This window comes from Miscanthus floridulus, chromosome 7, assembly GCF_019320115.1.
Source record: "Miscanthus floridulus cultivar M001 chromosome 7, ASM1932011v1, whole genome shotgun sequence".
Classification (NCBI taxonomy): Eukaryota; Viridiplantae; Streptophyta; class Magnoliopsida; order Poales; family Poaceae; genus Miscanthus; species Miscanthus floridulus.
In genome coordinates this window covers 83907795-83979883 of record NC_089586.1, presented here as the reverse complement: position 1 = coordinate 83979883, position 72089 = coordinate 83907795, and the positions used below count along the sequence as shown (strand labels likewise).

The 72089-nt window shown below is 48.8% G+C and overlaps 1 protein-coding gene across 1 annotated transcript in view; it reads left to right on the top strand.

The window, feature by feature from the left end:
* The first annotated feature begins 71926 nt into the window (after nucleotides 1-71926).
* Nucleotides 71927-72089, top strand: part of LOC136467204 (protein SENSITIVE TO PROTON RHIZOTOXICITY 1-like) — a 7761-nt gene continuing 7598 nt past the window's right edge. Inside the window, exon 1 of the mRNA XM_066465804.1 lies at nucleotides 71927-72089. This exon is cut by the window's right edge and continues 1122 nt beyond it. Within this exon, the coding sequence (XP_066321901.1) occupies nucleotides 72077-72089 (13 nt within the window). The 5' untranslated portion in view covers nucleotides 71927-72076.

Genomic DNA, 72089 nt, shown 5'->3' with positions numbered 1-72089 from the left:
GTCATCAATCATAATATTCAAAGCGTGACCAGACTAGAAGACGACCAATTGTGATGATATGATGCCGATCTATCTCTATCTCAATCAGGTGATTTGTTATAATTAATGGGACATTAATTATAACAAGATCGATAACTGGTGAATCAGCCAAAAATAACAAAGAAAATCTTACTAATCTTAGCAGATTCGATAACTGATGATATTATATTAAACAACAAGTTGTTTAACACAAGATCGATAACTTTGATCTATATTATGATTCGTAAAAGATCAATCAGCTGATGCAGCCTTACAAATAATGATACAGATCGATAACTAACTTATATTATACTCGTAAAAGATCAATCGACTGATGCAGCCTTACAAGTATGATACAAGTCGTGACGGTACTCACAGACAAGCCGGAGGTTAATCGGTTGATGCAGCCCTGCTTGTTGAAGAACTCGTTGAGATCTACAGTACTCCTGCTCCTAAGGGTTGGCGTGAATCCGGAAAAGTAATTGTATTGATTGATTGTGTGTTTTACAATAGCCGGGGTCCAATATTTATACCCGAAACCTAAACATGAATCATACTCAAATACGACTCATTATAATTCTTAGAATAAAAGAAAATATTTCTAGCTTAAGATAGCTTGGACCCTAATCTTTTCCTTTTTGTAGAGTCTGACATAATTTTTTCCGACGCCATCCGTACGTAGTTCATTGACATTGTCTGTTGACGTTGTCTATAAAATAGCCGATTCCGACGGCATCAAAACCAGCCGATATCGATTCTCATTTGATCGATTCCTTGATGATACAATCTTAGAAGCTTCAAGTTCCCGTGTTCTCTCTACTAATTTTTGGTATAAACAGCATGCCATGCTGATATAACCTTTATTTTTGTTCTTATTACTAAGGTTATGTTTGCAGCTATGTAGAGTTACTCCCTTTGTTCTAAATTATAAGACATTTTAATTTTTCTAGATACATAACTTTTGCTATACACTTAGACATATATTATGTCTAGGTACATAGTGAAAGCAATGTATTTAGAAAAAAAAACAAAACATCTTATAATTTAGAATGGATGGAGTAATAGTTAGTCGTTAATAATTAGCTTTTTAGATCTAAATGGGTTCAAACTAATAGTCTAGCTAATTGCTAGCTGAATATCTAGCTAACAATTATCTTACTAGTTGGATCAAACCATATAATAGTTATCTAGCTAATATTAGCTACGAGGTACCTAACTATTAGCAGCTAATGGATTGAGGGGGTGTTTGGTTCCTATATGAAAATTTTAGTCCCTGTCCCATTGGATGTTTAGACACATGCATGAAGTATTAAATATAGACAAAAAAATAACTAATTGCACAGATTGTGGCTAATTTGCGAGACAAATTTTTTAAGCCTAATTAGTCTATGATTTGACAATGTGGTGCTACAGTAAATATGTGCTAATGGCGGATTAATTAGGCTTAATAAATTCGTCTCGTAAATTAGTCTCCATCTATGTAATTAGTTTTATAATTAACTCATATTTAGTTCTCCTAAATAGTATCCGAACGTCCGATGTGACATGGACTAAAATTTAGTCCATGGAACCAAACACCCTGAGATTCCAAAGAGAGCCTAATCTACACTGACCTATATACATATATATTGATGGGACTAAGGTATTTGGTTCATTGAGCAACCTGAACCACACGTTTACATCTAACAACAACGATCCACACGCTGCCGCTGAGCTTGCTCAGGGTGTATTTAGTTGGAGAGGTGAAAATTTTTGGGTGTCACATCAGATATGTCGGAAGAATGTCGAGAGGGGTTTTTGGATACTAATAAAAAAAATAAATTATAGAACCCATCAGAAAACTACGAGACAAATCTAATGATACTAATTAATCGGTCATTAGCACATGCGGGTTACTGTAGCATTTAAGGCTTTTCATGGATTAATTAGGCTTAAAAGATTCGTCTCGCGATTTTATCGAGAACTGTACAATTAGTTTTTTTCGTCTATATTTAGTAGTCCATGCATGTGTCCAAACATACTCTTTTATTTTAGGAGCTAAAAATTTTTAGAAACTAAACAGGGCCTCAGTTGATCGGTATACCTACATCTCTAGATGCTAGTAGAACTTACTGTCAGAGAATCAGTAAACTACTAGCTTCATTGCACATGTGCCTGCTTGCGTGCATAGTACGACACGAAATTGTGCCCTTGCCTCTAGATTCTTGCTTCTTCACCTGCCAAATCGACCGGTGAAATGAAATGAGAGACTTGCGTGCCCCGTGAGCATCCCTGCGACTGCTAGCTGCCGGGAACGAGGGCGACCGTGTCCATGTGGTACGCTACCGCACCAATTGCTGCTGCAGAAAGAACGGCCGGTTGGATTGATCGCCACTAGCTACCTCGGCGGCGGCGGCACTCACTCACTACTCCAAGCAGCTGGTCAACCGCTAGCGACGATTCGGGAGGTTTGCTTTTACCGACAAGTTGGTCAGGTTAACAGGAATCTCTGGCCTTTTGAGGGCATTATGTTTGGATACTAATAAAAAACAAATTACAGAATCTATCGATACTTCACGAGATGAATTTATTAAACCTAACTAAGCCATCGTTAGCACGTGTTTACTGTAGCACTACATTGTCAAATTATGGGCTAATTAGGCTTAAAAGATTCGTCTCGCAAATTAGTCACAAGCTGTGCAATTAGTTTATATTTAATACTCTATGCATATGTTCAAACATCCGATGAGACAGCGACTAAAGTTTAGGAGGAGAAATCAAAGACCCCTGATCGCCTTGCCTGGACGTTCGATTGAGCGACTTGCAACCCGTTTGGCTGGTACACAAAACTACTGTATACCGACTGGTTCTGGCTGGTTTCAGCTGATTCAATAATGTTATGTAAGAGAGAATAAACTAAAATAAGCTGAAATAAGCGAGACAAGTCGAGCCGAACAGACTGTTGCTCTGCCTGGTCTAGTGGGACTCATAGGTTTCCACTAGCCAAAAGTTAACAAGTCCCGTATACTCCCTCCTTAAGAAAACGAATTTTAAAGAGTCAAATTCTTTACGTTTGACTAAATATGTATAAGAAAAGAAATTACTAATATTATTATATGTAATAAGTTCATTAGATTATTCATCGTGAAATATATTTTTATAACAAATTAATATACAGATATAAATGTTGATACTATATTTTCTATTGAGTTAAATGCACGATCGTCCATTAATTTTTGATCGTGTGTCATCTAGGTCCATCAACTTTTAAACTGTATTTTTTGATCCATTAACTTTTAATCGTGTGTCATCCAGGTCTATCAACTTTTAAACTGCATTTTTGGGTCCATTAACTTTTGGTGATGTGTCATCCAGGTCCATCAACTTTTAAATTACAGTTTTAGGCCCCTAAACTTTTTAACTGATTCGCCGTAGGTCCATACCCCTTTGTTTAGCTAATAGATCTGACATGGCACGCCAAAAAAACAACCATCCGGCCTGTTCGTTGATTGGTTTCTGGGCTGATAAGCCCGGCTGGTGCTGGTTTGTTGTGAGAGAAAAACACTGTTGGCTGGCTGATAAGCCCTGGCTGAAACCAACAAGCGAACAGGCTGATCGTGAAGGACAGGACGAGATCACCATCCGGATATAATCTTCAATATGAAGAACCTGATGGGATCACCATCTAGGATTTCTCGAGCGACGGCTCAACAGGGAATAAACTCCACAATAAAATCCAGTTTAATTTACCCGATACAAGGCCGAAGGCCACAGGTATAGGCATGCAGGTCATCTGACCCAAACAAAACTCGGACTCCACCAGTCCAACTAGGACCGATTGACCCTGAGTCCCTGATTCGGCTAACATGTAAGACACGTCCAAACGCAACCACCAATTTGACTCACGTAGACACTAAAAGCTAGATGCTAGATAAAAGATCATGTGTCACAACTGGATAAGAAACTAATGCATGAACATAATAAAATACTACGGCAAGAATGCTAATCACGTTGGGAAAATTTCATTGATGATCTCCATCTCTTTAGAATTAGTACTGATGTATTTTTTTAGCTTCATTTTCTCCTCCTTTCCACGCAATAATAAGGCACATCTATAAAATATCTTTGATGACAGTCCAATCGTTGTAAATTTCTCCATGTCCACAATATATTAATCCTTAAAAATAATAGTCCCAAATTTAAGACCAAAGGATATTAACGAATTACCAGCTGCTATATTTAAATTATTGCTAGACAAGTCTCCATGAATATCTTGAGCTATGGACTCATCACCTACTCCACGGTGGCTGCTTTTTTGGCGTGACATGTCTGATCTATTCGCTAAACGAAGGGGTATGGACCTACGGTGAACCAGTTAAAAAGTTTAGGGACCAAAAAATGTAATTTAAAAGTTGATGGATCTGGATGACACACCATCAAAAGTTAATGGACCCAAAAAATGCAGTTTGAAAGTTGATGGACCTAGAAGACACCACCAAAAGTTAATGGACCCAAAAATACAATTTGAAAGTTGATGGACCTAGATAACGCACCACCAAAAGTTAATGGATCTACGGTGCATTTGACTCTTTTCTATTTATAGATCTAGTTCGATTTTTTTTAAAAGAAATGATTTTCAAGAAGCAAGATATGGATTCTTTTGGAAGGAGGAGCGGTAATGATACTGCAGGCGTCCGTCCAGGCGCCGTGCACCTAGGCCTGCGGCCCAATAGAACGACGCTGCCGAACATAATGAGGACGTCCGCTTCGATTCCTTCGACCTCGTCATTCCCACTCCGCTGCTCCCCGCACCGTGTGCCCCTGGCCGCTCACTGCAGTACCAGCCGCTGGTGCTCCCTCCCTCCCCCTCCGCGACCTCCATTGCACCCCCGCGCCCCAGCGACCTAGCTCCCATGCCCCCCACCGGAGATGAGGGTGACGACGGCGGCTCCGACGAGGTAGGTGGGTCCTTCTTTGGATCTGAGCCCTCCTCCTCCTCCTCTGGATTTGAGGGACACGGTGGTGGCTAGGGTTCCGACGAGCTGTGGGATTGATGTTTCTCCTTATTGCTAGGGGATTTTTGGATGTTGCAACAGATGATTTTCTATGTTGCAATAGGTGTTTTCATGTGTTGCAGAAAAGGATTTTTCGCTGTTTCTCCGTGTTGCAAGGGAGTATTTTTGGATGTTGCAATTGATGATTTTTTATGTTACAATAGGTGATTTCTTGTGTTGTAGTAGGTCCTATTTTTTAATGTTGGGATTGTTGCAATAGGGGATCTTAATTGTTGAAATTGCCTTATTTCAGATATTGCAGTACAAATTTTTCAATGTTGCATTACATAATTTCCTATGTTGTAGTACATTTTTTTCGTTTTTGCACTACATAGCTCTGTGAAGTTGCAACATTTATATCCCATTTGTTGCACTATATCTTTTTGCGATGTTGCAATTGAAAGTGTTTTGTGCTCTTTGGGACGGGGCGCGGTGAGAAACGTGGATAGGGGCGCCGTGGGGAACGGGACGCGGTGAGGGACAGGGGGCGCAGCGCGGATGGCGGCGCTGTAGGGAACAGGTTGCCACAACCGGCCTGGGCGGGCACTCTCGCTCGTATCGTTCTGAATCGAATCGTTACATTGCGGGTGGTTAGTCAGGATCGAATCGTTATGTTACGGGCTCTGGATCGGACGGTTCCTGCTAGGTGCGCCGAGATCGAATCGAACGGCGCCGAGGTGCGTCCGGACGCGCGCTCGCGCCGGGCGTCCGGGCGCTAGGTGCGTCGAAGGAGGAGAGAGTATAACTTTTTGGATAGAATTTTACCATGAGTCTAACTATTATTGCTCTGCCACGGCGTTTTTCTTGTGTCACAAATTGCTCTGTCGTTATGAACAACATCACGTGAGGCACCAGCGGAGCCACCGCCCGGCGACCCTCCCGGGCTTGCCGACAGAGTGTAAAGAAAATTTTCTTCATATTATAAATAAATATTTATGTACAATAAGAATCGTTCAGATTTCTAAAAATTTCTGGCTTCCCTGTTGACACAAGCAAGCAAAATATTTATAGCAACGAGAGCTCCCCATCACGTTTGCCAGCAGTACTAGGAAAAGTTTACCACAAGTTCCTGGGTCTTCGTCGCAGCTGTCCTGTCGTTGCAAAAAGGAAAAGAAAAACTATTTGCCCGCGATTGACACTGCCGATCTCTTTCATTCTGTCGCCATCGGGATGGCTGATTACTGATTAATTAATCCGTTACGGAACAAGAACAAGAACAAGAACAAGACGATTCCAGCGATCCATTTCTGGCGACGATCCATCCAGGTCGATCGAGAGACCTGCAGCTGCTGTTCGGGATACTGTAGCTAGCTGTGGACTCTTAGAACGTTGCAACAAAAAATGATAGGTTACGTGTCTTACCTAGCTATATATGGTCTATCTCATGTCCGGAATCTTGCTACTCCTGATTGGCGACACCTTTTGAAGCCTAATCCTCCATGTCAGGGGGAATTTTCTACTAGCTAGATGATATTAATCCTAGGAATTATCGTAAAAAGGAACATCATCAGCCATCATTTAGATATATTCTAGTTATCTTTGAAAATAACAGCCGTGGAATCGATTGTATTTTTTATAATTATCCACCTTTTCCATGACGTAGAATAATTCACCCTAAACCTATATCTAAGTTATTCACCTTTGCTATTATGAAAGATAAAAAAAATAACTCCTAAATTTACATCTAAATTATCGCTTAATGGGAACATAATATAAAATAACATTTACATTTACATCTAAATACCCATGTCTTTCATTTTTAAAAATAAACTAATATGAAAATAACCCCTTAAATATGGGATTTGCTATATTTCAGGTGTCTGAAATATAGACTTTTCTTGAGGCGACAATCATAGAACATCACGTGTATACTATGCGAATATCATAAAATACATCATAGAACATTACATGTACACTACATGAACATCACCACACGTCATCTGAACAGCAAACACAAATTCAGGCGACTATCGTATGTACGTGAACATCGCAAAATACATCATAGAACATCACATATATACTACGTGAACATCGCAAAATTCATCATAGAACATCGCCTGAACAACAGACACAAAATTCAGGCGACTGAAGTATGGGAAAAGTGCTTAAATATACATCTAAATCACATACATATACTATTATGAAAAAATTCATAATGTGCTCCTAACATACATTTAAAATGTCCATTTCTGCCACTATTACTATATTTAAAAAACTAATTTAAACTAAACATAATACTCTGTGCCACTATGTATCATGTAACCAAGTATACAAGCATGCATGAGCTATAATCGTATATTTCCATGGTTTAGCAATTATGAAAATACTTCCTTAACGAATCATGAAGTACATACAATGATATTAACAATTTATTTCAAATAAATATTAATACTCACTAAAAATTATTTAAGTTGCTACTTCAGATAAATTTTGGACTAAACATTATGACATTAGATACCTAGATTTATGGTTTAATTGTAAGCATTATATTTTTATTAAAAATGTAGACTCCTATACACATAATTGTTTAATAGAGAAATTTCAACAAACTGCCATTGTAGTAACCAGGAGTACAACATAGGACCTGGTCTATATGTTTAATAAGAATACAAATAAATTTGGGTACAATAAGCACTAGAGCTAAGGGTGCGGTTGCTTGAGTGGGGGTGAATGGGGCGGCGAGGTTTGGGAGGTGGACGTGAAGGAGAGCAGCGAGGATTGAGGGGAAGGGGCATGAAATTTGATTGCTGATTCGAGGTTGGTGAGGGGCACGTAGTCGAAATCAAGAGCCTAGCCGAACTTGCGGCGGCGCGTAGAGGAGAGGAGGGCGAGGGAGCGCGGGCATAGGAGGAGAGGTGGATAGCACCACCGATTTTTGGGAGCACGGTGGTGCTACGCGCGCGACAGCACAAGAGAGAGCAGGGTGCTGCGGTGGGTGATTTGGGACTAGAGCAAAATGAGGCCCTGTTTGGTTGGGCTTTCCAACCTGCTTTTGCTTTTGCAAAAGCCAACCAAAGAGCCCAAAAGCCATATGAGTGTTTGCCCAAAAGTAGATTTCACTGCAGTACAAATCCAAAAGCACCTCTCCCCCTGCTTTCACTGGCTTTTGAGCCCCAAAATTACCCATCTGCCACTGGTTACGATGGAAAGAAAACGATTTCTCCAGTCGCCCCCTTCCGTGTCGCGCGACACCGCGACCCGTGCGGCTAGGGTATGGTGTTCCGCCTCCACCCGCCGACACTGATCTCCGACCGACTTGCCGCCCCACTGGTCCCGCCCGTGGTCGGCCACAGCCCCCCCTAAGACTCCCGGCGCCATCCCTTCCCCGCCGCTCGCCCTACTCGGTGTCCGGCGCCTGCCCCAGCGAGGTGCAGCACCGGCCGCCTATCCCGCCAGCACCGGTCCCAGCGTGGCCACCAGCCACAGCCAAGGGCGCGCTAGGTTGCCCTGCTCCTCCACAATCATTTTCACAAGCTAAGAATCATTTCACGCGATCACTTTGGACAATTCACACCAAGTTTCATGAAGTGTTGAAGTGTTTGCGCAAGTTAGCTAAGGACGATATTAAGCCGAGAGATCCTACTTTTGCTACGGAGCATGAAAGGGTGAGAGAGGATTGTTTTTGCCATACTTCAAAGGCGCAATTGAAGCGATAGATGGTTCACATGTTCCAGTGGTAGTGCCAGTGGACGAAGTGGTTAACCATATGTGCCGTCATGGATATACATCTCAGAATGTGCTAGATATTTGTGACTTTGACATGAGTTTTACCTTTGCGGTTACCGGATGGCCAGGTTCTGCACATGACACGCGTATCCTCAATCATGCATTGGCAAAATTTCCTTCATTTCCCGTGCCTCCTAAAGGTATACATGGTACCTTCATTAAGTTAGCAATACTTATTATTATGTACCTTACTAACTTGGATTTTGTAGGAAAATATTGTCTTATGGACTCGGGTTACCCAAATCGAATTGGGTATGTTGCACCGTTCAAAGGAAGCACGTACCATATACCAGAATTTTGGAATCGTTCAGGGCCTCCTCAAGGAAAGTACAAGATGTTCAATTTCTTGCATTCATCACTTCGCAATGTCATTGAAAGGTCTTTTGGAGTCTTGAAGGAGAAGTAGTGTATTTTAAAGGGCATACCAAAGTTTCTCATCTGTTACTCAGAAGCGTATCATTACGGCTTGTCTTGCATTGCATAATTTTATCCGTGATAGCAAATTGATGATGAGGAGTTCGAGAGATGTGATGCTGATGAGGATTACTTGGTACAACATACAAGTGCCACGACACAAAACACAAGGAGATGAGAGTGAGGATGTGGAAAACGAGGAATCCATAAATACCATTCGTGCTAGGATAGCTGATGCTTTGGTTTGTACGAGAGGAGGATAGTTATGTTTAAGGATAGCATTATTATTGTATAAGCCCTTTCATGGATATTGTTCTACTTATGGACCAATCACTTTGATGGATGAAAAACTTAGAAAAATTATTTTTTTCTTTCTAAATTAGTCATTTACAAGCAACTTAGTGAACACGTTATTTCGTTACAAGCTATTTGCATATAAACTGACCCAAGCCTTCAGGGGCATTACATGTATTTCTTACACAGCCTACAGTTTCACAGCTGCACTAACCAATGGTCTTCTGCTTTTCCCACAGTTGCTTTCCCATAGCTGTTTTTCCAAAGCCCATAGCTCACAGTAGCTTTTCCAAAAGTCATAGCCCAACTAAATAGGGCCTGAGTCTAGGGTCTAACATAGTGGTGGGTGGGGCTAAAATTTGCATGCGAGACAGTGAAAGTAGTGCGGGCAAGGTGGGCCGAGTTCGGGCCATTTTTTTAGATGATACATCAGCTTTTAATCGCTGGCAAGCCAACGGTCAATTTAGATTTCTATATCGACTGATAGTTGGTCTAAAAGAAAAAATATTTAGGATGCATTTGATTTGGTCTCTATCCCGCCTAATCCATGAGCTATTGTTGTTCGTCTATGTCAAGTGTAGCTTCTATGTCTAAAAAAAGTGATGTGTCAGTTGTGGACTTTTGGAGAAATTACTAGAGAAAGAGCTTTTATCAGCCTGTTCGGTAGGCCTGAATTGGCTGGCCGGGCTGGATGTGCTTGGGCTTATCAGCCCAGTCGTTTGGCAGCCCAGCCCCAACCGAATGGCTGGACTACCAGTGACGCCAGCCTACCGCGTGCCCCTCTCGCCATCCTCTTTTCCCCTTCACTTTGCGTGGCTAGGGTTCCACCATAGTCTCGCCGCTTGTCCACGTCTCTGCGCGCAAGTCTCGGCGGTCGTAACCGCCTCTGTACGCTGTGTCGCTGAGTCTCCCCATCGACAGCATCGGTGGCCTTGAGCTACGCTTCCCTCCCCGAACCAGCCTCCATCGACGCCGACTGCCTTCAGCAAGGTAACCCTCGGATCCCACATCGTCGTAGTCTCACCCAATCGGATTTGAGCCCCATGGCCTTGTCATGTAGGTTTCCCTCACGCCCCACCCCCCATCACCGCCACGACTTGGTCGCCGACAGCTCCATCCAGGTGTTTCCGATCTGCCCACTGAGAAGGTTCGTATTTTAGATCTATCGCCTATTGTTCATGCATTATGTTTTGTTGAACCTAAACATTATGCTCTATGTTTCTGCTGCAGAGAAATCAGGAACGTTTCATCCGTTGGTGCTCAACGCTGCCCACACTGGCAGCGTCATCGACTTCGTCGTGCTCTCCACCTGCAACCAGGCAGTACAACCTCCGTTCAAAATGCCGCAAGCGTTTTGGAAAGGCAAGTTCCATTTTTATTTGCCCAATCCCTTCTTTGTGTAATGCTAGGAACATCTTTTTTCCATTTCCATAGCATCCATGTCCATAATACATCGGAATGTCGAACATTGCATCAGATGAACCGTGATCGTGCTAGCTAGAATGAAAGAACCTGCTCATTGTTTCTTGAGCTAATCACTCAGCAGAAAAACCTATGTCACTGGGACAACAATACCCCAACCCCTCTTGGGTGGACAAATGTCCATCGTGCCTTTAACGAGGCGACAAGGCTCGGGTACAACAAGAAACAACTCCAGAACAAGTACACCGAGCTGAAAAGGGCGTATTTCAATTGGCGCGATGGTCAAATCCATACTGGGCTTGGCCGTGACCTACATACTAGAGAAGTGACAGCTGATCCCGGCTGGTATGCCATAGGCACCGGGGTACTAACTACACCCTTTTCGTTGACTCTTTTTTAGCATTTAGGTTCGCACTAACTGACCACTAACATGGCCATCACTGGATCACGTGCAGGAAAGTAGCCAAATCGCTCGTGAGAGGTTCAGACGTCCACCATACTATGAGAAGCTGATTTTGATTTTGGGACGCACCCCACGTGATAGGGGCGAGTTGGTATCTGCAGGGGGACATCAACCTGATCGTACACCCAGTAGTATAAGCCCTCAAACTCCTCAAGCCTTGTTTGATGAGCCCATACAACCACGTAGTGTTGGTCAGCCCTCCAAGAGAGTCACTAGGGACCATTCCGTTAACTGTCCTCGCAGTAAGAAGAGTAGCAGGACTCCAACCCTTGATGACTGCCTTGATGACCTGAGCGACATTATCATGGATGCTAGGACGCATAAGGCCCGTCAAGCCACTGATGCCGAGGAGATTGCCCGAGTCAATCAGATTCTGAAGCAAGATGGTTACAGCGAGAGTGATGTCGTATTTTCCCAAGCCCTTAATCTTTGCAACAACAGGCTCCATCGTCGGGCTTTTCTTGACTTGGAAACAAAAGAGGGCTGGCTAAACTGGGTGAATGTCTTGTGGGACTTTGTTTTCTCCAAGTCTAAGTGATCAGCAGCATACTTTTTCCTGCGGCTTCTTTAGTTGGTTTAGTTTTCTAGCATGATCATGTTGAGTTGTTTACATACCTTATCAGCGTTATGTTCTTTGTATTCGTTGTAATAAAGACTGTTGTCGAGAACTATGTTCACTTGGATACATAGCGTACTGTGAGCATTCTAGTTGAAGCGCCATCTACATTCTATTTGATGTCAATTTCTTATTTGAGCATGTTTAGTAAACTTTGGCAGCAGAAGATGGTAGGTCCTAGAAATTTTGTTAATTGACTGGTTGTGCCAGTACGTGTATTGAGGTAATTGAAAGTGATTCTTTTTTATTATTACTGGTATGATACTATGGCTGCATGACTTTCATATGTAGAAACAATTCTACAGGTTCAAATGTCTTGGGATCCTTTGCTCTTAGATCTTGCATCAGTGCTAGCCAAAAAATAAGCAATGGTTTTGTACTGTTTTATAGAAACTCCAAGACATCACTTAAGAGCACATGTTTGTTTGCCAATATATGTTGTCACATCTTATTGGTTTGTGCCCATTTCAATCTTGCAGCATGAGCAGCAATGAGGAGTCGTCCAATAGCGACACTTCTAGTGAAGGACCGAGCATGGTGAACTTGGCGAAGGCAGCTGTCGTGCTGAGAAGGTTGAAAGGCCTGCTGGCGCAGTAAAGTCCTGCGGTAAATCCTCCTTGTCCCATACCCAAGCTCACCGGCGCGTAATGGATGAAACTTACTCTTGACAACCCAACAAAATGCATAGACAATTAGCGTATGTCCCATGATGCCTTCATGCATTTGCATAACATGTTGCTTCCGTTTGGGCTGCCATCTACAGACAAGTGTAGTTCCGTTGAAGCTTTAGGAATATATGTCTAGACTTGTGCCCACCAGTCTGCTAGTAGAGAATGCAAAGATAGATTTGAAAGGTCATTAGATACGGTTAGTAGGAAGATAACTGCACTAGCAGAGGTCATGTATAGGTGGGCACAGACTATACTAGTTCCAGCAGATAGGAATTACCCATGAGTCAGCCAGAAACTTGCTGAATATGCACCATGGTTTGATGGGTGCATATGTGCTATAGATAGTACCCACATAAAGGTTGAGGTTAAGACCCCGTTCGGCTTACCCCATATTCGGCTTGTTTTTTCAGCCGGAACAGTGTTTTTCTCTCATAACAATTCAGCCAGAACAGTGTTTTCAGCCAGTTTCAGCCAAGTTTTAGACCAGCGAACGGGGCCTAATCAGGAAGCCAAAGCTTACTTCTTCAATAGGAAAGGAGAAACTTCAATTAATGTTTGCGCCATTGTGGATATGGATGACCGCTTCACCTATGTGGGTGCCTGGAAGGCGGGGGCATGTCATGACATGGCGGTCCTAAAAGACTGTCAGGCCGACGAATGGTTCCCGCATCCACCAGCAGGTTCGTGATGACTTGCAAATATCTCTGATGCAGCATGTGAGTAGGTAGTTGGCACGACATTGTTGGCACTAATCGTGGAATTGGTTTAATTTTTGTAAGACGCTACTACCTAGCAGACACAGGATACATGGAGAGTCAAGGATACATGACTCCTTTCTAGAATACAAGGTACCATATGAACGACTTTAGGGGTGTAGAGTTGGAGACGTTAGAACGTGAGGAGAAATTTAACTACATTCACTCGAGGCTGCGCAATGTAATTGAAAGAAGATTTGGGGGGCTCAAAGAACGGTGGCATATTCTAGAACGGGTTCCTTTCTTCGCTAGGAAAAAGCAAGCGATGATTATCATATTATGCTTTGCAATAGATAATTATTTGTGGCTGCGTAAGTATGGACATAATGCACCGTCGTATGAGTTGTCGGAGTGGGTGGTTCTAAATAGTAGAACCTGAACAGCTACAGTGAAAGAGTTGATATCAACTGTTGTGTAGAGTGGAATTTGATTGAGGAAATATTTGTGCTCTGACAAATAATTCGATTATTTGCAAAATAGTTAGCAACCTCTAGCTAATAATTAGCACAGGTCTCTTTTGATCTACTGGTACTAGTTCTGGCTACTAATTTTTAGCGCCAAAGGATCCAACAGGCCCTAATTCCGTGAACACCTAAGCTACGCGCCCGTGACATGATCGTGTGTTCATCATTATCCGAATCTAGGCGGCCGGCTGCGTGCAAAGCAAAGCCAAAGCTATTTTGCTGCCTGCAGTCATGGGGGAGAGGAACTAGGTAACAAAACATGAGAATGGACGGCGTGTGCATCACCGGGGAAACGAGTGGTCGAGCTGCAAACAACGCCGCCATGTGGTCCTAACGCGCGCGATTCTCACCACACGCTACGCTCGCACAGCTGATGAAGGGGTCGGCGTCGGGGTCGGGGTTAGGAGAAACTGATTGAGGCGCTGGAGAGTAGTGACCGGGAAAGCTTAGCTGAGGCCGGGGCAAACCCACATGCCACATGCCACTTCTTGGACCCATTCTCTCTGATCTCGTGGCTTTTTGTTTATGCTTCCATCGTCAGTGACAGTGAATAAATCAAGGAAGCATTTCACACCACGTATGGTCAGTGAACTGAACAAAATCGATTTATTCACCACATAATCAATTCACACTGAACTGTGTTCATCTCAAATTCTCAATCCACAAAAATGATCCACACTAACAATGTCAACCTAGTTCATCTCAAGCAAGAATTGAACGAACTAAGGGTTCAATAGCAAGACGACAAAACTAAACTGATATGAAACAGAGGTTCAGTTCCTCGTGAAGACACTTTCAGTCTCAAGATTTTAAGAAAATTCAGTATTTAGATAGACAGTTTTAGAAAATACATGCAGCATTCACATTCACATTCAAACTAGCATCATGTTCACAATTATAACATCAGGGCAACAACATATATATATGCTTTTAGACCAAATTGCCACTAAGTCATAAAAATAATGATAAATGGAACAGTAGCACCACAGCTGGAATCTTGTTCACATTAATAAAACCATCGCAAAGTACACATGCACCTAAAATTTATTATTTTCATACGATTTTTTCTAATTTAAGTTTGAATCTCAACTTTTATACATCAGTACATATATGGATGCACTATGGATATAGCAAGTTTTAAATTTTTTGAAAGACCATAGTATGATTTTTTAAATAGTTTGCATGATTACACCTAAGATGTGGTTTACACCTCGTATTTCTCTTGGGAAGATAGAGGGTGGGGCGCTTTTTGGAAAAGTAAAATCACGGAGATGGTTCCCAAACTCGCGTTGTATATGCTCTAATGCTCCATCTATTTTCTTTTACTTTTAACGTTGGTCAAGATGTAAAGTGAATGAAGGCCCTAGTGATTTATGGTGTCTCCTACTAGTGGGCACTTACTATCCCACATGTAACTTAATCCTTCCCTAGTAATTTCTCCAAAAGTCCACAATTGACACGTCACTTTTCGAGACATACAGCCTGTTCAGCAGGCCTGAATTGGCTGGCTGGAGCTGGTGCTGAACCAGCCAGCCAAGCAGCAGCATCTAGCGGTCAGCCAGCCCCCAGCCAATTCAAATCGGCTGAATAGCCATTTCAAATTCAAACACAAAAAAGGCGCCAAACCTACAAGGCATATACTGTAGATGAGGACTACTGAGCAGAGTTCAAGTTGGTGAAGAGTGCCACACAATGCAGCAAGTGTAAAGGGCTACTGAGCACGGAAATCCAATATTTTACCAGTTAAATAAAGAGCCGTATACATGAGGACTTTATAATTTCGATGAATGTCAAGATCAAAGCATGCAGATCTCATCGCCAAGCCGGTGCTGGATGTTCCACAGAAACCGGTGCCAGCAATAAGAAATGTTATTGCCTGTAAATATATGTAAACGAAATAGAAGTCGTCTCCTAAAACCAAGTTGTATGTGGCACAGAAGAGGAAGATGGCAACTAAAATCTCTGATATGGTGCATCTGCAAGGAGCAAGGAAACAGGTGGACAAATTAGAGTCAGCTCGAACTAAAACTAGTTGATGAAATTTCTCAGGAACAATAAATAAAACGCCCAGCAGGCTACCTGTCCCAAAACCTGCAGCGAGGCTTTTCAAGTATTTGTGGCTCGGATTTGGTGCCGTTTGAATTAACAAGCTTCTCTGTGACAACCCATGTTGGATATAATATGGGCTTGGCCATATAATATTTAATAAATCAAATAAAACTCTATGGTACGTAACAATTATAATATTTAATAAATCAAATAAACCACTGTTTTGCTGCTGCTTTGAAGCCAAATAATTTTAATGGCAATAATTTCATGATATGGCGTGCCAAGATGGTATTGTGGTTGACTGCGATGAACTGCTATCACGCCGCACAGGGGAAGCATGAACAGTTTACTCCTGAGGAGGAGCGAAAGTTCTTGGCTGCCAATAACCTGTTTCTAGGCGCCGTGATTAGTGCACGTCATCCCAAGTATGAGAAAAACTACATATCTTGCACATCAGGCAAAGAGTTATGGGATGCTCTTGAGGCAAAGTTTAGGGTTTCTAATGCTGGCAGTGAGCTGTACCTTATGGAGCAGCTGTATGACTACAAAATGGTTGAAAACCGTTCTGTGGTCGAACAGGCTCATGAGATACAAGCGCTAGCAAATGAACTAGAACATTTTCCATGTTTGTTGCCCGACAAGTTTGTGGCCGGCGGTATAATCGCTAAGCTGCCACCTTCTTGGAGGGATTTTGCTACTTCTCTAAAACACAAGAGACAAGAGTTTAGCGTGGCTGAGCTTATTGGATCTCTTGATGTTGAGGAGAGGGCAAGAGCAAAAGACAACCGTGGAAAAGGAGTTGAGTCTTCCGCAGCCAATATGGTGCAGAAAAAAACTCATTTACATCTCGTAACAAAAAGAAGAAGAACATACAAGAGAACAACAATGTAAAGCCTAAGCAGACTGCACAGTTTATGAAGAAAAATAACAAGAAAGCTGGAGGATGCTTTGTTTGCGGGAGTGATGAGCATTGGGCAAGTGCGTGCCCAGACCGCAAATATAAGCAAGAAAAGAAATCAGCAAATATGGTAATTAGCGAGACTGGAGAAGGAACATCTGGGTATGGTAATTCTTTACCTTTTGTTCTTTTAGTTTGTCTTTCGCCTGAGTGGTGGATGGACAGTGGTGCTAATATTCATATGTGTGATGATGTTTCTTTGTTTATTTCCTATCAGGCCGGCAGGAGTGGTGCCTTGCTGATGGAAAACGGTTCGCATGCACGTGTTCTTGGTACTGGTACGGTCGTTCTGAAGTTTACTTCGAGAAAGACGGTCATGTTAAAGAACGTGCAGCATGTCCCCTCCATCAAGAAGAATCTTGTTGACGCTTCTCAGATGTGTTGCGATGGCTTTAAAATTGTGCTTGAGTCCAATAAATATGTTGTGTCGAGACATGGAACATTTATTGGAAAAGGTTATGATTGCAGAGGCTTGTTCCGCTTATCTTTGCTTGATGATGTGTGTAATAAAGTGGTGAACAATGTTAATGTTTCGGATGAGTCGAATATAAGGCATTCACGACTTTGTCACATTAATTTTGGCTGTCTCACGCGGCTTGCAAATCTGAATTTAATCCCGAAATTTAACTTAGTCAAAGATTCTAAGTGCTAGGTGTGTGTGCAATCGAAGCAACCGCGCAAGCCTCACAAGGCTGCTGAGGCGAGGAACTTGGCACCATTAGAACTCGTTCATTCTGATTTATGTGAAATAAATGACGAATTGACTAAAGGCGGTAGACGATACTTCATAACATTTATAGATGATTGCACTAGATTTTGCTACGTGTATTTATTAAAAATAAAAAATGAAGCGTTGCATTATTTTAAAGTCTATAAAGCTAAGGTAGAAAATCAACTTGAGAAGAAAATCAAACGTTTGTGGTCCAATCGCGGGGGAGAATATTTCTCAAATGAATTTTCTGAGTTTTGCGCAGTGCATGGAATTATTCATGAGAGGACGCCACCATACTCACCACAGTCCAATGGGATTGCAGAGAGAAAGAACCGCACTCTAACTGATTTGGTTAATGCCATATTGGAGACTGCGGGACTATCTAAGGAATGGTGGGGTGAGACTATATTGACAGCATGTCATGTCCTAAATTGAGTGCCCACAAAAAACAAAGAAATTACACCATTCGAGGAATGGGAGAAGAAGAGATTAAATCTCTCTTACCTACGAACTTGGGGTTGTTTGGCAAAGGTGAATGTGCCAATAAACAAAAAACGAAAGCTTGGACCAAAGACTGTTGATGGTGTCTTTCTTGGTTATGCTATTCACAGCGTGGGTTATAGATTTTTAATTATAAACTCTAGTGTTCCTGAGATGGCTGTTGATACAATCATGGAATCTAGAGATGCTACATTTTTTGAGAATGAGTTTCCCATGAAAAATGCACCTAGCACAACTGGTCATGAATTTATAATTCCCCATGAGCATGAAAATTTTATTCCGATAGAACAAATTGAGGAACCCTATGTGCAAAATCCTGAGGAGGATGATACTATAGTCACCAGGAAAAGCAAGAGACAGAGGACTGTAAAGTCTTTTGGTGATGACTATATTATGTACCTTGTGGATGACACACCAACGACCATTGAAGAGGCATATTTCTCTCCTGATGCTGACTTATGGAAGGAAGCAGTACGGAGTGAGATGGATTCTGTTATGTCTAATAGAACTTGGGAAATAGTTGATCGTCCCTATGGGTGCAAGCCTATAGGTTGCAAATGGGTGTTCAAGAAAAAGCTTAGGCCTGATGATACTATTGAGAGGTACAAGGCAAGGCTTGTGGCTAAGGGTTATACTCAAAAGGAAGGTGATGATTTCTTTGATACTTATTCACCGGTTGCCCGATTGACCACAATTCGAGTTTTGCTTTCCCTGGTAGCCTCTTATGGTCTTATCATTCATCAAATGGACATTAAGACAGCTTTCCTAAAGGAGAGTTGGAGGAGGAGATCTATATGGATCAGCCTGATGGGTTTGTAGCAAATGGTCAAGAAGGCAAGGTGTGTAAATTATTAAAGTCATTATACGGCCTAAAACAAGCTCCTAAGCAATGGCATGAGAAGTTCGACAGAACTTTAACATTTGCTGGCTTTATTGTGAATGAAGCTGACAAATATGTGTATTATCAGTATGGTGGGGGTGAAGGAGTCATTTTGTGCTTATATGTTGATGACATACTGATCTTTGGATCTAGCCTCAAAGTGATCGAGGAGGTGAAGAAATTTCTATCTAAAAATTCGGAGATGAAAGATTTGGGAGAGGCTGATGTTATTCTTAATATCAAGCTTCTAAGAGAAGGTGATGGTGGGGTAACTCTATTACAAACCCACTATGTGGAAAATGTGCTGCGTCACTTTGGGTTCAGTGACTGTGCACCTGCTCCTACACCTTATGACCCTAGTGTGCTATTGAGGAAAAATCGAAGAATAGCAAGGGATCAGTTGAGATATTCCCAGATCATTGGTTCGCTCATGTATCTTGCTAGCACAACAAGGTCTGACATCTCATTTGTTGTGTGCAAGCTGAGCCGATTTGTGTCAAACCCGAGAGATGATCACTGGCGTGCTCTTGAGAGAGTGATGCGCTATCTGAAAGGCACCATGAGCTACGGTATTCGTTATACCGGACATCCGAAAGTGTTGGAAGGCTATTCTGATGCCAACTGGATTTCTGATGCTGATGAGCTTTATGCCACAAGTGGATATGTGTTTTTGCTTGGAGGTGATGCTGTTTCCTGGAAGTCTTACAAGCAGACTATCTTAACGAAGTCTACAATGGAAGCAGAACTCACAGCATTAGACACTGCTGGATCTGAGGCTGAGTGGCTTCGTGATCTTATGGATTTACCGGTTGTTGAGAAACCCATACCGACTATTTCTATGAACTGCGATAACCAAACTGTGATTACAAAGGTTAACAGTTCCAAGGATAACATGAAGTCCACAAGACATGTTAAGAGACGACTAAAATCTGTCAGAAAATTGAGAAACTCTGGAGTAATAGTGTTGGACTATGTCCACATGTCTAACAATCTGGCAGATCAGTTCACTACGCAACGTGATAGAAAGTGCATCGAGAGAGATGGGTTTGAGACCCACTTGAAATTTACTATAGTGGTAACCTGTTCTATGTGATCGGAGATCTCATGAAGTATGACGGTGAAACAAGCTAGTAGTAAATTGTGAGTAAAGATCCTTAGTAAGACTCATTTCCGATGCATATCTTTCCTTTCTGTAAGGCAGGCTGGCTTTTGCCTTAATGCGTTCCAAGTGGCTTGTCAAAGCAAAGATGTTGTCCTACAGAACATCTTTTGAGGAACACACCTATATGAGTTAGACTGCTGGTCACAGTCTATGAGATTTGCGTGATCTCTAAATACTCATGAGAGGCACTGAAGTATGACTTATATGCTTCAAATAGAGGGGATGTCTTTTGCTGCCCAGTATCAGCTAAGGACTTTAGTGACATTCACCTCACACAAAACTGTCAATTCAAGGCTTAGTCCATTGTTCAGTTGTAACTGAGTGAAACTATTGTTCTAGATGGATGTTCAACTTAACAGTCTCCATCGAAACATTGGTATATAAAAGAAATGTGGTTCTGAGATTACTTTGTTACAAACCCTAGAGTTTGGTGGGGATTATTGGATATAATATGGGCTTGGCCCATATAATATTTAATGAATCAAATAAAACTCTATGGTACGTAACATTAAGTGTTGCATGGTTTAATACTATACGGGATTTTGACTGAACGCTGACTCAGCATATATGGTTGGAAATTATTCATCTAAATTGAGAAGTTGAGAAAATGATAAAGGCGTGCCACATGCGCGCGCGCGCGCCGCCACCGCTGGCCGGGCCGGGCCGTGGGCGTGGGCATGGGCCGGGCCGAGGCCGAGGCCATGGCAAGGCAGGCGGGCGGCGAGTGAGCGGGCGGGCGTGGCTAGTCTTTTGCCACTTAATCCACATAACAACAGAAGTTACTCCCCTTGATGGTGGAGGCGAACTAATTGCGGCCGTTACTGTCTCTTCCGCTTCCACTCTCCGTCTCCGTCTCCTGGGATTCTCCGCTGCCTCTCTTCTCCCCGTCCATATATCTGAGTCCACCGTCAGTCCAGATCAAGTCCTTCTGCAACCACTCCCGAGAGAACCACACTTCCACAGCCTTCTGGTTTCCCCGTCCCGTACCTCTGCGCGCACGGAGTAGCGGGAGAGCAGGTGCCTCCGGAACCTTCGTCCGCTAGAGAACCTTGCACGGAGTGCGCAGTGATTAGGTTTTTGGGGAGTGATCCGCGACTGCTCATCCACGTACATCTTCTTCTCGGTGATTGCCTGTGGAACATCAAGGTGTCTTCTTCCTGGTGATCCGTTCGTGGGACTGCACTGCGAACATCTTCCTGCATCGACTGTGGTCCATGACTTCGAGCAACGCACTATGTCGACTAGTGCGAATAGAGCCTCTGGTGCCCTCGGCATGGGACCCTCTGCTGGGTACAGCCTAATCTCTATGATTTCTGTACTTTGTGTTTTTACTATATTCATCAGTATGTCATCTCTACATGCTGTAATGTTCATAAGAAATATACACATACACATATATGTCCTCACAAACCTGCTGATGTTATTTTTCTGGATTAAACTGATAATGAAATTGCCTAAATTCCTAACAACCCACTCGTTTACACTCCGAAGCTCGAGCAAACCGATGAATGTTGCCTTTGTTCGGTGAAAAGACATCACATTCCCAAAAAGGATCCAGAATGGTATGAAATGGGATAGAACTGAAAGCAAAACAGTTGTTAGAAACATTTTTGACAGCCTATTTAATGCCAGAGTTTTTGAAGATACAAACCTTGGACTTCTGATGGCGTAAAGGAGCGTTATCGTTGTTGGGATATAAACCACCCCCCATACAGGAACAGTGACCTCAGGAATTAGGACAGACAAAGGAATTACTACACAGTAGAGCATGAAAGGTACCACATGGGCAACAACCTTCCTAATGAAAAAGAAGCTGTAGATCAAATAGAGCTTCCTCCAAAGCGACACCTCCTGCTTCAAGATTTAGAGGACATCAGATAGATATTGCAAAAGAAAGAAACAACAACGCTGAAATGGCATGGTCAAATCGTGAGGGGCTCTACAATTGATACTCATGTTTTTCCTCTTTTTTTTTTGGAATATACACTGAAAACAGGTGACCAATACATAAAGAACAAGACCGAACTAACTACCGAATATCCTTCCACTCTCACACACAACTAAACAAAATAAACTTATCAGGTCAGTGACATATTCAGGAGCAATGTCCTTCACAAGTGCAACAGTTTCTGAAAGTGGCTGCAAAATCAAGAACACCACACATGAGCATATAACAATGTCTTTTATTATCACTAACAATGTAAATTACTACTCTAAACTATATAAGATTATTGTTTGCAGTATATCCTTAACAAAATAACATAAGAATAAATTAAGGAACTAGAAAATGATGAAATAATCTTGACCCATTCAGTTATTTACCTTGTGGAGATGACACATGCATTTATTCAACAGGATCCGCTGCTAGTTCATAGCTACCAAATGATAGTCCATTACATACAACCAACAAATGACACTCCATTTGTCCAATCCATACAACAAAAGATTATAGCATACACTACGGTTAGCAAATCTTGGCCCACACATAATGTATTCAGTAAATACCTAACTTAAAATAAAGTACTAAAGTAGCTTCATTACATCACCTTTCCTCAATCAAATTCCACTCCACACAACAGTTGATATCAACTCCCTCACTGCAGCTGTTCAGGTTCCACTATTTAGAACCACCCACTCCGACAACTCATACGACGGTGCATTATGTCCATACTTACGCAGCCACAAATAATTATCTATTGCAAAGCATGATATGATAATCATCGCTTGCTTTTTCCTAGCGAAGAAAGGAACCGTTCTAGAATATGCCACCGTTCTTTGAGCCCCTCAAATCTTCTTTCAATTACATTGCGCAGCCTCGAGTGAATGTAGTTAAATTTCTCCTCACGTTCTAACGTCTCCAACTCTACACCCCTAAAGTCGTTCATATGGTACCTTGTATTCCAGAAAGGAGTCATGTATCCTTGACTCTCCATGTATCCCGCGTCTGCTAGGTAGTAACGTCCTACAAAAATTAAACCAATTCCACGATTAGTGCCAACAATGTCCTGCCAACTACCTACTTACATGTTGCATCAGAGATATTTGCAAGTCATCACGAACCTGCGGGTGGATGCGAGAACCATTCATTGGCCTGACAGTCTTTTAGGACCGCCATGTCATGACATGCCCCCACCTTCCCGGCACCCACATAGGTGAAGCGGTCATCCATATCCACAATGGCGCAAACATTAATTGAAGTTTCTCCTTTCCTATTAAAGAAGTCAGCTTTGGCTTCCTGATTAACCTCAATCTTTATGTGGGTACCATCTATAGCACCTATGCACCCATCAAACCATGGTGCATATTCAACAAGTTTCTGGCTGACTCGTGGGTAGTTCCTATCTGCTGGAACTAGTATAGTCTGTGCCCACCTATACATGACCTCTGCTAGTGCAGTTATCTTCCTACTAACCGTATCTAACGACCTTTCAAATCTATCTTTGCATTCTCTACTAGCAGACTGGTGGGCACAAGTCCAGACATATATTCCTAAAGCTTCAACGGAACTACACTTGTCTGTAGATGGTAGCCCAAACGGAAGCAACATGTTATGCAAATGCATGAAGGCATCATGGGACATACACAAATTGTCTATGCATTTTGTTGGGTCGTCAAGAGTAAGTTTCATCCATTGCGCGCCGGTGAGCTTGGGTATGGGACAAGGAGGATTTACCGAAGACTTTACTGCGCCAGCAGGCCTTTCAACCTTCTCAGCACGACAGCTGCCTTCGCCAAGTTCACCATGCCCGGTCCTTCACTGGAAGTGTCGCTATTGGACGACTCCTCATTGTTGTTCATGCTGCAAGATTGAAATGGGCACAAACCAATAAGATGTGACAACATATATTGGCAAACAAACATATGCTCTTAAGTGATGTCCTGGAGTTTCTATAAAACAATACAAAACCATTGCTTGTTTTTTGGCCAGCACTGATGCAAGATCTAAGAGCAAAGGATCCCAAGACATTTGAACTTACAGAATTATTTCTATGTACGAAAGTCATGCAGCCATGGTATCATACCAGTAATAATAAAAAAGAATCACTTTCAATTACCTCAATACATGTACTGGCACAATCAGTCAATTAACAAAATTTCTAACCGAGCTATTCCCTAACTGTATAGATGTATGCAAAGTAGGAATCCTAATGTAAATAGATTCCTCTGCTCCTGAAAACCCCGAATAGATATAGAAATCCTAATCAAATAGAAAAAGATAAAAATCGTTTGATTTATTTTTCCTTTTTTTTATCTACGAGGATGTTCAATTTTATTATTATTTTTATGTCATACGGATTCCAGTTTCTTTCTCCTTTTTTACGTACAATTTCATGTCCAATGTCCTACGTTTTCAGTTTTCTTTTTTATTCAGGCTTCGGTTTCCGTTTTTCTGTCTTACTTTTTTTTTTTTCTTTCCTTTCCATGTTACGTTTCCTTTAGTTTCCCTAGTTTCTTTCTTCTTTTACCTTTTCTTTTGTCACATTTGGAGTCCGAACGTTAACTTCCCAGTCACTTTTATGACTCCTAATCTAAATAGATTCCTCCACTCCTGGATATCCTGAATAGAAATAAAAATCCAAATCCAAATAGAAAAGAATAAAAATCGTTTCATCTTTTTTTCTTATCTTTTATCTACGAGGATGCTTAATTTTATTATTATATTTTATGTCATACTGTTTCCGGTTTCTTTCTCTCTCTTTTTAACGTACAATTTCATGTTCCAATGTCGTATGTTTTCTGTTTTCTTTTTTTCTTTCAGGGTTCGATTTCCGTTTTTTTGTCTTACTTTTTTCCTTTCCTTTCCATGTTATTGGCCATGTTCGTTTGTCTTATGAGTTATACTATTTCAACGAACGAACAGTATTTTTTTCTCATAATAAATCGACGAACACTACTTTCAACCATGGCTTTTCAGCAAAACGAACATGGCCTATGTTTCTTTTAGTTTTCCTTGTCCGTTTCTTCTTTTAACTTTTCTTTTGTCACATTTAGAGTCCGAACGTTGACTTCCCAGTCACTTTTTCCGTTTGATTTTTTGTTTTTTATTGTTTTCCATAAAAATAAAAAAAATATAATATTATGGATATTTTAAACTTTTGATCATGTTTATAGAAAAAGAGAGATTTTCACTTCGAAGATATTAATACATTTTTAATTATTAAAAATTATCTTATTATAACCAATTGAATATTTTTTTAACTAATCAAAGTTTGAAATAAAATCTTGACCACTTTATTTTTCGATCTGTTCTAAATAAATATGTTTGTAAACTATATATATGTTTATATATGTACCAGTACAATCCTCAATGAAGGTTACATGTGAAAAATTTAAAGAGGTCGCCCGTCATAATCTTCTGCAGATAGATCAGTCCTTGATTATAGATCCACAAAGAAAGTCATAGAACTCGATATTTATAACTATATCAATGTATAAATAGTATGAAAATATTTATGTGTGTTCGAGAATGCCCTTGTAGCGACCCGCGCCTCTCCTTCACCCGTGAGATTGCTCTCGCAAACATATAGTGCCGCAAACCTCCTACCACTGGACCTTTCACGCAAAGAGTAAGAGACCGGGACATCTTCGTAAATTCGCCAAGCCTCATTGACTTTGCTCGCTATTGGCTCCACGCCGACGAGGGCGACCGGGCCCGGGCTCCGTTTAATGTCCATTTACTCTTGAATTTATTGTGTCCTCTAGAGAACCATACTTTCTCATGTTTCTTGCTCGCTTCCTGTGGAACACCCTCGGCCTCCGCCCTCACAGGCCTCCATCGAGAGTCCAGAGACAGAGTGTAATCCCCAAGATGTTCTTTGTAATGAGAGAAAACAAAACTACCAAAATTGCATTTTAAATTTGATAATAACTTAATACTATGGATATCATGGTCATCCGTATAACATAAATTATATCTTTTAATTTTTATATAAAAGGTAAACTATAAATAGATATATACTATTTATGTCGTTGTTTTTCATGAATATTTGATAGTTTTTTCTCTCGTTGCAACGTACGGGCACATTTGCTAGTACTTAAATAAAATACTAGAGAGGGATAGGCCCATGTTCAGTACAATACATGTAATTAGTTGACTCTTCGGAGAGGAACATTTCTCTTTACTTCTTTATTATTATTATTTTTTGAGCAGGGCGGATAGAGTACATCGCACCATCCAGTCAAATCAAAGAGAAAGAAACCCATGGAGTCGGAGACGGGGAGATTGTTGGAAATAGAACAGCATGAATTAAAATGGGCCTCTGTTCTTCGCACGTCCTCTCCAAAGGCACCTAAACGGGCACCGACATCTACATACGGGCCTTACCCCTAAGGTCTTGCACGGCCGTAAATCCCAGTCCTGGGATAGCGAACATCTACTGCCCGTTCGGCTGGGCAAAATCGGCTGGCTGGGCTGCTATTGGCTGGGCTGATCAGCCCAGCCGTTCGGCGGCCCAAGTCCAGCCGAACGACTGTAAAGCCAACCATGTGAAGGCCGTCACTCACTCACTCCGCCGCGCCCGTCAGTCCCTCACTCACTCCGAATAGCCTCGTTCTCCTCCCTCAGACCCTCCCTCACTCCGTCCCCCGTGCCCCCACGCCTATGGTTTCCATCGCGCGGGTCGCCACCGGCGTGACCTCCGCTTCTCCGTTCGTGCCCCGGCGCCGTCGAAAGCATCAAGTTTGTCGACCTTGAGCGCCGCATCTCCCCCTTCAACCCACCGACACCGACGCTCGTCCGACAGCAAGCAGGTACCCCCGGACAAGCGCCTCCGTGACCTCTCTTGCTGGGAGGCCCTCGCCTCTGAACTCCTCGGCCCGCTCCCCAGCCACAGATCTGACGCCGCCGTCGTCCATCCTCCCCCCCCCCCCCCCCGCCTCCGCGACCTCTCCTGCTGGGAGGCCCTCACCTCCGAACTCCTCGGCCTGCTCCCCGCTCCCCAGCCACGGATCCGACGCCGCCATCGTCCACCCTCCCCCCCCCCACGTCCCCACCCCCGACTGGCTCTGACCCCCACGTGCTCCTATTACAGGTGAGCCCGCCCGCCGCCAATGGATCCACCTCTCAGTTCGTCGGAGTCGCCAGCTTTTTCGCCGGATCCGCCACACTGGCAGTGTCGTCCGCTTCGTCCTGCTCCTCTCCTGAAGGCAGGCACTGCATCCACCGTTCAAAACACGCGAAGACTTCTGGCAAGGCAAGTCCCCATCTCTTACGCCCTAACTCTTCTGTTTGTTAGTCTTACAAGTGCTGCAAATTTTCTTGTATGTTGTATTCATCATACCATACATTTTGCAAATGGCAACAGATGTCCATTGACTGTGCTAACTAGGATGAAGCCACCTTGAGGACCTTTCTGAAATTAGTCATAGAATAGAAAAACCTCTTGCACTGGAACCAACGAGGCCTCACAGCCGTCGGGTGGTCAAATCTGTATCCAGCATTCGAAAATAAAATGAAGCTGGGTTATGACAAGAAACAGCTGCAGAACAAGTTGAATGACCTAAAGTGGTCATATTTCGCTTGGCGTGACCTTCAAACCCACACTGGCCTAGGCCGTGACCCGACCATAGGAGGCGTCGCAGTTGACCCCTCGTTTTTTGAGGGTGGCAACGGGGTACTTCATTCCACCTATTTTCTTTCTAACCCGCTGACTACCAAGTACTAGGTATGGTCCCATTGTATTCGTCCTAACTTGTGGAACCATGGCACATGTGCAGGAAAATAGCCAATCGGCTGCGTAGCGGACCAAAGTTCCCAAATGCCTTAACCTACTACTCACTCTTTGGGGACGCACCCCCCGTGAAAGGGGCATGTTGCTCGCTTCCGGTGGACATCATCGCGAGAGGACACTGAGTACTCCTAGCAATGAAACTCCACACGACATGTCCTAGGACCCTGTAGGCACACACAGTGTCGGTCAGTCCTCCAAACGAACCAATAGAGAACATTCTATCAATAGCCCTCCAAGCAATAAGACTGTTTCCATTGAAGAGTGCCTTGAAGACCTAACCTAGTTCATTAAGAACCAGCGGCAGCAGAAGGCGGGGTCAAGCAAGCACGACGACGAGATGGCCAAAGTGAAGCAGCTTATGAAACAAGATGGGTTGCCCGAGTCTGATCCTACGTTTGCTCATGCTTTAGTTGTTTTCAAGAACACAGTTGACCGTAGGAACTTTCTGAGCATGGAAACGAAAGAGGGCCGCATGAACTTGATTGAGGCCTGCTGGGAGGTTCTGAGAGCCAGATCCAAGTAGTCGTTATCCCAACGAACGTTTCTTCTACGACAGTCTATCTAGTTTTATGTTCGAATTGTGCATGTTGAGGATGTATGTTTGCCCTATGTTCGTTTCATTTTATATTGTCATTGTAATATTCCTTGGACATTGTTTGGTTAGTTGCATCGATGTGTTGTGGCATGTGGCCTGAACTTTGTGTGCTCGTTGTTTTCCCCTAATCGAAATAAATTATGTTTTGTGATGTACATATCTTGGTTGTAGGTTGACCTACAACTCGTAACAAGACAAGACTCTATTAATTGGAGTTTTATGTTACCTTGATATCTCTCTTATTGTGACTTATCACACTGTCCTACATTTCCAGTTTTAAGTGGTGGTGCTGTTTGTCTGGGCCATCCCATCGGCTGCAGTGGTGCACTTTCAAAAACTAAAGGTATTTGTGTCTGCACTTGCTCAAGTCATTTGAAATTATGAAGTCCAACTGTAGTGCCATGCTTAAGCAACTGCAGTGCCATTCTTAAGCAACTGCAGTGCCATTCTTAAGCAACTCCAAAGTATTTCAGTTTAGTTTCATTGTTTTCATTGTCTTTTAGGTCAGTTTCAGTGTTGTTGTCAGGTAGCTTATTTAGTTATGAGTTTAGATCCTTGCTTTTCTATTTGCCTTCTTTATCTTTCTGTCCATGTTGCAAGAATTACAGTTCTGTGATTTGCTATCTTTTTAGTTCAGCAGCTCAAAGTTTATTGTTTTGGTTTTCAGATCAGCAGTAAGTCACAGAAATTACTACTATTTTGTTCTCTTCCTCACTGTTGGGTCTCTATTCAGAAACTTGGTGCAACAGCCATTCATATAAAGTTTAGGTATTATTCTCTCAACCATTGTCAGTTTAGATCTGCAATTTAGGTTTAGTCCTCGTCATTAATCAGTACTTGGTTTGTAGAATTTATTTTTGGACATTTAGCTATATTCTCTTGCTAGCTATATTCAGAAACTTGACTGCAATTGAGTTTGACTGTTACTTATTTTAGTTTTATTTTGTTTTGTACGTTGGCATAATTTTTAATTGGTCACCATGTGTCTTGGGTGTTATGTGTTAGATCTGTTATAAGCTAAGCTATGGAGCTTGAGTGCTTTCTTAGTTTGATTAATTATTTTAAGAACATCTCCTTTTTTAGTATCTGTTAGTATACGTCAGCTTTCAGTTTGTCAGTAACTTCTCTCAGTATCTGTGAGCACAATCATTCATGCGAGATCTGAACTGGACATATACTGAGAGATCTTAGGTTCAGATTTAGTCTTTTTTAAGTTTAGTTGTCAGTTTTATTTTTGTTCAGTTTCATTATTTTTAGTTATCAGTTTTTTAGTATTCATGATGGTAGCAGAGTACACTCAGTTGTTGTTTCAGTATATCTATTTATTGATTTTAGTAGAATTTATTAGTCTCAGTGTGTGGTGTCATCACTGTCTGTTATTTTCCCTCTATTTTTCCATCTTGTTTTTTAGTATCTCTTAGTATTTGTCAGTATATGTCAGTTTTTAGTATTCAGTATCTCTCAGTATTTGTCATTAGTAGTCATTACAACATCTTATTTTTCAGTATCTCTCACTGAAACCGGACTAGATTGAACCTACATTTTACTAAACTGCACAGCTTAGCAATAGAAGGCATGTGGTGTTGAACTTAGCCAAAACTGCTATTTTGTTTGTCATCCATATCTAATTTGTATATCATGCTCTTGCAGATGAGCAGCTCTGAGGACTCCTACATCAGCGACACCTCCAGCGAAGGAACAACAATTTACAAAGTTGCGGTTGCTGCTGTCCTCCTTGCAAGGTTAAAAGCAGCAGTGGCCAATGCGGCTCCAGTGGTCAACCCTGTCGTCCCCTTCCCAAAGATGAGCGAGCGGCAGTGGATGCAACTCAATCTGCAAAACGAACAAAGGTGCAAAGAAAACCTGCGTATGTCGCCTGATGCTTTCCTGCATTTGCACAATATTTTAGTTAAGTATGGATTGAAGGGTACACAACAGACTGGATCCATAGAAACTTTAGGTTTGTATGTGTGGACTTGTGCTCACAATGGGGCAGCTAGAAGGAGCAGGGATAGATTTGAACGGTCTTTAGATACAGTTAGTAGGAAGGTTACTCATATGGCCGAGATTATTAGTAGATGGGTAGATAGTATTCTAGTTCCAATTAATAGTAGTTATGCTGGAGTGCACGCTCAGTTTTCAACATATGCACCATTTTTTGATGGGTGCATTGGGGCGTTGGATGGAACTCATATTAAAGTGTCAGTGAACAAGGAGGCCAAACTTGACTACATAAATAGGAAAGGAGATGTAACAATTAATGTTTGTGCCATTGTGGACATGGATATGTGTTTCACGTTTGTCGGGGCCGGGATGGTGGGGTCAGTGCATGACATGGCCGTACTAAGAGAATGTTGGCGGCAACCAACGTTCCCGCATCCACCACAAGGTTAGTGATTAGAGCCATGCAATAGTTGAACCATCTTTGTATTTGCTTTTGAAGATAACGAAAATGAATTGTGGAAATGGTGCATGTGTTGCAGGACGGTACGATCTGGTGGACGTGGGATATGCATTAGAGATTAGCTACATGGCTCCATTCAAAAATACCAGGTACCATCTAGACGATTTTAGGGGTGTAGACATGGACACATTATCACGACAGGAGAAATTTAACTTCACTCATTCGAGCCTCCGCAATGTAGTTGAAAGGACATTTGGGGTTCTCAAAGCCCATTGGCACATATTGCATGGGGTACCATTTTGTCATAGGGAAAAGCAAAAGATGATAATTATGTCATGCTTTGCAATGCACATTTTTTACGGAATCGTGAGATTAGAGTTGGTTCAGATCAATGCTAATTCCACTATGTCATTAGTGAGGGAGTACATATATGTGGCTCTCTGGGGGACAATGATGCAACAAAGGTGATTATAATTAAGATGCCAAGTACTTCAATTAAAGTTAGCCGTCCCATGTATTTGTGCCATTAATAAAGATTGGGTTCTGCTTGTGTTATATAGGTTGCCCTAGAGACACTTGTGGTGATCCATAGGCTTCTTTCCAAAGGTGATCCTGCATTCTTTGAAGAGTTTCTTACATTCACAGTTTTTTACAAAGAGTTCAAGTTTTTAAGTTGTAGGTTCATGTTTATATTAGATTTACAGTCTTAGAGGATCGTGCTTAGTTTATATTAGATTTACAGTATTATTGGTCTTGGTTATGTTCTGTTTTCAATATGCCTACATGTGGTTGTCAAATCTAACACAAGGTCACCAGCTGAAAAGGTTTTATTTGTATACCTGTTTTCGACAATGGGAAGTGGGCATTGCATTGCTATTATTAAAGTAAAACGTTGTGAAGATTGGTTGGCTTAGGTTTGTGAGTGGAAGTATTGTCTGTGATTTCCTTGTCACAATAAATAGGAGCCTGGACATATCATCTATACTAGATGATGATGTAGGTTCATGGCTGCAAATGGCTCAGACTCCTTGATACTCTCGCTAGCTGATAATTAAAACTGCTTTTGCTTCTAGTAACTATGAGTGAAAGATGCTGCATCTGTTAGCTAGCACTTGTTTATCGTTGTGGCAGTCTGGGTGTGTGCATTTGAGTGAATCGTGTGCTTGTTTACATTGTGACCATCGTGCTCTGTGATTCCAGTGGCCTGTTAACGGCCATGGCGTCAAGTTGTACATCATTCTGTAGTGCTGGAACTTGGCCAATTAGTGGTCTGGTGACTGAAGAAAAGGAATGGTGTGCATCAGTTGCCGGACTGGCATCATGATGCATTCCAATCATCCAATGTTGATTTGATCTCACAAGCAAATTCTTTCCGTTATTACTAACATAAAATGATGCCAAACTGCATTCAAATAAAGTGTCAGTCATGTAATCATTCTAGTGCTCTTACATCGCGGTCTTTATTTTTCTGCTGGCCCAGGCAATTGACCGTTTTGTTATATGTCGTTCCCATGTATCTTCTTCCAGTAGGGCAACCAATTAACAATCTTGTTTCTGTCGTGCATCTTGATCGGTTAACACATCGTGCTGATGGATCATTGTTTTACTCCTGGTACCCTTGAGGCCATGGATCCTGCAGGTTCTCTAGCTCGTTGGACTCTTGATTGACTGAATCGGAGGATAGAGGGGGCAAGAAGACGACATTTGAGTCTTCATTTTCTGTAACCCGCAGGCTAGACGATTTGGGAGCAAGAATTGTAATTTGAATTGTTGTGTGTAATTTGAATTGTTGTATAATGGCTTGTAGGCTACTGTTATGTGTAGTGAACTGCTAATGGATTAGCTTCTAATGGACTGTTAGTAGCCTCGGTTGTTGTATTGTAATTTGAATGGATCCTGCGTTTGGCGCCATTGAATGGACGTGGTGTTGGCGCCATTTTTTTTAATTGAGCAAATGGCAGCTGGTTTGACTGGATGGGGGTTGGTTAGTTGGCTGGATGTGGTGTTGGCTAGATGTGGTGTTGGCTGGATGGAATTAGTGTTGGCTGTTTTTCCCTGTACCAGCTGGTTTTCAGGAACAGGCTGTAAGTTACCAAACACCAACGTCTATATAAATAGCTTCACTCATATCACAAAAATCTAACATACTACCATAATAACGCAGGTAAAAAACCCTCCCCGGCCTGGAGGCAAAACGACACAAACTAGATGTTCGCTATCCCAGGACTGGGATTTATGGCCGTGCAAGACCTTTAGGGGTAAGGCCCGTATGTAGAAGTCAGGGCCCGTTTAGGTGCCTTTGGAGAGGACGTGCGAAGAACAGAGGCCCATTTTAATTCATGCTTTTCTATTTCCGACGATCTCCCCGTCTCCGACTCCATGGGTTTCTTTCTCTTTGATTTGACTTGATGGTGCGATGTACTCTATCCGCCCTGCTAAAAAAATAATAATAATAAAGAAGTAAAGAGAACTGTTCCTCTCCGAAGAGTCAACTAATTACATGTATTGTACTGAAAATGGGCCTATCCCTCTCTAGTATTTTATTTAAGTTCTAGCAAATGTGCCCTTACGTTGCAACGGGAGAAAAAACTATCAAATATTCACGAAAACAACGACATAAATAGTATATATCTATTTATAGTTTACCTTTTTCTATAAAAATTAAAAGATATAATTTATGTTATATGATGACCATGATATCCATAGTATAAGCTAATAAATGTTAGCAATAATACAATAATGTCATATTAAGTTATTATCCAATTTAAAATACAATTTTGGTAGTTTTGTTTTCTCTCGTTACAAAGAACATCTTGGGGATTACACTCTGTCTCCGGACCCTCGACGGAGGCCTGTGAGGGCGGAGGCCGAGGGTGTTCCACAGGAAGCGAGCAAGAAACATGCGAAAGTATGGTTCTCTAGAGGACACAATAAATTCAAGAGTAAATGGACATTAAACGGAGCCCGGGCCCGGTCGCCCTTGTCGACGTGGAGCCAATAGCGAGCAAAGTCAATGAGGCTTGGCGAATTTACGAAGATGCCCCGGTCTCTTACTCTTTGCGTGAAAGGTCCAGTGGTAGGAGGTTTCCGGCACTATGTGTTTGCGAGAGCAATCTCACGGGTGAAGGAGAGGCCCAGGTCGCTACAAGGGCATTCCCGAACACACATAAATATTTTCATACTATTTATGCATTGATATAGTTATAAATATCGAGTTCTATGACTTTCTTTGTGGATCTATAATCAAGGACTGGTCTATCTGCAGAAGATTATGACGGGCGACCTCTTTAAATTTTTCACATGTAACCTTCATAGAGGATTGTTCTGGGGTGTGTGTGTGTGTGTGTATATATATATATATATATATATATATATATATATATATATATATATATATATATATATATATACAGACATATTTATTTAGAACAGATCAGGAAATAAAGTGGTCAAGATTTTATTTCAAACTTTGATTAGTTAAAAAAATATTCAATTGGTTATAATAAGATAATTTTTAATAATTAAAAATGTATTAATATCTTCGAAGTGAAAATCTCTCTTTTCTATAAATAGGATCAAAAGTTTAAAATATCCATAATATTATTTTTTTATTTTTATGGAAAACATAAAAAAACAAACGGAAAAAGTGACTAGGAAGTCAACGTTCGGATTCTAAATGTGACAAAAGAAAAGTTAAAAGAAGAAACGGACAAGGAAAACTAAAAGAAACATAGGTCATGTTCGCTTTGCTGAAAAGTCATGGCTGAAAGTATTGTTCGCTGATTTATTGTGAGAGAAAAAAAAACCGTTCATTCGTTGAAATAATACGACTCATAAGACAAGTGAACAGGACCAATAACACGGAAAGGAAAGGAAAAAAGTAAGACAGAAAAACGGAAATCGAACCCTGAAAGAAAAAAAGAAAACAGAAAACATACGACATTGGAACATGAAATTGTATGTTAAAAAAAGAAAAGAAACTGGAAACCGTATGACATAAAAGATAATAATAAAATTAAGTATCCTCGTAGATAAAAGATAAGAAAAAAAGATCAAACGATTTTTATTCTTTTCTATTTGGATTTGGATTTTTATTTCTATTCAGGATATCCAGGAGTGGAGTAATATTTAGATTAAAAGTGACTGGGAAGTTAACGTTCGGACTCCAAATGTGACAAAAGAAAAGGTAAAAGAAGAGAGAAACAAGGGAAACTAAAGGAAACGTAACATGGAAAGGAAAGAAAAAAAAAGTAAGACAGAAAAACGGAAACCGAACCCTGAAAAAAATCTGAAACCGTAGGACATTGGACATGAAATTGTACGTACAAAAAAGAGAAAGAAACTGGAATCCGTATGACATAAAAATAATAATAAAATTGATGTCATCAAAATAATAATAAAATCGAACATCCTCGTAGATAAAAAAATAGGAAAAATAGATCAAACGATTTTTATCTGTTTCTATTTGATTAGGATTTCTATTTCTATTTGGGTTTTTCAGGAGTGGAGGAATCTAGATTAGGATTTCTACTTTGCATACATCTGTACAGTTAGGGGAAGCTCCGTTAGAGAGATCCGAGATGGACAAAAAAAATGGATGGACGAAAAAAATAAGTTGAAATTTTACCTCTTTATTATTAGATATAGATTCTATTCTGTATGAGAAGAAAATATTTAATTAAAACAAGTTTGGATAGATTTTTCATCACTGCAATATGGATTATAATAATCTAGATTTTATTTCATAATTTCATGACATTGTTGTTTCAGTGGCTGGTGACATATCAATTGACAATAGAGATTTGCCGGCTGTTAACGCCGAATAGGATCTGGGTCACATACCAACAAGGGCTAGTACACCCGCAGTCGACACACAACCTTGAACGCAACTGTTGGGTTAATAAACATGGGGTCCCTCGTGGACCGGCTTCCCCGTAAAAGCTCGGCCCAAGCAGACAACGCGCAACTCATGGGCCGGCCCAAGTGTCTAAAACAACAGGCCAGAAGGGCAGTCCAGTCACCGACCAGAAGGTCAGGCCGAGGAGGAACAGCGCCCGCTTGTCAACTCCGGCCCACCTCTCCGACCGGAGCGCTCACTTCGGTCTCCAGCGCCTCCAGACGGTCTCTCCGACCGAAAGGCCTGGCAAAGCACTACCTCCGACTCCGACCCCATGTCTCCGACCAAGGTATACAAAGACCCTGCTCACTGCTCTTCTCTGACTGGCGCAACCAGAGCCGACTGGGACCAACCGACCGGGGACGCCTGCCCAGAAGGGACCAGGGAACGAACGGAGAAAGCAAGGCAAGGCGCTCAAGTCAAACCATGATACCATGGACCGTACCCTATCACCTATAGGAACAGTACTCTGCAAACCGCCCTGACACAAACAGTATTATAGGCGCTGACATTTTCCTCTACAGTATTGTAGGCGCCGTTAAGTCCCATATGGTAAGGCCCCCCACATGCCTCTAGGCATCGACAGTGTTGTGGGCGCCGAGATTTACCGTACCAAGTGAACATGGTGAAACTCCTCACATGCCTCTGGGCATCAACAGTATATGCAGGTGCCGACATCTGCCATACCCGAAACAAGATGACGTAACCTCCCACATACAACCAACATCCAATAGTGTTGTGGGCGCCTACCATCCTCCTGTACCCGTCGGCGTGGGCAACAAGACTTAGAAGCATATGAACTCTCTCCCTCTCACTTGTAAGGCCATCCTCTTCATCTATAAAAGGGGATGCGCTCTCTCCCAAGAGACTAATTGGATTCAAGTTCATACAAGTCATTCCAGATTCATTAGATCAACCAAGTTCACTAGCTCACAACCATAGAACCACCAGGTTCGGACCTCAAGCACATGCTTGAACACTTAGCTCATAGAGGAGCTCCTGTCGCTCTCGGCCCTTCCGATCGAAGCCGACCGAACCTCTCGTACACCCCATCTTTCTCCTTCTCGTTTGTACCCCCACTACAAACTTCGAGCACCTGGGCTCAGGAATAAAGTCATCGACCGACTCAAACTAGACGTAGGGCACATTGCCCGAACTAGTATAAACCATGTGTCATTGAGTGCTAGGCCACCTCCGATCACAACGTACGGCAAAACTATAAATATTTACTTGTTGGTCAGTTTCTGAACCGACAGTTGGCGCCGTCTGTGTGGAAGACGTTGTACGTTCAACACTTTTTTGTCATTGGATGGCCCACTTTTCCGCCACCCTTGTCGTGGCGGGCTTTGGCGATTCGATTCACTTTGGCTCACTAGAGTTTCTCGTGCTCCCACCTATTGGGATGTGGGTTTCACCCGTCTTTGAGCCATCCCAGGCCTTCCTCCTCGAAAGCCTAGACTTCGTCGTCGACCGGCTCGGCATACTACACCTTCGCGAGGAGGCACTTGTTCCGGCACTCGTTAGAGGGGCGCCCTCCATCGACTCCGGGACGCACGACTTTGAGGACGTGGCATCCGCGCTTCATTCCGAGCAAACTCTCTGCTCAAACCCCGCTGTGAGTAATGTACATATTATTATTTACTTACTATTCTCTATCTTCCGCCGATTACCCGAAGGGACCCCATTGTCCTCAATGCGACCGTCATCCGACTGGTTCCCCTACGGCCTCGCGTCTCCCGTGGACGCGTACGCCCAGCCCCCTCTCACATCCGAATTCGTGGGGATGGCGAGCTATGCCCCCACCTATTTCCTCGACCTCATGGATGACGATGTTGAGAGTGATGGCTCCAGCATCGGTGACATGGCGCCTAGCCACCGTCCGTCCCGGGAGTGCGCTATGGCGGATGCTCCAGGATAGCCATCGGCGGCAACGTAGTCCTTGCAGACTCATGCCCCACCGGGTCCTCATGCGGAGACCCCCGAGCTCACACGCGAGCATGGCGAGGAACCACGACAACAGTGGCTGCACCAGCCACTGACTGCGCCAGCGTGCTTGACGCACCACACTGCGCCTGTGCGTGTAGATCGGCGAGCAGTGCCCGAGGTCATGCCCGTCGGGTCCAGCACAACACCATGGACAGGGGAAACGATCCCCCATAGTTCGCTCGGGCCAATCAGAACATCGCCGCGCGCGACAATGCTTCCGCGCGGCCTGTATGAGCCGAACGACCCTCATGAATAGGTGATCCACCGGAACCTCCGGGCACTAGTGGAGATCACCGCCGTTCAACAAGCGGAGAGCTCCGTATCGCGACGTCAACTCGCGGCCTCGCTCCCCACAAGGGGAATAGGGATGCAGCAGATGGGTCGCTCCACCCGATCACCGCTACAACCGCCGAGCGCGGCACAGGAGGCCACATTGGCACCTCATCTTGACTTGATGACCGCTCCGCACCGACAGCCTATATACACGTGGCTTGGACCAAACTGAGACACATGCAGCAGCAACCGGAGTCCTAGCCTTAATAGCCCAGGACCATAGACCTTTGTCCAACACCTCCAGCAAGTGCCGCTCCCACCGCGCTCCAACAGAGACCGGGGCAAAGGTAAGGCCAAATGCTAGGATCAGGACGAGGGCCCCTCCATGTAGAGGGAAAAAAAGAACAGAAAGGATCGCCACCGACCGGCCAACTCCGCATTGGTCTCCACGACTGATCACGTGGGCACGTAGCCCCAGCAGAACCCTCCGGGCCATTTCCATGAGCTCATGGAGATCCTGTGCACCAATCACGACTACCCCATCAAACACCTCTACAAGGACTGTCAGCTCCTCAAGCGCCTTCTACGGCAAGCCGGCAGGCCAAAGGAAGAAAAAGGCGAAGAAGCAGCGACCGAGAAAGGGGCATAGCGGGCAAGGATCCGGACGATTGAAGGTTGAAGTGATCCGATTGGACGCCTACCGACTGAAGGACAACGACGACGACATTCTCTTCGAACGCTTGGAACAGCTATGTCATTTTTCTTCCCCTAAGTTTTAGTCTTACCATTGTTTACTTAGCGTATGCTCCTATAAAAGCACCCCGACCCGAACACTTTTGGGCCTAGGGCGCTCGGGGGCTCCACTAGGGGACACTACTACCTCTCTGTTTTGTTTACTATCATATGGTGAAATTCCTTCCTACCCGATCAAAACAGGAGTTCGTTCCTTTAATTTGCCTTACATAGCTTTGCATTAAAACATTTCGACCGATCGCACCCCGCCTTTCCCTATGGTTACGAGCAGCTGAGCCTCACGAGCCACGCCCCGGGCTCCCAAGGTTGTAGCCTATAGGACAAATGGGCAGGTACGAGAAAGAAAGAATAAAAAACAAAATTATGCTAAGGGAAAACTAAGGAACAAAAGGAAGCAAGCTTCCCCGAATGGAGTGACTCCATCACAGAAAATCAAACCAACTGTAGTCATTAAGCACACAGGAACATTTACACGGGGGCTCCCCCATGGATGTAAAATTTTTACATTCACTGAACTACTTATATTTTACAAGCTATTGGGCCAGCTCACCGACATCTGCTGTCGGTGCGGCCGTAGAAGGCACGGGCTGCTCACTCCCCGGCGGCACGACATTCGGCTCGGTTGAAGCCGGGGCGATGTCCACCTCCGACCTAGGCTCCGTGCCATCCACAAGCTGGGCAACGTCCTCCCCACTCATGCTTCTAGCCATGTCTTCACGGCGGACGTCCATCACCCACTGAGCAGAGACTTGCTCTGCCACCAACCTTGCGTGTGACAGCAAGCTCTCCCCGATCGATTAGATGTCCTCCATGCTCAAGCCATTAGCATACCCACTATAGATAGTAGCGAAGTCCAGGTTCGGATGATGTGTTGCCACCGAAGTCAACACCCCCGACGCTCCGTAGAACAGCCCGCTTGTGATAAGATCCCGGACCGCATCCGGGACCTCTGCCAGCAGGACGGTGGGCGCACTAGTAGTTGTCGCCGACCCGAAGACCTCCAAGACGATGAGCTGGGCAACGTTGTGGATCTGGTCAAGTTCCCTCTCAAGAGCATGTTGCTCTTCATGGGACTTGGCCAGCTCCTCTGCATTCCGGCTGAAAGTCGCCTTAATCGTCTCTAAGTCCCGCTCCAGCGTCTTCACCCTTCCGCCCAGCTCTGAAAGAAGGGTGACAAGCTCAGAAACAGGCTGAAGAAAAAAACCAACACGACGAAAATAGAAAAGGTATGTACCAACACGAAAGTTCTCAAGGGTGGAGAATTCCTCTGTCTGCTGGGCCACCTGCTCGCGCAGCCAAGCGGTCGCCTCCTCCGTCCCCATCACCCGGACCCGAATCGTGAGCACTTCTCGGTTTGCCTCCGACCGGGCCTTCCACTCTGACTCCAGGGCTTTCCGCTTTAACTCCAAGGCTTTCCGCGCCTGCTCTAGGGCATTCCACTCCGATGCCAAGGTGCTCCGCTCCAACTCAAGGGTCTCCAAGCATTTCTGGAGCGCCACCTCGGTGTCCGCCAGGTCTATCCGCAACTCCGCCTCGGTCTCCGTTAGACAGGCCTTCGCCGCCTCAAGCCCCTGCTCGGCGGCGGTCGCCTGCTCTGCTGCACGCTGCCCCTCCACCCACTCTACGGTCACCTCGACCGCCCGGTCCTAGGACTCGCGGCAAGCGAACTCTAACTGATGCTCAAGCTCAGCCATCCGGGCATGCTCCATTTGGAGGAAGCATGACTTGTGGGACGACATCCCCTTCAGACTTTATAAAAAACAAGCATGCTAAAGCAACCAACAAAAGATTCAGAGGTCAAGGACAAGTACGGGAAACTCACCTCCACGGCAAGATGTAGGTCGACCTCGACTAATTGCTGAGTGGACTTAACCCGCTCCTAGACGTCTCCGAGCTTCGCAGACAGGTTGGCGAGTTTGGACACTATGGCATGTCCTTGCTCCCTAAGGATGTCCTAGAGCTGACCCTCCTATGAATCCCGAAGGACGAACTGCACCTTTGTCGGGTCCTTGGGGCAGGGCCACTCTAGGTCACCCTCCGATAGCCCACCAGAGGGCCCTACCTCGGACCAAACCCCCGGTAGCTCCTGTGACAACGCCAGCGGCTCAGCCACGACTTCCGCCTCATCATCAGATGGGATATCCACCACCTCGAGTGCTTGGGCCGCCGCTGGGTGTTCCAACTCCGTCTCGACCACGTCTCCCTTCGGCGCTTTCGGCTCCAACCGTAAGGGTGAGCCGTGCAGCTCCTCGACCGACGAGGCAGGAAGCTCGGTCTCCCTCTCCTCTTCCACCATGGCTGGTGGAGGAGGGGCCACGAGAGTTACCTTTGACGTGACCTCCGCTGTCAGCACTGGGATCGCCGCCAATGCCGCCGCCGCCGCTGCCACCGTACCAGCAACCGACCCCGGGGGCACCACCCCCAGAAGGGAAGGACTCGCTGCTGCCGCCCGGTTCCCCTCGCCACTCGCCGTGACACGCTGCAGGGTGGGCCTCCAAGCCTCCTGCACGGGAGTTGGGGCGATGCTCAATCCCATCATCGCCAGGCCACTGACAAAAAGGGCAGGTAAGTCAAACTCCAAAAAGACTCAACAGCAAAATATCAAAAAGAAACAAAGGAAAACATACCGGGAGGTGAGCGGTACGACTCTGAACGCAAGACCCGATGACGATGGGCCTGTAGGACAAGGACCGCTCCTGGGCTACGACCCGTGCCTCCTCACTTTAGCCGGGGGCAGAGTCGCCCCAACCAGCTCCTGCCCGGCCTGTGGGTCACCGTGACCCTCGGCTCGGGACTTCTCGATCAGAGCAGCGGGCGGGGCTTCCTCCAGCTATGAGTCACACGACGCACAGGTGCCAATCCACTCCTTGGACCGCCTGGCTTGCTCGACCACGTCTGCGGTAGGTGGGGCTTCCTCTGGCTGCGAGTCGCCCGTTGGCACCGGTCTCGGCGACGCACAAGTGCCAGTTCGCTCCTTGGACCGCCCGGCTTGCTCGGCCGTGTCCGTGGTAGGCGACGACCGGACCGACGACGCTACCAAGGGGCACGGTGACTGTGTCTGCTTTGCCTCCCGTTCATCAATGGCGTCCATGCTCGCCGCACGCTTCCTCGGCGTGGGAACCACCACGTGCCACTCCGCCTCCTGCTCATCACCAGCGGACATCACCGTAGGGTCGCGACGCTCCGCCGAGGTCACAACAACCTCCAGACTTTCCTCCTCCTTGGAGAAAACCATGTCATCCACATCCGTGTGATCCTCTGACGCGAGCTCCGACTCAACATCGCTCCTATGTTCCCTGGCCTTCATGCACCGGGCGATCTCCTGCTCCTTCTCTTGCTTCCACCGAACCTCCCTGGTTCTCTTCTTCCTCCTAGCATACGTCGCCTCCTTCTAGGTGACCTACCGGGCCACACCCTCCGGTCCCTTGGCAAGGTGCGGCCGGGACTTGTAAACTCCAAGCCCCTACAGAACGGGTGGCCCAAAATCAAAAAATAGGAAAAGCAGAGGAAGAATCACGGATGAAATAAAAGGGAGCATACCAGTCTAGACACGATCGCGGAGTTGAAAGGTGCGGGCTTCCCTTCGACCCTCTCTTTGGGCTTCAACTGCAGCACCCGGCCAAGGCGACTCCAGACCTCATCGTCTGGTAGCTCCTCGGGCGACGCATGGTCCAGGTCCGATGGGCCACTGTACATCCACATCGGCCGTGTCCTCTCCGCCAACGGCGCAACCCGGCGGTGATAGAGGGTGTGGAACACCCGCACCCCGTCAAGACCGCGCCGTACGATCTTTCAGAGCTCCTCCTCGATGACATCCACCTTCTTCTTCTCATTATGGGCACAACCCCACGACCAACTATCCTGCTTCTCCGGCCTCCCGTCGGTGAACACTGGGAACGGCGCCTCCACCAGATTCCTGATGTAAAACCACTCCCTATGCCACCCCCGGTTGGAGTTGCATGGGATGTATGCGGGATATGAGCCTCCCGCGCTTAGCTTCCTCTGTAGGGTGAAACCTCCCACCAGTGCGATCTCGGCCGGATTCCCTGCTGTCAAGGCTCTCCCAGAGAACAGCCGCTAGAAGAAGTCCGCATGCGGATCCATCCTGAGGAAAGCCTCACAGACGGTGACAAAGCCAGCGATGTGCAGCACCCCCATCGGATTAAGGTGTTGTAGCTCTAGACCCCACTAATTGAGGAGCCCGCACAGGAACCAGTGCGCGGGGTAGCCTAACTCACGCTCATGGAAGGTGAGAAAGGACACCACCTTGTCAGACCGAGGTTGCAGGAACTCCTCCCTCCCGGGAGCCCTTTAGTGTGCCACCTCCTTCGCGCGACAGGAACCCCTTCGCGATGAAGGGCTTCAACACTGACTCCCTCACAGTGGATGACCTCTAGTTCGACATTTCGCTCTGAGATCGCAAAAGGATTTGTGAGTTTCTTTTTTCTCCCTCGCTCTCTCCCCTTTCTTTCCTAGAAACTATCGTGGCTCTCAAGAACACTCTCGGCGAGAAGGAAGAGAAAAGGGGGCGGCAGATGAGGAATAGGCGAAAGAACAGAGCGAAAACGTTCTCCTCCTCCTACTTAAGGAAAAGGGTACAACAGTTAGGGGAGGGCACGCCGATTAGGAAAGGCAAAATGGCGGAATGAAAACCCCTCTCTCTTTCCCATTTAATGCAGATGAGACATGCCCTAATCGATGAGACGTGCCCTGCCCGACGGAACGGCTCCTGATCAGACGGACGTGGCCTGGGTATGGCCCACCACTATCGCACGCCAGCCACTACCGCATGCTAGGCACGAGAACCAAAGCGCCACCGCACACAGGCGGCCCTTCGCTTCCCCAGGCGGGACTTGGAAAAACCTAAAATGGGATCTCCGCTAGGAGAGACCATCGGGTTCCCTAAAAGTCGATCGAACGGCTCAAAAAAACACACCGAGAGACAGGTAGGGAGCGAAGGGACGCCACATGTAGGCCATGCCGGCCCCATCATGAACGATGAGCATGGGTCCCAGTCGGACATTTCCGACTGGAGCTCTCCAAACCCCGTCACTCAAGTCATCAAGGTAACACTACCAAACCCCCTCTATTTCTTTATAAATCATTTCATACATCCATACGCGCATTCATTCCATACGCCCGTGCCTCCTGGACGATTTGGGCCCTGAACCGCCCGGGGGCTCAGGAACTAAGCATCGCATGTGCAATGAAATGCATCACAAAGCTCCATGTTGCGTCATGAAGCGGCGGTTGCCTCATTCGACATGAGCAACCAATAGAGCTAGGGGAGAAAAACGCAGATGAGCCCTGTGCGGCCCTCGCCTAGTCTGGTAGACAGGGTCATCTCAACCTTCTCGTTCGATCCTGAACCTCTTACCAAGCCCACAGAATCTCCATCGAGGGGAGGCCATTAGGCCACCCGGGTCGGTCTTCGGAACGGCCCAGGCATCTACCGGGTTGTAGGTAAAGAAGCAGTGGAATGTCACAAGAGGGCTATGCTGACCCCGTCACGAATGACGGACCTAGATTCCACTCGATCATACCCGTTAGTGAACTCACCGAGTGCGTCACTCAAGCCTGAGCGATCGGGACAAGCAATAGAACTCAGCCCCTCCGGTTGTGAGGAACCGAGGATAGGGTAACGCACACAACTCACACCGACCCCTACTAAAGCCCAATGGGGCTCGGGGGCTCAAGACACAAAATGCCTGGGTCTACGACCCTAAACTCGCCCCATCAGGATTCATGACTCTGACTCGCTCGATCCTACGGCGCGCACCGACCCCAGGATCAGCGAGCTCCATCTCAACCGATCCCTAAACTAACTAACTAATTGTCTTGGCTGCACGGGCTGCACCGATGCCAGGATCCGCGAGCACCGTCTTACCACCTTGCCCGATCCCTAAACTAACTAACTAACTGCCTCGGCTGCGCGAGCTGCACCGACGCCAGAATCCGTGAGCACCGCCTTGCCACCTCGCCCGATCCCTAAACTAACTAACTGCCTCGGCTGCGCGGGCTGCACCGACGCTAGGATCCGCGAGCACCACCTTGCCGCCTCGCCCGATCCCAAAAAATAATTGCCTCGACTACGTGGACTTCACCGGGGCCAGGATCCACGACTCTGACTCGACCGATCCCACGGCGCGCACCGACGCCAGGATCCACGAGCTCTACCTTGTCTGATCCCTAAGACTAATTGCCTCGCTCGGTCCCACGGCGCGCACTGACGCCAGGACCCACAAGCTCCATCTCACCCAATCCCTCGAAACTAACTGCCTCGGCTGCGCAACGATGCCTTGGTCGATGACTCCATCTCTACTGAAAAACACGCACACACACCCGCTAAACAAACACCCCCTAGACGGTTCTGCCCGAACCGCCCAAGGGTTCGGGGGCTACACCCACGGGTGCGCTCACGCGCACCCACCGACAAAACGAAAACCTCCCCCGCTGGCAACATGGAAAACCCCCCCAGACGGTTCTACCCAAACCACCCAGGGGCTACACCCACAGGTGCGCTCGCGCGCACCCACCGTCGATGCAAAAAATCCCTAGACGATTCTGCCCGAATCACTCGGGGGCTCGGGGGCTCCTGTTGGGTTCATAAACCCGAGGTCCCTCGCAGACCGACTTCCCCGCAAAAGCTCGGCCCAAGCAGACAGCGTACAACTCATGGGCCGGCCCAAGTGTCTAAAACAACAGGCCAGAAGGGCGGTCCAGTCACCGACCGGAAGGTCAGGCCGAGGAGGAACAGTGCCCGCTTGTCGACTCCGGCCCACCTCTCCGACTGGAGCACTCACTTCGGTCTCCAGCGCCTCCGGACGGTCTCTCTGACCAAAAGGCCTGGCAAAGCACTACCTCCGACTCCGACCCCACATCTCCGACCGGGGTATGTAAAGACCCTGCTCACTGCTCTTCTCTGACTGGCGCAACGAGAGCCGACTAGGACCAACCAACCAGGGACGCCTGCCCGAAAAGGGACCAGGGAACGAACGGAGAAAGCAAGGCAAGGTGCTCAAGTCAAACCATAATACTAGGGACCATACCATGTCACCTATAGGAACAGTACTCTACAAACCGCCCTGACACAAACAGTATTGTAGGCGCCGACATTTTCCTCTATAGTATTGTGGGCGCCATTAACTCCCATACAGTAAGGCCCCCCATATGCCTCTAGGCATCGACAGTGTTGTGGGTGCCGAGATTTACCGTACCAAGTAAACATGGTGAAACTCCTCACATGCCTCTGGGCATCAATAGTATATGCAGGTGTCGACATCTGCCATACCCGAAACAAGACGACGTAACCTCCCACATACAACCGTCATCCAACAGTGTTGTGGGCGCTTACCATCCTCCTGTACCCGCTGGCGTGGGCAACAAGACTTAGAAGCATACGAACTCTCTTCCTCTCACTTGTAAAACCATCCTCTTCATCTATAAAAGGGGATGCTCTCTCTCCCAAGAGACTATGTGGATTCAAGTTCATACAAGTCCTTCCAGATTCATTAGATCAACCAAGTTCACTAGCTCACAACCATAGAACCACCAGGTTCGGACCTCAAGCACACGCTTGCACACTTAGCTCATAGAGGAGCTCCTATCGCTCTTGGCCCTTCCGACCAGAGCCGACCGGACCTCTCGTACACCCCATCTTTCTCCTTCTCGTTTGTAACCCCACTACAAACTTCGAGCACCTGGGCTCAGGAATAAAGTCACCGATCGACTCAAATTGAACCAGTATAAACCCTGTGTCATTGAGTGCTAGGCCACCTCCGATCACAACGTACAACAAAACTATAAATATTTACTTGTTGGTCACTTTCTGCATCGACAGCAACGAATCGACGAAATCGATCTAGAGACCGGTAAGGCCGATGTAGAGCCCATTCTTCGTCTGGTAAACTCCCGAACACCTCCCAAGAAGACACATCGGGGAGGAGCACGTGAAGGGTGTCCTAGGATCGGTAAGTCCACCTAGAACGCTGCCAAATCTCGTCGAGAGACGTGACGAATAACAAGATAGAGAGAAAAGGGTAAATGGGTGTAGTAGATGTGTTTTTGACGATTGGGACTTGGGATCAATCGGCCATGATCATCTCATATATAGAGAGGGGGTGGTCTTATCCCAGTAGAAAACAAGTCCAAAACGCATTATCCAAGTTTCCATGCAAAAAATAGAGTCAAAACCGATTCGGACATGGCAGGAAAGTTAGCTTAGCCAACTAGGGACTCGGGTAAGCCGGCTTCCTCTCGTTTGGGCACTGCAGCCCGACCGGCACAGGAGGCAGTTGACTAAGCCTGACTCTAAGGCGAAGAACCGGCTAAGCCGTCTTAGCAAGCCGGCCAAGCCGACTTTGTCAAGCCTGGGCTGAGCACTTTTGCACCGAAAATCGATCGTCGAACCAAAATGAAGTGTCATTTTTTTGGTTTTTTGGTTCGGTGTCGTTTTGCATTTCTGCCAGCTTCTGCCATCACCTTCGGTATCGGTTTTCATGGCACACCGAACCGAGTCTCCTACTACCAAACTAAAATTAAAATTACAGAGGGGCAAAGGCACACCACCGCATAGCCGATAAATGGCCCATAGTCCCTTTTAGCCTGGCCCACAACCCCACTTAATCAACATAGGCATCTAGTCACTTACCCACTGTAGTATAGTGCCCGTGCTAACGCAACGGCAACATTCGACCAGTGCACCGTTGTCCTGGCGAGTCCCCAGGCAGCCACACCGGCATCGTGGGCTTCGCCAATACGAAGATCTCCTTGTTCGCGCGCCGCACCCCGCTGCCTGCCGAAGGTGCCGAGCCACGCCCATGCGCCGTTCCACGTGGAGTGTATGCCCGTGCTAATGCTACGGTAAAATACAAAACAAGATAAATAAAATTTGTAAAAAAATATAAAAAACACAGAGTCACATTGTTAGCTAAGTCAGGTTTGCAAACACCGACAAATACAAGAAAAACACATCACAAAGATGCTGCAGCAACTCAGTAAATTGTCCCATTTTTCATTTAGTATATTGTATGCAACAGAAACAATTGTAAGAAGAACAAACACAATTTGCGACCTTGCATAATCTTGCCAGCCAAGTATCATCAGCATCCAATCGATTTCTGGGATATATATCTAACCTTGCACTGTAGACGATGTGTGCACAATATTCAATCAAGGGAAACAACTTGATGGAGAACACTACTTGATGATTAAAGTGTTGCTGTACCAAATACAGGTACAAGACAGAACATGCCATCTGATTGTTTCTACAAACGAAGTTGCATATATCATGACTTAAAAAATATGCAAGTATTTTCTAATGATATTTACTAATAACAATTTACATCACTGAAATGCAGGATGGTCTTCTCACTGAGATGCTCATCGAAGAACATAAGGCCACACATAACCTGATGTCTCATATATTAACTCATTTGAATCTTTCTCAGTGATTGTTGCCTACAACTAAAAAAGATGCCAAAACCTCAAATGAAGCTGAGTTTCAAAGCATTATTGATGAGTTTTCAAAACAGGCTACATATAAAGAGTTACAAGTAAAGTGAGGACGACCTGTCCTGGATGGCCAGCCTGGGTTTTCCGGTATGTGGCCACATTAACACGACACGCCTAGTGCCATCATCTGCCAGCATGTTGCACATTTTACTCACGTTTGCCTCCATTCAGAGAGAATGAAACTACATACATAGCAACAACCCGCAACGAAGTTACATACTGCCACGATTGCTGAAGATACCTACAATTATTAAGGTATAAGAACAAATCTGTATCTGCATACCGAAATGACCATGATGAAGGCGGATGGTAGCGAATTGGAAAGAGCAGTACTCTTCCGCTCTATCAATCTTCCGCTTCTCTTCCAGAAGAGAACAGATAAGCGAACGAACGGCTTCGGCACGATTGAGTGGTGTCGTGGTGATGAGGGCGACGCATGGATGGTAGGAGACGCACAGAGATGACGGTGGCTTCTGATTTTGCCTCACGCGTTCGCCGTGGCTACCGCGCGAAGAGCAAAAACGAGACGAAGACGGTGGAGGCGATCCCTGCAGGAAGTGAGGCGGTGGGGCTGGGCCGGCGCGGCGGCTCGGGGCGGTGGGTCTCCGGTCTCCCTGCGCGGCGGCGGGTCCATGGCAAGCAGGCGGCGTCCCATGCGTCTTCACACGGCGGCAGCGAGCCTCACCGGCCTCGCCTCTGCTGGTCGCGAGCGTCGTGCAGCCGCCCCTCGTGCCGTCCTGGCCCAGCCCACCGTCGCCCTTCTGCAGTTCGCACTGCGCCTCCGCCGGCCGACCTCCGGCCGGAACCGCCCCGCGTGGGATTGGGAATCCGAGAAGTCGCGGTCACGGGGAGGCGGAGGAGTCGCGGTGCTGGCGGCGAAGCCCGCTCGCGCTTCCGCCCGTCGGTGCCGCGCCGCACGATGGCGCCATGCCGTGCGTGATGGTGGAGCACGCGCGCCGCCCGTCGGAAACCAGAGACGGATCGTCGACGCGCGATGGTGGCCGGCCGCTCCGCGATGGCGAGCGCGACCGCGACGGGGACGGAGCACCGGCGACCGCGAGCGGGGCCTGGAGGAGGGCAGCCGCCGTGCACTTCGACGATGAATCTTCAGTGTAAGCACTCCTATGGCAGGGAGCGACGGAATTCGAGCAGGAGTGCCGCGGTAGGGAGGCGAGCGTGATCAGCGGCTGCTTAGCGTCGGGCGCGGGTGCGTGAGGCTTTGATCGGTCCTTCTCGTGCGATCTCGCGTCGGGGTGCCGCGGTCTCGCGTCGCTAGGGCAGGGGCACGGGCGGTCATTGGGGCAAGGCACATCCAAAGAAGCAGGACTGTCGGATGTGGTTGAGTAAGGAGAGAGAATGAGTGAGAGTTAATCCGGTGCGTATGTTTTTAATGTGATCTTTATCTGTGTGTGTTTCGTGGGATGGACGTAGTTTAGGTTATGACTGTAGATGTGGAATTTGTTTGGTGGCTATAGGATAATTTGAAGTGGTTTCTTATAGAGGTTGAGATAATAACTACCTTGAAGCATGAAGATCTTCTACGGGGACTGGTTACTTTGTGGGCAATTTGGTACGCGAACAAGCAGTTTATGAGAATCCTTCGAGAGCCCTCTATCCACGCATTGTTTTGTTAAGAGTTTCTTGTCGGATCTGGAACTTGTGAAACAGACAACACCTCTGGGGGTATTGTCATCAACGCCAGAATGTACAGAAGGCTCCATGGATCCCTCCACCAGTGGGCTTCATGAAAATAAATGTCGATGCCGCCATATCAAAGAACTCGAGCAAGGCATCAGCTTCGGTGGTGGCAAGGGACTCCTCGGGCAGGTTCATTGGGGCTTCGGTTGTGGTAACTAAGGCCTTGGGGCTTCGGTTGTGGTAACTAAGGCCTTGTTTAGATTCCAAGTTTTTTCACTATCTCTCTATCACATCAAATCTTTAGACACATGCATGGAGTATTAAATGTAGATAAAAAAATAACTAATTACATAGTTTGATTGTAAATTACGAGACGAATCTTTTGAGCCTAGTTAAACTATGATTGAACAATATTTGTCAAATACAAACGAAAGTGCTACAGTACCAAATACTGATTCTCAAACCATCGTCTAAACAAGACCTAAAGGCACTTCTGATCCTAAAATCATGGAGGCAGTGGCGTGTAGAGAAAGACTAGCACTGGCATCGGATTTGATGTGCAACAAAAATTCAGGGTGGCTTGTGATAATATCACAGTTGTTAGAAATATCCGAGGCACAGGCTTTGAGCTTATAGCCATGTTGTTCAAGAGATCAAGGCATGACAAGAAAGTTTCACTTCAGGCTTTGTTTAGATAAGTGTTAGGAATCAGTATTTGACACTGTAGTACTTTCGTTTGTATTTGGCAATTATTCTCCAATCATAGTCTGACTAGGCTCAAAAGATTCGTCTCGTAATTTACAATCAAACTGTATAATTAGTTATTTTTTTTATCTATATTTAATACTCCATGCATGTGTCTAAAGATTCCCCATTCCGTGACCCCAACATTCCCGCAGCAGCGTCACACTCCCTGACTCGTCATGACTCTCGTCTCCCGTCCAGGACCCCTAGCCCTAATGTGACCACGTCAGTTGCGGCGGCGAAGGGTGAAATGGCGTAGCGATGCGGTGCCTCAGGCTCCGAGGGCACGACACATTTGGCTCCGAGGGCGCGATGACATCAAGCTTTGAGTAGTGCGAGGCTGCAGGCGCATGGGCGCACGCAGGCTCTAGCACCACGGATGTGAAGATCCTGTATCATTGTGCTGCAGTACTGATCGATTGTGTTCGGTGAACATCAAACACCGTGCTGAAGAACCGACCCGAACACCGAACGTGTCGGTTCTGGAAATTTGTAAGCACCGATCAACTCTCAGTTTTCTAACAATAAAGTTTTTTTTTACATCGAACACCGAGCAGCCGTGATGCCGGCAGGTGAGCGCGCGGCGGCTGGCGTGGTGACCAGGAGATCAGTCCACTCGACGCTGATGGGTTGTCGAGGACAGATCGATCCATGTACTTGGTGAGCTTGCTCATCTTCAGCTTGAGGTCATCCACTGCGCCTTCAGACTCTTGGCGCCAGCTTTCTAGGTTACCGGTGGACTTGGCGACGGCGGAGATGAAGGCCTCCTGGAGCTGCTCCGACACGGTGATGAGAGCTGTTTGGCGCACCTCGGAGTCAGTGATGCGCCGCTCCCAGTTGAGATCCGAGTCAGCGAGTCGCTTGGTGAGGGAGTCGTCAAGATCGGTGAAGCGCTTCTCCAGCGCGCGGTTGCTGTCAGCGAAGCGCGAATCGAGCTTCTGATCCGCCTCGGTGAAGCGCGCGTCGAAGCTTGTCTTCTGCTCCGCGAACAGGCGGTGCATCTCGTCGAGGATCAACTTGGAATCGGGATTCATGGCGCCGCGGCTTCGAGCGAAGCGTGTGTAGTGCGGGTGTTTGGGCGGCGGCGGTGGTGAGTGATCCAGATCACGACTTCGAAACCGGATCGAGCGCGTGCCTGGGAATTACGGAATTCGAGATCTGCTGGACGCAAATCGAACTCGACAACCGAGGGCGTTTGCGACTCAATCAACGGAATCAAAAACAAATTGCGCGGAAGACGCGCTGGCCGCTGATACCAGATGTAAGCACAAGCAATTGGGAAAGAGAAGAAGAACAGCATAGCAAGGGAATTGGGAATAGATGGGAGTTCTTAGATCAGAGGAGTGCTTAGAATAGTAGATACAATTGTTGTTTGTTTGATCGATACTCTCTTGCTGGTCGATGGGTCTTGCCACTCTGGGCCTTGGACTCGGGTGTTGGGCCGCCGCTCACGTGTGCTGCGTCGTGGCTCATGTTCCCCTTGTCTTCCTCAGCCGGTGTAGCAGTAGTAGTGTTGACACACAAAAGCTTATTGCCCAGGGTATAAAGTTGTAGAGTGTAACATTGAGTGTCCTACATATGCTAATAAAAAAATAAATTACATAATTTATCCGTGGGATAAATTTATTAAACCTAATTAATCCGTAGTTAGCGCACTTGTTACTGTAGCACCACATTATCAAATCATCCACTAATTAGGCTTAAAAGATTTGTCTCGTAAATTAGTCGTAAACTGTATAATTAGTTATTTTTTAGTCTATATTTAATATTTTATGCATGTGTCAGACATTCGATGTTACAGATGATATATGTATTAAATTCCAATATTGATAAGGTATTAAATTATAAAAAAAACACGGACACGGTATTACATGTTGTAATTTGCAAACCACACTTTCATGTTGTAAAGTACCTGTCGGTGTTTCGGACCGGGGGTCCTCAATCAACCAGTGAATTTGTTCTGCGTGCTCCCGATTTTGGATGGTGATACAAAGAGACACAAGGTTTATACTGGTTCAGGCAATCGAGGCCCTACGTCCAGTCTGAGAGATCGATCTTGTATTCCTTGCACCGAGATGCTCGTAGTAGGGGGTTACAAGCTAAAGGAGAGAGGGAGGTGGTCCCAGGTCTCGGCAGGGTGTCGTGCGGGCCGCTTGAGACGTTGCTCTCAGGCGGCAGGAGTGTGCGTGTGTGTGTGGGTGTTACAAGGTGTTCCCCCCTAAAACAGCCCAGGTCCTCTCCTTTTATAGCATGAAGGGAGGACTAGGACGGTACATGAGCTAACTATACGGCGTCGTGTGAACAGAGGCGGCGTGTCCGGGCCCTATAGCCTGTTCCTATGGCGGTGTGGCCGTCGGAGTGGTCCGTCCTTGGTGCACTGGGGCGACGTGGCCGTCCCACCAGATCCTGCGCGTTGTGGGAGCCCCGGGACTGCCTCGGAGTGGGTGCGGCGGTGGACGTGCAAGCCACTGTGGACGGACTGCGCGCGAGGCCGAGACTCGGTCGGTGTTGAGGCTGCACCATGGTGGAGGGGTCTCGGCAGGCACAATCCCTAAGATAGCCGAGACCTTGGTGTACGGTGCCGAGGCCTCGAGTGGGCGGCTAATCGTGGGTACAGTGTTAGGACACAGTGGCCGGTAATCCCCGCCGTACCCTGTCCCAGCCGGTATGGCGCTGATCGTGGATACAGCGTTAGGACACAGTGGCCGGTAATCCCCGCCGTACCCTGTCCCAGCCGGTATGGCGCTGACGTGACCTTAGGTCGCGTCGGCCATTCTGTGGCGTTGAGCCGTCGTCCGGCTGAGATTGCGGGAGTGGTTGAAGCATTAATAGGACATGACACGTTGTCTAGAGGGCCGGTCGAGGCGGGGGTGACGGGCTGCGGGCGACCCGGCCTCGAGCGACACGGAGGCTGGGGCCTCGCGCGAGACGGAGATCGGGTTCCTTGCCGAGGCCTCACGCGAGACGCCTCACGTGATACGAAGAATGTACCCCTGCCGAGGCCTTCCCTGGAGAGCCTCGGGCGAGACGGAGACGGCGCCCCCTGCCGAGGCTCGGCGCCTTCTGCCGAGGCTCAGCGCCTCCTGCCGAGGCCTACCCTGGGGAGCCTCGCGCGAGGCAGAGTTTATTCCGAGACCTCCTGCTCGAGGCTCGAGGCGAGGTGGAGGAGGGCTCGGTCGTGGTAGGTGAGGGGCCCACGGCTTACCTTCAAGCTTTATTTTGATGTTTGCTTGGGGTACCCCGTTCTAAGGTACCCGACAGTAGCCCCCGAGCCTCGGGGTGAGTGCGTGCACTCTCCCTGAGGGTTCGTCGAGGCTGGGTTTATGCCTGCTTCGTAGGAATTGGTTTGTTTTCTGAGGTTCCGGTGGGTGCGCGCGAGCGCACCCGCCGGGTGTAGCCCCCGGGCCCCTAGAGGAGTGGAGTTACTCCTCTAGGGGCTTTCTTCACTTTCGCGTTTGAGTGATCAGTTCTTATTGCATTTGCCGAGCCCATAAGCGCAAGTTCGGGTTGCAGGGGTCTCGGCGAGGTTGCAAAAAAAGGTCCTCTAGCCTCCGCATGGAGCGAGAGGTTCGTCAGGGGTCCCCCTGACTTTGGGTATGTCCCTCACGCTTCCTTTCGCTCGGAAGGAGGGGTGGAATGTGCCATGCTACCCTCGATGGGCGCGAGCGTGGACACTTTCGGTGAGCTGTTATCGGGTAGTCCGAGTGGAGGCCCGAGCCTCGTTCGCTAGGGGACGGCTAGCGGTCCAGAGACGCACTCCAAAAGTACCGGAGGATTTCTCTAGTGGGTGCTGAGGCCGTTCGCTGGGCCTCGGTGGCTCAGTGCCTCCCTACGGTGGGATCCCATTCGGATACTTTCCTGTCGGTCTCGGACACGACTTAGGACGCCCCGAGCGACTGTTCGTTCGGGCCTGGGCCATTCGTAGGCTCGCCCCGAAGTCGTCCCTAACTCTGTTGCCCTGGGGCGGCTGTCGAAACCTCTTGGAGGCCCAGCCTTCGAACCCCTGGACCGTAACGGGCTCGGTGCCCTTTATCGTGTTTTTGTCTTGGTTTTTGGGGTGCAAGAGGAGCCCCCGAGCCTCCGCCTGGAGCAAGAGGACGGTCGGGGGTCTCCTAACTTTTTCATTCGCCCCTCACATATCCTTTTCGTTCGGACGGAGGGTTTGTTTGCCGAGCCCATTCTGGTCTCGGCAAGGCCGTAGGAAGAGCCCCTAGCCTCTGCGCAGAGCGAGAGGGCCGTCGGGAGTTCCCCTGACTTTTTATACGCCCCTCGTGCATGAGGGTTTGTTTGCCGAGGCCCCTTTTGGGCATGGGCCCGAGTTGTGGGGTCTCGGCGTATTTGCAGGAGGAGCCCCCTAGCCTCTGCACAGGGTGAGAGGGCTGTCAGGGACTCCCTTGTCTTTTTATATGACCCTCACGCTTCCTTTTCGCTCGGAAGGAGGGGTGGAATGTGCCTCGCTACCCTCGATGGGCACGAGCGGTGGCACTTCCGGTGAGCTGTTATCGGGTAGTCCGAGTGGAGGCCCGTACCCCATTCGCTAGGGGACGGCTAGCGGTCCAGAGACACACTCCAAGAGTACCAGAGGATGTCTCTAGTGGGTGCCAAGGCCGTTCGCTAGGCCTCAGTGGCTCGGTGCCTCCCTACGGTGGGATCCCATTCGGAGACTTTCCTCCGGTCTCGGACACAACTTTGGGCGTCCCAAGCGTTTCGCTTACTTGGGCCTCGGCCCTGTATGGGCTCGCCCGCGGTCGTCCCTGACTCTGTTATCCTGGGGCGGCTGTCGAAACCCTTTGGGGTCCAGCCTTCGAACCCCTGGATCGTAATAGGTTCAGAGCCAGATTCCTTCATACGAAAGGAATAGGCCGCAGGGAATATCTTCCCTATTGGCTCGGGCGGCGCGCCTTTTGAGGCAGTTTTATTGGGAGTCGAAACGGTACCTGCTGCCGTAATGGCCGAGCGTGGCGTGGTGGATGGGACGCAACAGTCCTCGCATTTAATGCGGGAGACGTGGGCGCGTGGGCCGCCGAAATTGGCTCGTGGTTAACCGCGCCGGACGGGGGAAAACCTCTCCGATTTCGTCGCCCGTTCGTTTCGCCTCCTCCCTGCATAAATACCCGAGGAATCTTGCCCCTCCTTGTCTTACCTTGCCTGCATTAGCACCGCCTCCGTTGAGCCGTCGCCAGAGCAGCGGGTGCTGGGAAGAAGAGGAGAGAAGAGCGAGCCTAGGGGGAAAGCGAGGAAAAAAGCGAGAGCGTGGGAGGGAGAGAGAAAAAACTCACCACCGCGCCCGATTCCTCCATCGCACCCATGGCCGGCAACGTCGTCGTTGTCGAGGCGGACCCTTGGGATCCGTCGGACGTCACCGAGGAAATGCTCTAGTCGCTTGTCGACGGTGGACTCCTCCGCCCGGTGATAGACCCTAGTAGGCCGGAGTGGATTGCTCCGTATGGCGAGCCGGAGCTAAGGCCCCGCGACGGCTACATCATGAGCTTCGTCTCTTTCCATGAGCACGGCCTCGGCGTCCCGGCGGACCGGTTCATGCGGGCGCTCCCGCACTACTATGACGTGGAGCTCCACAATTTTAATCCCAACTCCATCGCTCAGGCGGCTATCTTCGTTGCCGTCTGCGAGGGGTATTTGGGGATCGCTCCCCATTGGGAGTTGTGGCTCCACCTGTTCCGGGCGGGGCACACTACCAAGCCGTCGGGTGTGTTGGGTAAGAGGAAGGCGTCGTGGGCCAGAGGCTGCACTCTCCAAGTGCGTCAGGACCGCCTGCACCTCTACATCCCGGCCCAACTCGCGTCCTCCAACCGCCGGTGGTACACGAGTTGGTTTTACCTCCGCAACGACGACGGAGGACTTCCCCCCTACACTGGGCAGATTGTGGGGAGTTGCCCGGAGAAATGGAAGTGGGGTGTCCCAAAGGTCGACCAGCCCAAGCTGGAGCCGCTCCTGGAGGGGCTGGCGAGGCTGCGGAGCCATGGCCTCACGGTCGCTGTGGTCGCGGCCGCCTTCCATCGCCGGAGGGTGCTGCCGCTGATGGCTCGGCGGCGGCGGCTGTTCGAGATGAGGCCAGGTGAGCCCGTTGAAGGCACCCGGATGTCTTCCTCCGCCCTCTCCGACGAGGAAATTCTTCGTCGGGTGGGGGAGACGGTAGACGCGAAGTTGAGGGGCGGCAACCTGACCCCCTTCGCGATGCGACTATCGCGGGGGTTCCTTTCGCTGGTAAGTCGAGTGCCGCTGGGGCCTCTGAGCCTCCTCAATCTCCCTTTATCCCTTGTTTCCTTATACGCGTTTGTCGTTCCTTCAGGGGATGAGGGACGTACGCTCCTCCCCGCCGCCCGTTCCCAAGGACGCGGGGCAGCGGGCGATCAACCGCGCTCACGCCGACGCGCAGAAGAAGCGAAAGGACGCTAAGGCGGCGAAGCGCACGAAGCACATCCTTGCGCGCGAGGCATTGGATAAGCGCCGCCGTCAGCAATGGAAGGATGGTCTCTCGTTGGAGGAATCCCCGTCGACGTCGTTGTCGACGGAGGCCTCGGACGGGAACGACAAGGGCGAGGGAGGGCGAGGTCCCCTAGACCACCTTCCTGACATCGTGGAGGTGGCGCCCGGGGCGTCGGTAAGCAGCCCGGCACCCCCGGGAAGGGGAGGAGAAGCGGACCCGGGGCCGGCGGTTGCCCGCTCTGGGGCCAAGGCCGACACGCCCGAGGCACGGGCGTTAGGCAAACGCGCCGTCAGCCCGGTAGGCTCAGCGGCCGCGGCGAAGCAGGTGGCGGTGGAGGCGACGCCACCGCCCCCGCAGAGGACCGAAGGGGCGCCGGGGTCCGCTGAGGACCGACCGGCGCCGATGGATACGGATGCGACGCCACTGCCGCCGCCTCCGCCGTTGCGAATGTGGTTTGCCATGGCGAAGCGGGGGCCGCCCCGTTCTAAGTAAGTGTATTTTTGGCAGGGTCGTAGTGTCTTCCGTTCGCTTTTTTGGTCTCGCGTTGACCCTGTAGGTTAATTTCCTTTAGTCGGAAGCGGCCTGCGGATGACCTCCCCTTGGCGCCCCTTAAGGCGCTTAAGGCGAGCCCCGGGTCCTCCGCCCACTGGGTGGCGGAGGCACAAGCCGCTATCCAACGCGACGCGGCATCGGCGAGGGACGACCCAAAGGGACCGGTCGCCCACGGAGGGGCCGCCGAGGCGGCCCCTACACAGTCGGATGGGGCCATCGTGCCCTTTGTTGCCGAGGCTCCCGGGGTCTCCGAGGCTGAGGTGATGGAGGCTATGGCGCCCGCGACCGCCGAGACCGCGGTGGCCGTGGTCGGCGTCTCTGCGTCTGCCGAGGCCACGATGGCGGAGGCCAGAGCCCCCGAGACCGCCGAGGCCATAGTTGCAGAGACCGGAGCTCCCGAGGTCACCAAGACCGTCGTGATGGCGTCGAGGCCGTCTGTGCAGGAGGCAGAGATGCAGGCGGCGGCCGCCTCGGTGGTGCCCTTGGTTCAGGGCCCGCCGTTGGTCTATCCGATCTCCTCCGACGATACTTCCCGGGCGCGGGAGGTGGTCGACGTCGAGGAGACCGATGCCGTGGAGCAGCCAGCGCCGTTCTTGGACGAGGGAACCTCGGCCCTCGTGCGGGTCCGGCCCGAGCCTCGTGGGTGGGATCACCCGTGGGTATTGTGGCGGAGCCGGGACGACCCTGAGGGGGAGCCTCTGTTCGCCCTTGAGGACGTGACTGAGGGTGGGCGCTGGAACACCTTCGAGCAGTATCGCCAGCTGGCGGAGCGGTCGCTATGGACGGCGCTATCTGTGGTGGCCGACGAACTGCCCGGAGTCGCCCAGGTTCGTGCTTTTCTTTCTCGTGCGACGTTTACTTTCCTGACTTTGTTGCGACCAATGACCCTCGCTCTGCTTCCCCAGGAGCTCGAGACCCGGTCGCTTGGGAAGTCGGTGTTTCTCCGGCGGGAGAGGGGCGTCTAGGACCAGCTTCACCGGCAGAAGGGCCTTCTTGCCAATGCTAATGAGCTTCTGTCGGCGCAAAGTGCGGAGGTGGAGGACCTCCGCCTTCGCTGTGCCGACGTGAAGGTCGAGGCGGCCGTGGTCCAGGTGCAGCTCGCCCCCTTGGCGGCGCGGGTCAAGGAGCTGGAGGAGGAGCTTACCCGCATGGTCGGCGATCAGGATGCCTTCAGGTCCCGGGCCGAAGAGGTGACGGCCTCAGGCAAGGCCCTCGCCGGGCAGCTGGGGGCAGAGGAGAGTGCGCACCGGCTGACCAAAGGCGCTCTGAACGAGGCCCTTGCCGCGGTTGAGGCCTCGCAGATCGAGGCTATGGTTTTGAAGGGGGCGGTCGAGGGTGAGTTCCAGTCCCCTTGTTTTGTTTCCTTTTCCTTATGTTTGCTCCCTGACTTCCTTGTCTGACGCAGAGCTGGGAAGTGAAGCCTCCAGGGCGGCCGAGGCCTCTAGGTTCGAGGCCCAACGGTTGAGGGAGAAGGCCGAGGCCTGTCAGGCCAAGACCCGTCGCTGGGAGCAGATGGCCAAGGGTGAGCTCCGTGGGCTTCCGTCCCCAACTTAGGTTGTCCTTTCTCTCGCTCGACTTCATTCTGTTTTCCGCGGTGCAGAGTCGGAGGCGGAGATCCTTCGGGCCACCGAGGCTTCCAGCGCGGTGCAGATGGTGCTCGAGACCGAGATCGGGGCGCACGAGGCGCTGAAGCGTGCTGCCCTTTCCGCCTGCGAGGCCTTGGAGGTCGAGGGGGTTCAATCAGGCAGCTCCCTTGGGAGCCACTTGATTGCGCTAAGCAGCCAGATGCGCGAATGGCTCCGAGGGGCGTTGCACACGGGTGTCAAGCAGGCGATGGCCGTCATCTCCTCTCACTACCTTGGCGTCGACCTCCCGGCCATCGGTGATGGCTACGTTCTGCCTGATGATGACGAGGAGGCCGACGCGGCGGTCACGAAGTTGATGGAGGCGGCGGAAGGCCCTGGCGCGGCGCTGGCGACACTCTTCGAAGAGGAGGTGGTGCCCCCCTACCATCTGCTAGTGCTGAAGGCCCTGAACCTTGATCTGGGCCCCAGGGGCTATGTAAAGATAGAATAGGGGTTATTTTTGTATCATAACGTTTGTGGCCGTCGAGGCCTTTATTTCTGAAGTACTTGTGTTTCTTAGTTGTTTTTCTCATGTTTCCGAGCCTTTGCCCTTTGTTGCTTCTGATCAGATTTCATTTGTGAAACACCCCTTTGGGGCCTAAGCCGTTCCTTGAGCGAGAGGTAGTGAGGGAGTGTCGTAGCCCGGGGGCGTAGGGCGTCTCGCGACTCTACCGGCCTCTTGCTTAGGAAGCAGACCTTGGTCCGAGGAGTCTTCACAAATGATTCGTCAGAGCCTGCTAGAGTTCTTGGCGTAGGAATTTTTGCGAAAAAGCAACTTAAAGAATGGTGCGTGGGACCTAGGGGGAGTCCCCCATCTAGCCCCCGAGGGAGGCTTGGTTCTGCCGAGGCAGAACCGAGTTTCCCTTGCCATGTTACCGTATTGCCGAGGCCTACGATGGGCTCGGGGGGTTTCTCAAAAAATTAGACCAGCTAAAGAACGCTTTTTAATTGTATTTCGAGGAACGACATATACAATGCTTGGAAATTTAGGGATAAAAGCGACGTAGCTGTTCTATGTTCTAAGCGTTGGTGAAGACTTCGCCCTTCTCGTTGGCCAGCTTGTAGGTCCCGGGCTTCAGCACTTGGGCGATGATGTACGGTCCTTCCCATGGCGGGGTCAGCTTGTGGCGACCCTTGTTGCTCTATGCTAGCCTCAACACCAGGTCGCCTACCTTCAAGTCTCGGCGTCGGATGCGTCGGGCCTGATAGCGCCGCAGGCTCTGCTGGTATTTGGCCGAGTGTAGTAGCGCGACGTCTCGGGCTTCCTCCAGTTGATCAAGGGCATCCTCTCGGGTGGTGCGGTTACTTTGTTCGTTATAGGCTTGCAGCCTCGGGGAACCATATTCCAAGTGGTGGGGAGGATGGCCTCGGCCCCATAGACTAGGAAGAAAGGCGTGAATCCCGTGGCTCGGCTTGGAGTGTTCCTCAGGCTCCAGATGACCGACGGGAGCTCGACGAGCCATTTTTTGCCAAACTTTTTCAATCGGTTGTGAATCCTTGGCTTGAGGCCTTGTAGGATCATGCCGTTGGCACGCTCTACTTGGCCGTTGGTCCTTAGGTGTCCTACGGCCGACCAGGCCACACGGATGTGGTGGTCGTCGCAAAACGTCAGGAACCTTTTGCCGGTGAACTACGTCCCGTTGTCGGTGATGATGGTGTTGGGGACCCCAAACCTGTGGATGATGTCAGTGAAGAATAGCACCGCCTGCTCGGATTTGATTCGATTGATCGGACGAGCCTCGATCCATTTGGAGAACTTGTCGATTGATACCAATAGATGGGTGAAGCCCCCGGGGGCCTTTTGTAGAGGCCCGACCATGTCGAGACCCCATACGGCGAATGGCCAGGTGATGGGGATGGTTTGCAGGGCCAGGGCCGGGAGATGTGTCTGCCGGGCATAGTACTGGCATCCTTCGCAGGAGCGTACCAGCTTGGTAGCGTCAGCAACTGTCGTCGGCCAGTAGAACCCTTGGCGAAAAGCGTTCCCTACAAGCGTCCTAGGCGTCGCATGGTGCCCGCAGGCGCCCGCGTGTAAGTCCCAAAGTAGGGCTTGGCCCGCTTCGGAGCTGATACACCGTTGGAGGACACCTGAGGGACTTTGCCTGTACAATTCGCCGTTGTAGAGGGCGTAGGTCTTGGCTCGCCGCGCAAGCCGCCGTGCTTCGGTTTTGTCGTCAGGAAGCTCCCCCCGATCAAGCCAATCAAGGAACAGGACTCGCCAATCCGTGTCCTGATCAGTCCGTGGAGGCTCGGCGTTGACTTCCATGACCTCGAGCTCGGTCGAGGGGGTCTCGGCAGCAGAGAGGGCGCCGAGCTTCGTGTAACACCTCGGGTGTTTAAAATACTAAAACCGGACATGTCATCATATGCATTGCAAAGCAGTTGGCATTTGGTGAAAAAATTGAGATGCATACACTAAAACAAGTTTATATTCATGTGGTATGTGTTGAATTGTATTGGTTGACTTAAATTCAAAGTTTGTTTGGATTTTTGAATTTTTCGAGAAAACCCCGCTTTTCAGCATTTAAATCCTACCCTGAAAATCCATTTCAAAATCTAAGCATAATTAGGGGTTGATCCCAAAAGCAAAAGTGTAGAGCTTGGCAAGTTATACAAAGTTTGTTTTTGGAGTTTTTCAAGTTGTTTAGAAAAATTTCGAGTAATTCAAAAAGGCGTAATTCGGTAAATTTCCCTATTCAAATTCAAAAGTTCATTTCAAAATCTATACCGAATTAGGGGTTGGTTATAAAAGCAAAGTTGTAGAACTTTTGATTTTGAACAACTTTTATTTTTGGAGATTTTTGAGTTGTTATACAAATTTGGGAGTAATTTGAATTTGAAACCGAATGGCAAATCTGTAAATTCGATGAACAGTACTCACCGCCCTAGCTACATGGCCGGCGATCTTCGGTTTGCTTCCAGGCACGGTCATGGCCGTCTTTGATGTCGTGCTGGCGCGGTGAAGGCCACAGCGCAGCTTCCTTGCGCTTCTGAGCCGCTCTACTTAGCCTTGGCCGTCGCCGTTTGCCTCCGCTCTCTTGCTCTGTTTTCCCGACGCCACGGCCATAACTCCGGTGAGCTCGTGTCGATGCCGTAGTGCTTCACCGTCGCAGACAAGCTTGTCCCAGCTCCGTCTCATCCTTGCGCACCTAACCAACTAGCCCTGGTCGCTTGCCATCATCGGGAAACGCCGTTCGACACTTTTCTTCCTCGCGGCTGGCAGCACCACCGTGGAGTGCACGTCGCCGTAGCTAGCGCGCTACGGTGAGCCTCTGCCCTTACTGAGTCTTGCTTCGGCTTTGCCTTAATGATGTAGTGCTTTGTGAACCATTGATTTCTTATTTTAACCACCGTAGCTACCGGAGCATCGCCGTCGTCAAAGATCGCTCCGCCGTGACCGCTGTCAACGTCGACCCGTGTCACCAAAGCTTATCCGATCTCGTTCTTTGCTCCAACGTGTTCGTGGTGAGCTACTGGACCTTCCCATGCCCTCTGTTTCACCGTTTTCGGCTTCATTTTGCCGGCGTAGCGTAGCCGCGCCGTCATGGCCGCCATGGCCGACGTAGTGCTCGGTCCAGTCCATAGTTAGTCAAGCTTGTGCTCAAAATGGATGCGCCTAGTTTCGGGGAGGGTGTAGGTATCTTGGCCGTCGCCGTTGGACTCACCGGCGGTGAGATATCGCCGGTCAGCGCCATCATCGCCGTAGTCAAAGCGGGAGGAAGGGGATAACGGGTGGGGTCACCATGTCAGTGACTCAACGTTCAAATGGATTTTTCTATTTTTCAGAATTAAATGAATAGTGCTGTAATTTGTTATTTTTGTGTAGAATTATTTAGAGCTCCAAAAATTATGAAAATTTTTGTGTGAATTCTCTATGATGTATGTTATATGACAAAAATTTGAAATATTGATTTTTAGTATTTTTGGGATGTGATAAAAATTGCTCAATTAATTAATAAATGACTTTCCATGATTTTTCTAGGCTTAATTAATTATCCAAAAATTATGAAAATTGTTTTGCCACCTAGTTATCATGTAATGAACAATTACAAAATTTTTTAGCTTAATTAGAATAAGTTGATTTATTTCATAATTTTGAATTAAATAATTAATTCATAAAAGCAAATAGTAACCTTTAATGATTTAGGTTTTGTTTGAAATTTTGGATTGAGTGATGACCTTGGGTCATTAGTTGATAATGATCCTTGGCAATTGATGTATGTGTTACGAAAAAGATTTAGTCTGTTTGACTTGCAACTTTACCGCGAAGGAAAGTTGTATTCAAATTCTTAATTTTTGTATCCATCATCGAGCATCATATTTCGTATTCCGCATCATGTTAAACATGGCATTGTTATTATGTGTAGTAAACGAAGGTGAACACGTGGTAGTTAATCAAGTGGTTGAGGAGGTTAATCTGTCTGTTGAGGTCGGATCGAATACTTGTGAAACGTCGCAGGAGCCGGACTTTTCCGTCAACGAAGGCAAGCCCCGGATGTATACAACCCTACCTTGTGTTTTACAAATTAATTTCGCTTTTGCTTTCCGTTACTGCATTAAGTGATTAGGAGTTAAGTAAGAGCCTAATTGGTGCATTACCACCCTTGTTATTCCATATTTACTATATTACCAGTTTTAAACTCGTATATGCCTAGTTTTGCTTAGCTATGCGTAGAACGATGAAAGTCGGGTGATTACCTGCCACCTGCAAGTTTTAAATGGAACATTGGTTAATTATGTTAGCATGTGATATGGGAATGTGGAGTAATAAATCTAGACTGGGCGGACTCGGTGTGTGTGAGCCACAAGACATGGAGGTCTTGTGAGCGGGTTCTTTCCGCCTGTGTCGATTAAGGCACGTCCGTTGTTGAATTGCATGAGGTGAGAATTTGTAGTACTAACCACATACTCCGGTAAGCCTGAACTTGGCGATTCTATTACGAGAATGGCTACTCGCGCACTGGGAGTGGAGAGATGGCGGGAATAGCGTGTACCCACGTGGCTATGGGCTGGATTGGTGGAGTACTATATTCTCGGGTGGCGCGGACCCGTTCTTGTTCTAGAGGATCTGAGGGTAGGTTGGTATATGTAGGTCGGGGACCTGCATATGTCGTGTGGTCTGGAGGTCCCAGTTGGGTTTATAATCAGTTCGAATCGTCGTTGCTCCTCGGTTATGGAGACTCAACTCACTGTTCATCATCGTAGTATTAATAATAACTGGAACTTGAGAATGGTTGATGAAGGTGTTGGATATGAAGTTTCATGATCTCATTACGGATCGTGTCATCTTTGTATATGATTTTATGAAGTTTAAATTGTTGAAATAAAGAATTTTGTTAAAGAGCTTTTACGCAAAATAACTTTGATCATTGCTAAAACCATACCTTGAATCCCTGAGCCTGCATTCCTGAGTTATCAGTTCTTATTTCGGTTAAGTCTTGTTGAGTACTTTTGTACTCAGGGTTCGTTGACCCTTGTTGCAGGTGAGCCTCATGAGCAGATCTGTTTTGGATCGTGCTGCATGACTATCATTCGTTCTGACGATGAGAAGTAAATGTGTGGCCCTTAGGCAGGGCAGTCTCATTGTGTGTTTATATTATATTATAATGCCACTCCACTATTTCGTTTTGTAATAAACATCGAACCTAGTTGCGAGGTTTGAAACTATTGTTTTGTAAATTATGTTATTGTAAGACTTCCGCTATTTTTACTCTGGTGTAGATATTTGAATAAATGTTGTAATACTGCAATGACTCTGTAACGTGATCCTGCTCGGAAATCGTGGATGATTCGGGGTTCCCCGAGGACACCCGACAGTCTTTTTGAGTTATTAGAAACGTATGCATAAATGTCAAAGGTCATCGGACAGTGACAGGTGCATGTGGGCCCTATAACTTAGGAGGTTCTGCCACACTTCGCCACGGGTTCCACAGGTGGGCCCTCCTCTGTTGCCGAGGTGTATCCAATGGAAGGTTTGTGGAGGTCTCTGGCGAAGACGTTCGGGGGGACCGGGACCCGTGCTGAGGCCATCTTTGCCAGCTCGTCGGCGGCTTCGTTGTACTTCCGCGCGACGTGATTTAGCTCGAGACCGTTGAACTTGTCTTCTAGGCGTTGTACCAGCTTGCAGTAAGCCTCCATTTTGGGGTCGAGGCAGTTTGACTCCTTCATCACTTGATCTATGATGAGCCGCGAGTTGCCTCGGACGTTGAGGCGTCGTGCCCCAAGTTCGATGGCGACTTGTAAGCCGTTGATGAGGGCCTCGTATTCGGCCACATTGTTGGAGGCGGCGAAGTGGAGCCGCACCATGTAGCGCATGTATACTCCGAGGGGCGAAATGAAGAGCAGACCCGCGCCCGCCCCGGTCTTCATCAGGGATCCATCAAAGTACAAGGTCCAGTATTCCGTCTGAATTTGAGTGGGTGGCAGTTGGGTATCTGTCCATTCAGCCACGAAATCGGCCAAGACTTGAGACTTGATTGCCTTTCGAGGCGCAAAGGTCAAGGTCTCCCCCATAAGCTCGACAGCCCATTTGGCTATCCTGCCCGAGGCCTCCCGGTTATGAACTATTTCGCCCAGGGGGAAAGATGATACCACAGTCACTGGGTGCGACTCGAAGTATTGACGCAGTTTGCGCCGGGCCAGGACCACGGCGTAGACCAGCTTCTGGACGTGGGGGTAGCGTGTTTTAGTCTCGGAGAGCACCTCGCTGATGAAATAAACAGGTCATTGGGTGGGCAGAGTGTGCCCCCCTTCCTGCCTCTCTACCACTACGGCGGCGCTGACCACTTGGGTCGTTGCGGCGACGTAGAGCAAGAGGGTCTCGTCCATGGCCGGGGGTATCAGGACAGGAGGATTCGTGAGCTGTGCTTTGAGTCTGTCGAGGGCTTCTTCGGCCTCGGGAGTCCAGGAAAAACGCTCGGATTTTCTTAAGAGCCGGTACAGAGGCAAACCTTTTTCGCCAAGGCGCGAGATGAATCGGCTCAGGGCCGCAAGGCATCCCATGACCCTCTGTACTCCCTTGAGGTCCCTGATTGGTCCCATACCGGTTATGGCCGAGACCTTCTCTAGGTTGGCTTCGATGCCGCGTTCCGAGACTATGAATCCTAAGAGCATGCCTCGGGGAAGCCCAAACACACACTTCTCGGGGTTGAGCTTGATGCCCTTCTCTCTAAGGCATTTGAAGGTTATTGTCAAGTCGTCGATGAGACCCTCGGCCTTTCTGGTCTTGACTACGATGTCATCTACGTAGGCCTCGACGGTCTGCCCAATGTTGTCGCCAAAGACCTGGGTCATGCACCGTTGATACGTGGCACCGGCGTTTCTGAGGCCAAAGGGCATCATCACGTAGCAGTACATGCCGAATGGTGTGATGAAAGAAGTCGCGAGCTGGTCGGACTCTTTCATCTTGATTTGATGGTAACCAGAATACGCATCAAGGAAAGACAAGGTTTCGCATCCCGCAGTGGAGTCAATGATCTGATCGATTCGGGGTAACGGGAAAGGGACTTTTGGACAAGCTTTGTTCAAACCGGTATAGTCTACACACATCCTCCATTTCCCACTTTTCTTCCTAACTAACACGGGGTTAGCCAACCACTCCGGGTGGGATACTTCCTTGATGAATCCGGCCGCCAGTAGTTTCTGCACCTCCTCACCGATGGCCCTGCGCTTTTCCTCGTCGAAGCGGCGTAGGCGCTGCCTTACCGGTCTAGAGCCGGCACGGACGTCCAGGGCGTGCTCGGTGACTTCCCTCGGTATGCCCGGCATGTCCGAGGGACTCCATGCAAATATGTCGGCATTCGCACGGAGGAAGTCGACGAGCACGGCTTCCTATTTGATGTCGAGGGTGGCGCTGATCCTCAGCGCCCGGTCGTCGGGGCAGACGGGGTCGACCGGGATGAGTTTGATGGTTTCCGCGGGCTCAAACGCCCCCGTGCGACGCTTGGAGTTAGGCACCTCGCCACTGAGTTGGTCGAGGTGGGCGATGAGGGTCTCGGCCTCCGCAAGAGCCTCGGCGTACTCGATGCATTCAACATCACAGTCGTATGCATGTTCGTACGTGGACTCAATCGTGATGACACCACCAGGGCCTGGCATCTTGAGCTTGAGGTAGGTATAGTTGGGCACTGCCATGAACTTGGCGTAGCACGGCCGCCCCAGAATGGCGTGGTAGGCTCCCCCGAATCCGACTACCTCGAAGGTGAGGACTTCCTTGCGGTAGTTGGAGGGGGTGCCGAAGCAGACAGGAAGGTCGATGCGCCCGAGGGGTCGCGTGCGCCTCCCTAGCACGATGCCGTGGAAGGGTGCGACATCGCCTCGGAGCCTCGACCGATCGATCTCCAAGAGCTCCAGGGTGTTGGCGTAGAGGATGTTGAGGCCGCTGCCTCCGTCCATCAACACCTTGGAGAGTCGGGTGTTGCCGATGATTGGGTCGACAACCAGCGGGTACTGCCCGGGATTCGGAACATGGTCAGGGTGGTCATCTCGATCGAAGGTGATCGCCTCTCGAGACCAGTCAAGGTACTGGGGGGTGGCTACCTTGACCGAGAAGACTTCTCGGCGTTCCCTCTTGCGCTGCTGCGCCGTAAGGCATACCGAGGGTCCGCCGAAGATTATGAAGGCGTTGCGTACTTCGGGGAACCCGTCGTCCTTGTCCTCGTCCTGGTTGCCGGTGCCCTTCTGCTTGGCGTCATCGTTGGGGAGCCCAAGCCTGGCGTAGTAACGTCGCAGCATGGAGCAATCCTCGAGGGCGTGCTTGACCGGGCCTTGGTGATAAGGGCATGGTTTCTTGAGCATGTCGTCGAAAGGCCTAGGGCCTTTGGGGCCTCGGGGATTCTTGCGCTCTACGGCCCCGACCAGATCGGCCCCCATGACCTCCTGCTTCCCTAGGTGCCCCTTTTTCTTTCTCTTAGGGAGGTGGGAGGCCGAGGCGTCGGGGGCCTCGTCCCTCCGTTTTCCCTTGGCGTCGCTGTCGGGGAAGATGGCCCCGACGGCCTCCTCGCCCGAGGCGAAGTTGGTGGCGATGTCGAGGAGCGCAGTAGCGGTGCGTGGCGCGTTCCAACCTAGCTCCCGCACCAGGTCCCGGCAGGTGGTGCCGGAGAGGAAAGCCTGGACGATCTCCGAGTCGCCGACGCTGGGCAGCTCGGTGCACTGCTTGGAGAAGCGCCGGATGAAATCTTGGAGAGACTCGCCTGGTTTCTGACGGCAATTCTTAAGGTCCCAGGAGTTTCCGGGACGTACGTACGTGCCCTGGAAATTCCCAACGAAGACCCTAACCAAGTCGCGCCAGTCGTGGATCTGTGAGGGAGGGAGGTGCTCGAGCCAGGCTCGCGCCGAGTCTGACAAGAGCAAGGGGAGGTTACGGATGATGAGCAGGTCATCATCCGCGCCACCTAGCTGGCAGGCTAGGCGGTAGTCGGCAAGCCAGAGTTCGGGGTTGGTCTCACCGCTGTATTTCGCGAGGTTGGCTGGTTGCCGAAAACAGGCCGGGAACTGGGCGACACGAATAGCTCTGCTGAAGACTCGAGGGCCAGGTGGCTCAGGAGAAGGGCTGCGGTCTTCCTCGCTGTCGTAGCGGCCACCTCGGTGCACATGGTAGCCTCGGGCGGGCCCCTCACCGTCGTGGCGTCGTCGTCGGCCGACCACCTCGTGGTCTCCTTGCCCCTCGTGTCGATTGTCGAGGCAGTCAAGGAGCACGGGGACCCTATGAGCTATCGGCGCTCGAGCAGGTTCAGGACGAGCCGAGGCTTCCCTGTCCTGCCGAGGTGGTGCCGCGGGCAGGTTCGAGACGCCCCCATGCCGTCGGGAGGCAGAACTCTTGGCTTGCTGAACCGCGGCGGTCTCTAGGAGATCTCGGAGCTCGCCGCGGACCCGCCGCCCCTCCGCGGTAGAAGGCTCGGGCATTGCGCGAACCAGCATCGCCGCAGTCGCGACGTTCTGGCTAGCGCGATTGAAGATCGGGGGTTGCTCACTCCCTTCGTCGTTATGGATGCGGTGATACACGTCGAGGGCCCTCCGTCGGGCTCCCCCGCCTTCGCCGCGACCTCGTTGTTCCTGTTCGAGAGAGTCTCGAAGCTGCTGCAGAAGAAGTTGGTCTTGCTCGACCTTGGCCTGGAGCTCACGGAGCTGTTCTAGGTCTGGTCGCTGAGGTCGCGCAAGAGCGACGTTCTCATTTCGTGCAGCCGGCAGGACGGCGCGTGGAGGTGTAGCGATGCCCGCGCCGGGGCGGAGCGGGGAACGGCTACCTGCCACCTCGTCCTCTTCGCCCGCTCTCGGCATCCCGACCCCGACATGAAAACATTCGCGAGTGGGGTCGTAGGTGCCTTCGTCGTCGGAGTCGGAGTAGCCGAAGTAATAGTCGCTTGCAGCCAAGAACTGGCGCAAAGCCACAGGGTTGTGGAATCCAGAAAAATCCACCCCGGGCCATGCCTCGTCCTCGTCCGAGGAGTCGGAGCGGGTGCTCAGGTCGAGAGCGAAGCGCTGGCGGCGCTCCGAGGGGTGCTCGTGAGCGGCAGAGTAAGCGTAGGCGTAAGAGGCAGCGGCATCTCTCAACCCAAAGGGGTATGGGGACGGTGCCGTCTCCAGATTCTGCCCCGCCGGGGTTGGCTCTTCAGGGAGTGGTGGAGCGGAGCTTGACGACTGGGCATCGCCGCGTGCCACAGGCGAGTTTCCTTTGTCCAAGCTCAGGCTAGATAGGTCCCCAGCCAGGGACCCTGTGCCAACAGCTGGTCGTAGGATATCGGCGGGGGGTGGCGTGTCGCCCCGGATTCGCGTAGCGTTGGGGTGGCCTTGTTCGTGCCGTGCTTGGCGAGCGCGGCGAGAGCGGCCGCCCGGACGCCGCCCGCGCCTGGGCTACCGGGGCATAACTTTATCGTTGGTTGGTGGGGCTCGAGGAGTGAGGAGCACCATGTCGTACTCATGCCCTAGAGACATGAACTCTAGGCTCCCAAACCAAACCACGGTGCCGAGACGCAATGGTCGTACGGGGTCTGCCATCCGGAACCTACTGGGATGACGAAATCGACACGCAGCGTCCCCTACCTGGCGCGCCAACTGTCGGTGTTTCGGACCGGGGGGTCCTCAACCAACCAGTGAATTTGTTCTGCGTGCTCCCGATTCCGGATGGTGATGCAAAGAGACACAAGGTTTATACTGGTTCAGGCAATCGAGGCCCTACGTCCAGTCTAAGAGATCGATCTTGTATTCCTTGCACCGAGGTGCTCGTAGTAGGGGGTTACAAGCTAAAGGAGAGAGGGAGGTGGTCCCAGGTCTCGGCAGAGTGTCGTGCGGGCCGCTTGAGACGTTGCTCTCAGGCGGCAGGAGTGTGCGTGTGTGTGTGTGGGTGTTACAAGGTGTTCCCCCCTAAAACAGCCCAGGTCCTCTCCTTTTATAGCATGAAGGGAGGACTAGGACGGTACATGAGCTAACTATACGGCGTCGTGTGAACAGAGGCGGCGTGTCCGGGCCCTGTAGCCTGTTCCTGTGGCGGTGTGGCCGTCGGAGTGGTCTGTCCTTGGTGCACTGGGGCGACGTGGCCGTCCCACCAGATCATGCGCGTCGTGGGAGCCCCGGGACTGCCTCGGAGTGGGTGCGGCAGTGGACGTGCAAGCCACTGTGGACGGACTGCGCGCGAGGCCGAGACTCGGTCGGTGTCGAGGCTGCACCATGGTGGAGGGGTCTCGGCAGGCACAATCCCCAAGATAGCCGAGACCTTGGTGTACGGTGCCGAGGCCTCGAGTGGGCGGCTGATCGTGGGTACAGTGTTAGGACACAGTGGCCGGTAATCCCCGCCGTACCCTGTCCCAGCCGGTATGGCGCTGATCGTGGATACAGCGTTAGGACACAGTGGCCGGTAATCCCCGCCGTACCCTGTCCCAGCCGGTATGGCGCTGACGTGATCTTGGGTCGCGTCGGCCATTCTGTAGCGTTGAGCCGTCGTCCGGCTGAGATTGCGGGAGTGGTTGAAGCATTAATGGGACATGACATGTTGTCTGGAGGGCCGGTCGAGGCGAGGGGTGACAGGCTGCGGGCGACCCGGCCTCGAGCGACACGGAGGCTGGGGCCTCGCGCGAGACGGAGATCGGGTTCCTTGCCGAGGCCTCACGCGAGACGCCTCGCGTGATACGGAGAATGTACCCCTGCCGAGGCCTTCCCTGGAGAGCCTCGGAGGAGACGGAGACGGCGCCCCCTGCCGAGGCTCGGCGCCTCCTGCCGAGGCCTACCCTGGGGAGCCTCGCGCGAGGCGGAGTTTATTCCGAGACCTCCTGCTCGAGGCTCGAGGCGAGGTGGAGGAGGGCTCGGTCGTGGCAGGTGAGGGACCTACGGCTTACCTTCAAGCTTTATTTTGATGTTTACTTAGGGTACCCCGTTCTAAGGTACCCGACAGTACCCTTTTGGGGCAACCCACGTACTCTCATCCAACAAAAAAAAATGCTGACCATTTTTGCGCATAAATAAATAAATGTAGCCATTATAGTTCTACAATAAAAAAACAAACCGGATGGCCTCAAAAGTCAAATTTGCCAAACCGTGTGCATCCTTTTTGTACATATTTGTGACGCGACACCTTTAAAAAATGCAAGCCGAAAGTGTCTCGAGTGCCCACCGCAACCGTAAATTTCACAAGTGGAGAGGGCTTGCACGCAAAAGGCAGCACGCTCAGCAGTCACAGTCAGCAGCAGCAAAGCGCGTCGTGTCGTGCCAATCCAGCTTGGATACCACTCGGTAGCAACCAGGTCGCCGGCAGACGCAGCAGCAGCACCAGCCCCGCCTTTGCTGACCATGCCGGGCGGCG